The sequence below is a fragment of the Periophthalmus magnuspinnatus genome, chromosome 6, assembly GCF_009829125.3.
Source record: "Periophthalmus magnuspinnatus isolate fPerMag1 chromosome 6, fPerMag1.2.pri, whole genome shotgun sequence".
NCBI classification, from domain to species: Eukaryota; Metazoa; Chordata; class Actinopteri; order Gobiiformes; family Gobiidae; genus Periophthalmus; species Periophthalmus magnuspinnatus.
Window position 1 is genome coordinate 10,403,399 of NC_047131.1, and position 72,089 is coordinate 10,475,487.

Consider the following 72,089-nt stretch of genomic DNA (forward strand, 5'->3'; position numbering starts at 1 on the left):
TGATGATGAAAATATGTGTCCTTTATCAAAATATGTGTGAAATACATTTACTTTTTACTCTTAAAGTACAGTTTTAAATTGGGAAATTGGGTACTACATTTTTACTTAAGTACATTTTTTCATGTGATAATTTTACTTGAGTAATGTTTTACCTCTGTATTTGTACTTTTACTTAAGTAAATTGAGTACTTCATCCACCACTATTTGTCATTTTTATGTCGCATAAAAACAGATACAGTGCAACACTAGATAACACTAGATACAGCTAATATACAGTAATATAGAGTCCAGTTCTTCAAATTTATAGAAATAGCCTAAAAATACTCAGCTAGAAGATGACTCACAATAGAAACAATTTATTCAAAAGTGTAAAGGTCCTGTATTACACAAAATAGACTCTTATGAGCTTTAGCCAAGTTATAATGTTGTATGGAGTTCAGAAACACAATGGAGCACTTCCTGTATTACCATGTGACATCACAAGGTGGAACAGAGTGTTTTCAGTTTGGGAGAAGAAGTCAGCCTAAATATGCAGGGTCTGTGTGTTAAACATGTGTGAATGAAACAAAACACAACTCCAGATATGTTTGTGATGAGGAAACAACATTAGAACAGATCAGAAAATAGTGTAATATGATCCTTTAACCTCCAGCATGTTTTCTCAGGATGGGACAAGATCTCGCAAAACAAATTTGCTGCGAGACTGTGCACATATGAGTAAAATGATCATGTGTGTTTTTTCCCTTGTGTTTAAATTTAGATTTGGGGCAACATGTTCTGTGAGTTTTACTCTTATAGTTCCATACAGCAGTGCGACAACAAAAATATAACATCAAAATAAAAAATTATGAGGCCAACATTGGTAACAGAATCCGGCAATTTATGTATTAGAGACTATGTTAAAATTTCATCTCATTCTTTGTGGACCCAATCTTGTACCTCGTATTGTCTTTGGGAAAAGCGTCTGGTCCCAACCCTGGTATTTTTGGTTTGATACTGTTCCAACACACACAGACAGGGGTGGTGCCAAGAGGTGTGTGTGTGTGTGTGTGTGGGGGGGGGGTACAAAAAATGTTCAAATGGCAAAAAAAAGCTTATATAGCTTTTATAAATCACTACAGGGGCTAACTACATGTAAAACAGTGAAGCAAACATGCTGGGGGTGTGCTCCATTGTTAAAGGGCTCTATATTTACATGTGAAGTAAGGTTGTCTGTGTCTGTGTAATCCCTCAGTCGTCCAGGTCTGATCCATAGCAAAAGCCAAACATAAAATCTGTCAACTGGACAAAAAGTTTTAGAGTGAAAATGTTTCGTTGCTCATGAAGACCTTAGCCTTCCCCCTTGTTGTTGAAATTCTCAGGGTCATATCTTTGTGCGTCAGTACTGAGAAGTCCATGTCCGAGGTCTGGTGTTGTCCTCATCAAGAATCTGTTCCTGACTCTACTCTGGCTCTGCGTGTTCCCTTGTGTTTAAGCCAATGAAAATTCCACTTCAATTTCTGCCTTAAAAGGTCAGACCAAACAGAACTAAACCAGGTCTAGACCATGAGAAAAGCAAGGACTATAGAGCAGATCTAAGCCAGTATCAAACCTGGACTGAACTAGGACTGAACCAGGTCTGAACCAAGACTAAACAAAGGCCTAAACCAAACCAAGACTAAATTTAAAGGAAGACAAATACAAGTTAAAAGACTATAAACATGTGACTAAATTAAGAACAAAAACAGATCAAAACCAGGACTGAACCAGGACTACACCAGATCAAAACCAGGTCTAAATCAGGTCTAAACCAGGTCTAAACTAAGACTAAAATGGTAGTAAAGACTATATAGGCTTATGAGAAAATTAAGAGCTAAAGCAGATCTAAAACAGGACTAAACTAGGACTGAACCATGACCCTAATTTAAAGCTTACAGTTCCTGAACAGGACAAACCCAAACTATATGTGTAAAAGGGCTAAACTGGGGACTTAACTAAGGACTAAACTTGGACTAGGACCGATAAAAAAACAGGACTAAATCCAAACTAAATCCTACCCACATCGTTACCTTCCTCCCCAATCAAGCCATCTCCAGCTGACTGTGATATGTGGGATCCGAATCTTTTGGATCGGTTCGTTTTAAAGAGCCGTTTGAAATACTGGCTGTTTTTATATTTTTTCATATGACAGAAGCCAAAGTGAGAACTCATTTTATCTACAAACTAATCTCAGACACAAACGACCGAGGCTCAGATGTGTTTAAACTGGTTCAAACTGAGAGTGTGAGTGAGTTTTTGTGCATACATCTCTCACTCGTGTGGCCTATTCTGCTTCTGTCCTGATTCTTGTGCTAGGTCAGGGTTAATCAGTGTAAAACTGCATACAAATAGAAAGAAAAAGATTTGGTTCTTGTAAAAACTTAGATCCGGTTCACACCTTTCACGTTAAGGAACTGTTCAAAAGAGTCGGCGCATTCACAAACGTCACATCACTCACTGTCATAACTGAGGCTGATGTTTGGTTGATAGTTCAATTCCCCTGCTGTCTCGGAGCAAAGCAGCGTGGTGTTATGAGATGTTTGTTTAAGCTGGGCCCTGATGGAGTAACGACTCAGACTTGTGCCAACTCAAATTGAACAAGTCTAATCCAGAACATTCTTCGGGGGTTAAGGCTCTTATAAAGTCTTACCTTTGTACGAGGATTTGGCTCTGACGGCTCCAACAAGGCACAAATGTGGACAAATATAGTGTTATATAACTTTACTTCTATGGGCTATTAAAGAGGGGGTATTTTACTACGATGGGGTATTAAAGAGGAGGTATTTTACTTCTGTGGGGTATTAAAGAGGGAGTGTTTTACTTCTATGGGGTATAGACTGTAGCACATAACAGAGCAGATCGCCATGTTTCCTTTTATTGTTTTTAAAATGTTATATTTGGTTGAAAACAACGTATTAACATGTTGTAACATGTTATAAGTTTCACTTTTGTTTCTGACGCTCTGAGTCCCCTCTCCCTTTGCTCTCTGTGCTAATTCACTCCCCCTTCAGAGCGCTATCACAACACAATCAGTGTTCATCCCACTAATGAAACTACTGCACATCACATCAGATTTGTCAAGTTGTTGTGTGCAGTTTTGTGTCATGTTTTTGTATATTTATGGAGAATTGTCGTGTGGGAGCATAGTGAAGTAGGCTTGTGGGTGGAGCCTTGTACAGGCTCGTACTACTAACCGAAAGAAGGGTTCGAATAGGGCCCGGGAGAGGTCACTAGATTACTCAAACACACATGAATGACATCTAAAACCTCTTCATGTTTTTGATGAGGGAACAGCGTTAGAACATGGGAGAAAGATACAAAAATCGATTTTTCAGATTACTCCTCTTTAATTATAACTTAAAACTCTTACATCTAATCGGTTGAATCTGTATAAATTTGACCTTGAGATAGGAGGATAAAAAAAGAAATAAAATAAGACATAACTAACATCAAAGATACACCAAACAATTTGTGCCATCATTTCATAACTGTTACAGATTTGTTGCTGACTGAGGCATGTGTACCCAATTAAATTGAATTTTTTTTGTATTTGAGCTAAATGTGCCCTGCCCCAGTACAGACATATTATGTAAGCAGCTCTTGAGGGCAAAATAAGTCTGCTGTGTGCTGTCTGTCCAAGAATCAGGAAGTGAATTATTAGCATGCTCGTTGTTAGTGTTTTTACTGTTAAAGCAAAACTCTGGTCTCTGAGTTGTGAAAAGTGCTTATAAACTCATTGTGGTGAGTAATTACGATGTAATTAAATGAGAAATAACTTTGGACCACTGCAAATTGTTTCAAACAAACTAGTTCTGTTTTTCATGTTTTAGGAACAGAGACTTTAAAGAGATAAAACATAAAAACAATAGACTTAAATCAAATAATGAACTTAAATAAAGAGTCTGTTGAATAAAAGAAATATTTATTTAAAGCTCATAAGTGAATGTTAAAGTCCTCACAGTGTTAAATATAGAGAATAAATAAGTCTTTTTGTACAGGGTGTAACTGTCCAGCAGAGGCGCTGTTTTGTCTGAGACTAAAATCTAAAATCTCTAAAATTCAATGAAGCAGACTGTCCCCATGACATTCTTTTGAACATTTCATCCACTTATTTAAAACTCTGTAGATAAGAACTAGATCAATCTTTTGTAAATATTTGGTCTTAAAGGTGAGACACGTCGATTCAAACCTAAAGACTTTTAACACAGGGGTAAAGTCAGGTCCTCTGCATCTGCCCCATCCTCCAAAGGGCTAAACCAGACTGGCCTGTCAAAGCCTAATCTTGTCTGGTTTCTGAAGCGAAGTGGAGTGGGTCTGGTCAGGACTTGGATGGGAGACAGTTGTGAACATGTGGTGTGTGAGAGTGCTGATGGTGCAGACTGTCAGCCTCACTTCTGTCAGTCTGTCCCAGGGCAGCTGTGGCTACAACAGAGCTTACCACCTGGTCATGTAAATCAGAGCTTTACTTTCAATACAAAAATAATCATTAAAAATGCTCTATGGGTCAGAAGCAATGGACCAGATCTGAGCCTGGAGCCTGGTCAGAAGGATCTGGAGGCTGTTTTAGGTTTGCTGAGAGAAACCAGAGGACACAGACACAGAGAGAACATGCAAACTCCTAATAAAGCCCCACATGATCCGGGAATCAAACCCGAGACCTGTTTACAAATCCTTATTTACAAACGTTTCACAGAATGTCTTTGCATCACTCCTCACTTCTGCACAAAACCTGCAGCTTCAGTTCATGTGACTCTTGATCTTCTCGTCTTCACTGCGTCGAGTCGGAGTCGCTGGAGTCCATGGTGCAAGTCTGCGTCCCTCTGTGCTGGACGGAGCAGTGCACATGTCCAGGGGTGTGCACATGACCTGCGGGAGCTTGCACGTGTCCCCCAGGAGCGTGGCAGTAGTACAGGTTCTGTGTGCTCCTCCTCAGGTTCTCGAGGCTCTGAAGGAAGGATCGTTTGGCTCGTTCTTCGTCCATGGCGTTGGCTCCCTCCTCCTCAACTTCTGCAATCTCGGCGAATGTTACGGGTTGAGTTTTAAAACGTGCTTCTCGAGGACGCCGCGCCCTGCTCTTTCCTCTAGGGGGCGCTTTGGGCACTGGCAGCTGCTGGGGGAACTCCTCCAGCATCAGGTGGGCTCCAGCAGCGGCCATGTTGGACAGGTGCAGGAGACAAAGAGGGTCTGGAAGAGAGAGAATAGAGAAAGAGGGGGAGCGAGAGAAAGGAGAGGAGAGAGAGAGAGACAGGAGGAGAGGAAGAGAGAGGAGAGAGAAAGAGAGAGAGCAGGGAGAGAGCGAGGGAGAGAGAGACAGGAGCAAAGAGAAGAGAGAGGAGAGCGAAAGAGAGAGAGGAGAGAGGAGATGAGAGGAGAAAGAGGGAGAGAAGAGAGGGTTAGGACTATGCAGAGTAATACGAGACATTACAGTAATATGTATCTCAGAGCTTCTCAAACTGTGGCGCATGTGTGAAGGTTACACAAGCTCCTTCAGGTGGTCTACATTTGATGCCATTTTTGTCCTCCTTTGGATTAGCCCTTATATAGAACCAATTTAGCCCTTGTTTAGCCCTGGAGTAGTCCTGTTTTAGACCTTTTTAGATATGGTGGTACTGGTGGACAGCCAAATATATTCTTAGATAGTACTTGGTGTGAAATGTTTGTAGAGGCCAAGGAATCTAAACCGGCAACTTAAGTAGAACCAACTCAGAGGGATTGAGGCCAGACCAGTTTGACCTTATTAAGCGTACAAATACATACAAATATTGATGTCAGCTTTATGTACTCTATCTCCCTATAGTTTCCCTACCAACTAGCAGAGATACTGAAGGACACTCAAAGACACTGAAAGATGGGTCAAATACAGGTTTAACTCAGAGACACTGAAGGATGGGTCAAAGATCAATCTTCTGTAGGACCACCACATTGGACAGTATTATAACACACTGCTTATTTCCTCATCACATTATTCTATACCATTTTAAATACTTTTCTTTATTTATATATATATTTATATTATATTTCTCTATTCTATTTTCCTTGAGATATGCTCTAAACCTCTGGCTGTTTGTTCTAGACTTCTGTTCGGCCTCATATCATTTGATTATGCCGCTGCAAAGTGCACTTAGCAACGGTGTCAAACAAACCTGTTGCTAATGTTAGCAAAAGCGACTTTGAGGAAAGAAGCTTTCTGATTTGTCTGTTTTTAATGTTCATATCTTAATTTACAGCCAAAATAGCAACATGAAAATACCAGGATCATGTAGGTTATTTCGAACATTTTAAGACCAAAAGGACGAGCCTGATAGCAGCAGTTACAGAGAGAAGGGCCACAGTTTTGTCATTAGAGAGTGAATTGGAGCCAGAGTCGTTTGAGTCGGAAGTGGGCCCACGCTCATTTCCTGTTTGGAATGTGACAGCTAGCAGGTTAGCTAAGTGTATACAGTCTATAGTCCACAGACAGCCTCCTGAGGTCCACAGATGAACAGGAGAACATCTCAAAGTGTAAATGTGGAACAAATTGTGCAATATGGTGGGACATGATGGGATGAACAGGAGAAATTGAATCTCATAAAGACTTTGTCTTTCAGAGAAAGGAAATTTTAGCACTGTTGTCATAGAAATTAACAATTCAATATAAAACATTATATCTTTTCTATGATTGAAAGTTCTCAAAATGGCGGCATTAAACAGGAAGCAGAAACTGTACTGCAAAGTTATTCTCTATTTGCAACCATCACAACAAAGGCAACACACTGGAATTGATACTTTGCAGCTGATGTCGTCAACATTCTCTGGGGCTGTGGTGCTGATTAATCTAATTTTTGTTTTAACACAGTCTGACCATAATGAGCTGACTTATCAGAACTACAGCAGGTGAGCTGATTTGTCCTGGACTGGGGACAGTAGGGTATATTAGATTTGATTTATAGGGAAATGTGTCCTTTGCATTTGACCCATCTTTCAGTCTGGGTTAAGCCTGTCTGGAGCTGTGGGACCCATCTCCAGATCTTGGTCAAGTCTTGGTCTGGGCCGTCACTGGAGGAGTTGACCTGTTGTGCATGTTTTGGGCTGAGGGGGAAAACAGAACATGCAAATTTCACACAGAAAGGAACGTGCATGGATTCAGGTATGTCTTTGACGAGGAAACAACATTATAACAATGTAGAAATTTTCTTATCTTTGTTCTAATGTTGTTTCCTCATCACAAACAGAGTTCACACATGTTTAACACACAGACCCTGCATATTTTCGGAGTTCTTCTCTCAAACAGAAAAACACTCCACTTTGTGATGTCATGTGGTAATACAGGAAGTGCTCCACTCCAATCATTTGGATAATTTCAGCCCTGCAACTGCCCATCTCTATTGAACTAAAGGTAAAAGGTGTGAACTTGAAAACTACAACTTCGTGACATCACAAGGTGGAACAGAGCATTTTGAGCTTTGGACATGTAGACAGAGTAATAATAAAGGTTTACTCAACATTTGTGAATGAAACAAAACAACTCCAGGTCTGTTTTTGAGGAGAACAGCATTATAACATGGCTAAAAGTTCACAAGAGTCACTTTTGTGTCATATAGTAGCTTTAATTCCCTCTCTTTAAATGCCCTCTTTGAGAACTGAATGCCCCTGTGTCTCTATGGAGACACTGCTCAGAGACACACAGAAGCTAGTGTCCAGAGTCTCGTCCCTCCTCCCACCCCACTCCCTCCCCCTCTCTCTCTCTCTCTGTCTCGCTCTCTCTCTCTGCGTCTCTCTCTCTCTCTGTCTCTTGCTTTCACTCTCCCTCTCCAGATGACGTCAGGCTGGTGCAGATGTGTAAACAGCTGGATGGCTTTTCCAGTGTCTCTGTGTAAACAAATGCTCATATCTTCTGATAAATGTGATGTTGTGTCTTTGGGCAATGCACATCCCCCTTCTTCAGAGTCTTTAACTGGACACATGTGGTGGTAGAGTTAATTGTATTGTATTGTGAGCTTTAAACCATGTTATAATGTTGTTACCTCATCAAAAACATACCTGGACATTAGAGCATTAGAGCAGTTCAGAGAATAGAATCATATGGGCCCTTTAAGGATTCATTTTTCTAAATCGCACAACCCTATAGTTCTCTTCTTTTTACAGTTTTTTATAATTAATCAAATATACTATAATAATCATGTCATTCATACCATTCATCATTCATATTTTTTCATCACTTCAAATAAATCCTTTAAAACAGGCTCATATTTGACCAAACTAAACCATACTGAGCCATATTACATCTCACCTCTCGTGGCGTCTTATTTACAGCAAAGCCTTCAGTCAAAACTCTGGGAAAAGTTCAAAGTTTATCCCAAAACGTCAGAATCCTCAGGCAGGCCCCAGCCAACAACAAGACAAAGTTTTAGGAAAAATACTTTCAATTACACTTTCTTCAAATCCCAAAGCCCAGAGATTATAAAGTTTGTTGTCTAAAAAAAAAAAAAAAGTGATCCTTTAGTATTGCGTGATGCTTAAGATGTTTAAGTCTGCAACCAGCTTTTAAAAGTCTCTGAATGGTTTCGTGGAGCAGTCAGATCTAGTCTTGAGTATCTTACATTGACGTTCTGTTCTAAGCTCCAACTTTCTTCTCTCCTCTCTCTCTCTCTTCTGTCTGCTCTTTTTATACGAGCAACCCCTCTTATGCCCCGCCCACTCCATAGCTCTCGTCCAATCAGACGGTGTCTCTGAGCACACTGACTCCAGATCTGATTTTACTGGAGGTGACGTTCGCAGAGGGTTTTTCTCATCATTAAGTTTATTTATGAACTCAAGCGAAAAACATGTTTTTAAAGGCACTCTACCTGATTGTTACCATTTTAAAAACATAAAGAACAGAACTAGTTAATTTTAAACAATTTGCAATGGTCCAAAGTTATTCCTCACTTACCATATGTATTCTGAGCATTCTAATTATTCACCATGATGAGTTTATAAGCACTTTTCACAACTCTCACAGACCAGAGTGGAGTTTTGCTGTCATAGTATCGTGCACGTCCTGATTCTCTGACAGTAAAATTCTTTATAATTAGATGCAGACAGGACACAGTGGACTTATTTTGACCTCAAGACCTGCTTCTACACTATATCTGTACTGGGACAGGACACGTTTGGCTCAGATCCATTGAGTAAATCGGATGTAGAAACTTTAATGATGTCACATAAAACTTTATAAATCACTAAACGTTACATAATGCATTCAGTCCTCAATGGTAAACTTCTATTGTAGCCACAGTTGCCCTGGGACAGACTGACAGAAGTGAGGCTGCCAATCTGCACCCTTGGCCCCTCCCACCACCAACACTCATACACCACATTCATACAGGAAATGGCAAGTGTCTTGCCTAAGGACTAGGGTTAGGACTGAAAATAGCTGGGGCCCACTGGTCTACTATAGATACTTCTGTTTTCCCACTCTCTCCCTGTCCCTGAACACACCACACTGACATTATAAAACAGTATAGTCAGTACATGTGTATGTTTTGTGTATGTATCTGTGTTTTCCTCCTCTCTCCCTGTCCCTGAACACACCACACTGACATTAAAACAGTATAAACAGTGTAATCAGTATATGTGTTGTGTTGTAAGTCTGTGTAAATAAAGGAGCCAAGTTCATGAGGTGTTCACGCTCCATAGACCCCACACGCCACACACTCCACAAAACCCACAAACCCCACAGATACCACACACTCCACAGGTCCCAAACCCTTCACAGACCCCATAGAACCCACAGACCTCACACACCTCACAAGCCCTACACTCTCCACAGACCCACACAATCCACAGACCACACACTCCACAGACCACACACTCCACAGACCCCACATACTCCACAGACCCTACACCAGGGGTGTCCAAACTCCAAACTTTTCTCATTAAGGGCCACACATAAAAACACAGACAAAGCTGAGGGACGATTGAGGGCCATAGACTGGTCACCAGACCCTACACACTCCACATAATCCACAGACCCCACAGACTCGACACATGCCACAGACCCAACTGACTCCTCACTTCACAGACTGGTCACCAGTAAAGTGAATACTTCAAATCTGTGTTATTATTACAAATGAGGCTGAACCACAAGACTACCCCACAGTCACTACACAGACCACAGACTCCACAGACACTCCACAGACACTACACAGACACTACACAGACCACAGACCTCACAGATGGGATCAAAATGATAATAAGAATGTATCAAACTGCAAATGTATATACACGACCAGTCACAGGTTTAGACATCAGACATTATAGATTCTCACTGAAGCATCAAAACTATGAAAGACACAAGTGGATTGTAGTAAACAAAAATAGAGATTTAAATATATATATATATATATATATATATATATATCCTTTACTTTGACCCTGTTTTGGTCTTTTGTCATTTCTTAATCCTGAGACTCAACTGTGAAGTGTAAACCATTTCAGGGACTATCATGAAGCTCACTGAGAGAAGGACAAGGGTTTGAGCTCGACAAAGCAAAGGGAAGAGACTCTGAGGATCTGAATATAAAATATAAAACATATTTAGTTGTGTTATTTCACTTTTTTCTTCACTACATAATTCTACACTCACCTGAAGGATTATTATGAACACCATACTAATACGGTGTTTGACCCCCTTTCACCTTCAGAACTGCCTTAATTCTACGTGGCATTGATTCAACAAGGTGCTGATTCATTCTTTAGAAATGTTGGTCCATATTGATAGGAGCATCTCGCAGTTGATGGAGATTTGTGGGATGCACATCCAGGGCACGAAGCTCCCGTTCCACCACATCCCAAAGATGCTCTATCGGGTTGAGATCTGGTGACTGTGGGGGCCATTGTAGTACAGTGAACTCATTGTCATGTTCAAGAAACCAATTTGAAATGATTCGAGCTTTATGACAAGGTGTGAGACTCAAGACGTTTAACAATGTCTTTATTCACACAAGTGATCACAGAAGTAAGAGTTCATATATCTGAGTTCATAGTCCAATAAATCATAGATCATAGTCCATAGACGCCGGGGAGCGTAGGTGCAGGTCCGTGAACGTGGAGAAACATAGGTGCACGACGAGACAGGGAGAACACAAGACCATACCAGGACAGAGGTGCAGGGACAGGGGAGATCCGGAGCTGGTTCTCGGGCGGATTCCTGGAGCAGAGCAAAAAGGTTCCAATAAGACAAGGGAATACAAAAGATCAAAAAGTGTTAAGCCATGAGCATATTCACGTGGAGCACGCGGACGTTCCAGCACCGAGTGACTGGTCCTGACCCCTCTTATCCACGGCAGGTGGTGTTGATTGCGGTGATGGGAAGCAGGTGCGCGCGGGAGGAGTCAGGACTCCGCCCAGCTCCGGAGACAGGCAGGTGAGGGAGGGGGAGACGAGAATGCAGGGAGAGCAAAAACAGGGATCATGACATTCTCATTCTATTTACGCCAAATTCTGACTCTACCATTTGAATGTCTCAACAGAAATCGAGACTCATCAGACCAGGCAACATCTTTCCAGTCTTCAACTGTCCAATTTTGGTGAGCTCGTGCAAATTGTAGCCTCTTTTTCCTATTTGTAGTGGAGATGAGTGGTACCTGGTGGGGTCTTCTGCTGTTGTAGCCCATCTGCCTCAAGGTTGTGCGTGTTGTGGCTTCACAAATGCTTTGCTGCATTCCTCAGTTGTAATGGTTATTTCAGTCAACATTTCTCTTCTATCAGCTTGAATCACTCAGCCCATTCTCCTCTGACCTCTAGCATCAAAAAGGCATTTTCGCCCACAGGACTGCTGCATACTGGATGTTTTTCCCTTTTCACACCATTCTTTGTAAACCCTAGAAATGGTTGTGCGTGAAAATCCCAGTAACTGAGCAGATTGTGAAATACTCAGACCGACCCGTCTGGCACCAACAACCATGCCACGCTCAAAATTGCTTAAATCACCTTTCTTTCCCATTCTGACATTCAGTTTGGAGTTCAGGAGATTGTCTTGACCAGGACCACACCCCTAAATGCGTTGAAGCAACTGCCATCTGATTGGTTGATTAGATAATTGCATTAAGGAGAAATTGAACAGGTGTTCCTAATAATCCTTTAGGTGAGTGTATATATCTTACTTCATATATTTGAGATTTTCCATCTGTGTATAAAATGTCAGAAGTAGTAAAAATAAAGAAAGTATGTTTGTGTGTATATGTGCATATGTGTATGTTTCTGTATATATGTGTATGATTGTGTATATGTGTGTATATATGTCCATTTATGTATGTTTGTGTATATATGTCTATGTTTGTGTGTGATTGTGTATATGCTGTATTTGTATATTTGTGTATATTTGTGTATGTTTGTGTATATACATGTTTATTTGTAAAAGCCAAAAGCAAAATGTTGTAGACAAAATGTTGTAGGTGTGAAGCCGTTTTGTTGCTCTTTTGAGCCGCTTCAGTTCTGGTCAGACTACTGCCTTACATCTGTCTGAAGGGAGGAGCTAACTACACTGAAACCAGAAACAGCTATTCAGCTATAGCAGTTTCTGTATGTAGACTAGATCTATTGAGCTACACTAAGTGTGCACTGTGCTTGAGTCATGTGCCTGAGTGATTGTTTATACTGACACACACACACACACACACACACACACACAGTTTTTGTGAGTTTTATGAAGTATTTGAGATTCATCTGTTCCATTGATCTGTACTTTGACTCAAGGTTTAGTCGTCGTCTTTGTTTTTCTCTCGCTTCTTTCAGTCAAATATTGTTTTTATGTGAACTGACTAAAAGTCTTTATCAAATGTACCTCCAAGATGAGCTGATCTTAAGACATGAGCTCATCACTCTGTTTATATCTCCACTCTGATCTATGTGGCACAGATATACTATCAAGTATACTGCGGATGTCATCACACTGACCACCTCTCATTTCTCTCTTTTCCTCCATCTCTCTTCCCCTCTTCTCCCTCTCTCTCCCCCTTTTCTCCCACTATCTCCTCTCTCCGTCTCTTCCTCTCTCTCTCCCCCCTCTCCCCCCTTTCTCTCCCCTATACTCCTCTCTCTCTCCCTCACACTTTCTTTTCCCCTACTCTCTCTTTCTGTTCCCCTATCTTTAAGCCCCTTTCTTCTCCTCTCTCTCTCTGTATCCCTCTTTATTCGCCCCTTCCTCACTCTCTCCCATGCGCTCTAAACTGGAGTGTGGATGTGAAACTTGAGCTGATGTAGAATGAAGCAGGAATAACCGTGAGCTCAGAGTAAACAGCTCAAAATATCTACTCCACTCCACATGTCCCACACAGAGCTTGCTATCAGGCTGTTACGAAATACAGCCTCCTCCAGAGCCCCCTCCTCGAAACCCCCCCTCCCACCAGAGCCCCCTCCAGAGCCCTGAGCCAGATTACAACCAGATCTGGAGAAGGGTCCAGGATAAGTACTCTTGGTTAAGTTTGTTTTGAACATCAAAACAAGAGAAAAATAACTTGTCAAGATCCCAGTCTGCCCTGTGTTTTTGTCTTTCCCTCTCCCTTTTGTGTCTGTGCCTACAGCTGGGCGGAGATTCTGGTACCACCCACTGCACACCTGCAGCCCATGAACAATCAAGTCTGCACCTTGGGAGTACAAAGGGACCGAGGATTTGACACTCGTCGCCAGATCGTTCGTGTATCCCCTGCTCCTTGGAAGTACTCTGCACCTCCGCCTCCGTCCCAGCTCTCCACGACCAATACGAACACCTCAGCCTCTGACCTCGCAGCCTATGATCTGTTAGAAGACTTCAGCATACGACACCGCTCTCAACTATCTGCTCTGTCAACATACATTTACATTTACATGTTTGTAAATGATGTGCAAAATAACAGTATTGAGTATATGGTCTACTGATACTGTGCAGTGACATCATGCTGGCGGGGTTCTACACGTACGGTGGATTGTTCCGGAGTTACCATTGTGACACAATGCACATGTTAGCAAACACTGTCAAAAAAGGTTTAAGCCTGAAAACTCTTGAAAAAAAGTGATTTAAACAGCACAATTTCAGAAGCCTGTGATCAAGCTCAGCGTTCATGGTCCTGTTTAGGAGTTTGATTTTACACAAAAAGGTGACCAACTGAAAATATTTTTGGCTAATGCTAGCTGGCTTGTGACTGTAATGGTATTTGAGAGTACAGTATTTTTATATCTTAATTAATAATGGAACTCCCAGAGAGAAATGACCAAGGCTCAGATGTGTTAAACTGATTCAAATTGAGAGTGTGAGTGAGTTTACTGTTTAGAAGGAAGCAGAATCTAAATAAAACCTTAAACCATGATAATAAAAATAATAAAGTTAAAACTGAAACTAGCTCTGACTCGTGACATCTGCGTCTTAAATGTTCCATATGACCCTATTCTCTAATCTCTGTTTTAATCTAGTTTCCTCATCACATACATAACTAAGTTGTGTTTTGCTTCATTCACACATGTTTAGCACACAAACCCTGCAAATTTAGGCAGAGTTCTTCTCTCACACTGAAAACACTCTGTTCCACCTTGTGATGTCATGTGGTAATACAGGAAGTGCTCCACTGTGTTTTTAAGCTCCATAAAGCTTCATTAGAGTCATCTGGATGATTTCAGCCCTGAAGTTGCCAATCTGTGCTGAACTAAGGAGCTGTTAACTTGAAAACTACCACTTTGTGACCTCACAAGGTGGAACAGAGCATTTTGAGCTTTGGAGATGTGACAGAGTAATAATAAAGGGTTACTCAGACATGTGTGAATGAAACAAAACACAACTCGAGGTATGTTTTTGAAGAGGTAAAAGTATTGTAACATGACTTAAAGCTCACAAGAGTCCATTTTGCATAATATAGAACCTTTAAAAATAGAAAGAAAAATTTGATTCTTTGAAAAAATGAGATCTGGTTCCAAGATTCAATTCAAGATTCAAGATTTCTTTTATTTGTCTCCCAATTTTTTCTTAGACCAATGGGCTGCTCACACCACAGAAAACAAAACCATACCCAGGGTGCAATACATCTCTCTCAACACACCATCACTCATTTCAACATCATTTATCATTTAACAGTTTCACTGAAACAGGTACAAATGAATGTTTATATCTATTATATCTACACCGTGGTACCCTGTACCTCCTCCCTGAACTCAATAGTTCATATTCAGGGTACAACACATGTGTCGGGTCAGAGAGAATGCTCCTGGTCTGTCTCCTCATGGCCTGTTCATAAAGTTCTTGAGGGCTCAGAGGGACAGCACAGCCCATAATTTTCCCCGCTGTCCTCACCAGATTTAAAATTTGGGTTTTTGATTTGACCAGCAAGTTTCCAAACCAGCTGGTGATTCCATATCTTAGCACCGACTCAATGGTAGCTCTGTAGAAAATGAGCATAATATTACTACTGACACCAAATAATCTGAGCCTGCGCAGGAAATGGAGGTGCTGGTGTATTCTGCTGCAGACAGTGGTCACCTGTGTGTTCCAGCTCAGATCTCTGTCAATACGGACTCCCAGATACTTAAAGGAGCTCACCTGCTCTATGTTATGGCCATGAATGGTCACTGGGCCATGGTCACCAGCTGCTCTGGGGTCAATCACCATTTCTACTGTTTTATTTGTATTAATCTGCAGTTTGTGTGAGTCACACCAGGCCACAAGCTTCTCTACAGCAGCACCATGAAACTTTACATCAGATGTCTTTGTCAACAGGCTGAGTAGGACAGTATCATCAGAAAATTTCAAGATATACTGGCATGATTCAGAACTAACACAATCATTGGTACAGAATGTAAACAAAAATGGAGAACTGACTGTGCCCTGAGGTGCCCCAGTGCTGCACATGGTTGTGTTAGACAGAGCTGAGTTAAACTTAACCTGTTGTGGCCTATCTGATAGAAAGGAATAGTACCATCTTATTAGAAATGGGTTTACTTTTCCAAGCGTTGATGTTAAGTAGCCATTCAAAAGAGCTGGCTCCTCCAAACACCACATCACTACTTTTAAATTGGTGACCTGTGGGAAAACACCGTTGGACAGAATTCTCAAAAATATTTCAGTTTTGGTGACATCACTTCCTGATCCTCGCTACCTTCAGAGAGGACAAAGGTCATGGTAGGGTCAAGGGTCATGTTTCCTGCTACGATATTGGAGCAGTTTATGTTTACGTCTCCTGTCACTCCTATTAAAGAGGGGATATTTTACTTCTGTGGGGTATTGAAGTGGGAGTATTTTATTTCTATGGGGTATTAAAGAGGGGTTATTTTACCTCAATGGGGTATTAAAGAGAGGGTAGTTTACTTCTATGGGGTGTTAATTGTAACACATAACACCGTGTTCACCATGTTACCTTTTACTGTTCTGAAAATTAGAGAGATCACTAGATTACTCAAACATGCATGGCATCTTAAACCTCTTCATGTTTTTGATGAGGGAACAACGTTAGAACATGGGAGAAAGCTCCTTAAATCCTGTTTGTAGAAGACCTCCATTTGAGAGTGAAACTTGAGAGTGAAACTGTCAAACTGCAGAGACATTGTGGGAGGAGCCGAGTCTGAAACTTGTTTACACCAATAATTTAATAAGGCTCAAACGAACTGTAAACTTGGACCCGGGTGGAGGACACATACATACAGACACACACAGACACACACAAACACACACAGACACACACACGCAGTTATAATAACAGAGTGTGTTTACATGAGACATAAACAGGGCTGAGGGGAAGTGACTAAAGCGTCTGGATTATAAGAAACAAAGTCAAATAAGTCAGCTGCTGTTACTGTCACAGGGTTAAGCACTTGCCCACAAACCAGAGGGTAAACAGTTTAAACACCCAACTATTTTGTTCTCCGGTCCACACTCAAACCCCAACTTCAACCTATTCTTGGCCTCTTCTTTCTGTAATCCTGTTCTAATGTGATGAAATGTCCCGCTGTGGAGCTTTAACCCTGCTCTAATGCCTAAAAACAGGCTTTTTAAGAGGTTTTAAATGCCATCTATGCATGTTTGAGTAATCTAGTGATCTTTCCCGGGCCGTATTCAAACCCCTTATGGTTAGCAGTCAAAAATACATTATACTTAGTTACTTCCTTGGAGCTGAGAGCACGTGTCCAAAAACCGTTTCTGAGCTGAGGGTCAAAAGTCAGGAGTTTCTCACAAACTAAATACCAAACTTTATGTTTCAGGAAATGAAACCGACCACATCTGGACATCTGGACACTAGAGATCACTTCTAATACAATACAGTCCCAAGTGTGTTGCCCAACAGTAGCTTTGGTCTGAACCCTCGACCTTTGAGGTGGTGAGTTGGACACAGCGGCCATCTTGGATCTTTAAATGTGGACTTTGGTCAGATTTATGTTTGTGAGAAAAGGACACTTACACAACTCTCTCCTCCTCGCTCCCTTTTTTTTGTACCGTATATCCTCTCTCTCGTCTGTCTCTCTTTCCTCCTTTCTCCTTCTTTCTCTCCCCTCTCTCACCCCATCCCTTCCATCTCTTCCATCTCATCCTACCCCCTTCTCTCTCCTTCACTTTTCTATCACTCTCCACACTCCTCCCCTTCTCTCCATCATCCTTTCTTTCTTACCTCCCCTTTCTCATGCCTCTCACTCTCTCTCCTATACCCTCTCTCTATATCCATTCCTTCCCTCTCTATATCTCTCCATCTTTCCCTGTCAAAGGCCCCTTTCATGCTCTCTCCTCTCTTTGTCACCCCCGTCTTTTCATCTCTACCCCACCTCTCTCCTCTCTCTTTCTCCCTTCTCTCCTCCTCTTTTCTCTTTCATTTCTCCCTTTCTTTCTCTCCTCTCTCTCCTCCCCTCTTTCTCCCTCCCCTCTTCTGGCTCTTTCCCTCTCCTCCTCTTCTCTCTCTCCCCTTTCATTTGTTCCACCGCTTCTTTCTCTCACACTTTCATCCTTCTCTGCCCCTGTTTCGTTTCTCTGTCACCCCTCTCTCTCCCTCCCCTCTCTTCCTCTCTTCTCTCTGCCCCCTCTCTCATTTGTTCCTCCTCCTCTGTTTTCTCTCTTTCTCCTCCCTTTCCTCCTCCCTCTCTTTTAGTGCAGTCTGTAGAGTGTAAAGTTTGAGTCCTGCCGAGCGTGTGACCTTCAGCAGACCTGCAGGGGTCCGGATCAGGTCTGTGGAGACGTCGCTCTAAATCTCAAACTTATTAAACTGTAAAACCTTCTGAGAAATGCTCATGCTGCTGGCTGAGTGGTTAGCCCTGAGCCTCACTGCAGGACATCTAAACCAGGACTAAACCAGGTTTGAACCAGGACTAAACCAGGACTAAACCAGGACTAAAGCAGGACTAAAGCAGAGATAAACTAGGTCTAAACCAGGACTACACAAGGACTAAACCAGGTTTGCCAGAGAAGAACTGGACCAGATCTGAACCAGGATGCTGGTCAGGCATAATCAGTCAAATAAAAATGGTAGTTTGGATAGACACAAGTCCTTAAGACTGCTGCTTTTCCCATAATTCCTCCACAAACAATTAAATTCTTGTCAAAAACCAGGACACAGGAAGAAGCTCCAATCAAAGCCTGGGAACTGAACCCTAAACCCTCTTATAAATGAGGAGTGACGGACCCAAAATAAAGATTAAAGAGGAACATTTATTTAACACAAGCAAAATGAGACATACACCTATCCTCATACCCATAAAAGCATCACAACTTCCCCTGTTCAAATAATTCCTTTTATGGCAGTAATGCACAGCCTTTGATCACTGGGGGTTCAATTCTGACCTGCTGCACACTGTTGTTAAGTCCTTGAGCAAGACACTTCTCACCCCAGATTTTCAGGTCAAATGTGTTTTGACAGAATATTCTCTGATGACACATTGACTGGAGCGACTGTAGTGCCGTCTAATGGAGTTTGTGGGTTGGATTACCTTTCTGATCTGCTTCAGTCTGTTCTTAAGTCCTTGAGTAAGACACTTCACACAGTGTCAGGCCAAGTTTCTGGTGACAGGATATTCTCTGTTGGCTGTAGTGCTGTCTAATGCAGGTTGTGGGTTAGATTTCTGACTTTTCTCCAGGTGTGTGACTCTCTGGATGAAAGGGAGCTGTAGTGCTGTGTATAGTGGTGTCAAATTCAGGTTGTGGGTTAGATTCCTGGTTTTGTCCCCTGTCCTGAGGCCCTCTGGCTGTAGGGGAGCTGTACTGTTGTCAATACTGGTGTCTAGGATAGGTTGTGGGTTAGATTCCTGGTTTTGGCCGCTGCCCTGAGGCCCTCTGGCTCCTGGTGGATGGTTCTAAAGGTGAGGTTGATTCTGGGCCCTCGGTCGTGGTACTCTTTGGCCACCTGGTGCTGCACAAAACACAGCAAAAACAAAACAAAATAGTGAAATACTCCTTTAATAATAATAATAATTAAATATATGTTTGCTTTTTCAGCTGCAGCGCCTCGCTTTCAGTAATGGACTCTATGTGAAAATTAATCTTAATTAAGAGTCATAAAACAGCACTGAAGACAGGTGTAACATCCGGTTAGTCCTGTGCCTTCACTGCAGGAGGTCCAGGGTTCAAGTCCCAAAGAAGAGATGCATTTTCTGCACCATACTCTGATTTGGTCAGGTCTAAACCAAGACTAAACCAGGACTAAACCACAAACTTATCCAGGTCTAAACAAGGACTAAACGAGGACAAAACCAGGACTAAACAAAGACTAAAACAAAACTAAGCCAGGACTAAACCAGGACTACACCACAGTCTAAACCAGGACTACACCAGGTCTTCTAGCCCTGAAGATCATTGTCTCGCAGCTGTTCTTGGGTTCATTCATAAATCTTGAGTCTAAACTAAATAAAAAGTTTTTACAGATATAAACTGTATTATTACATAACATGTTCTGAGGAGGAAATATTTCTCCTGTAACTTCCAGGAACTTTGCCTTTGTCTCCAAGTCTCAGCCACAAATAGACAGACCAAAAAAGGCTGGTTCAAAGCTATCTGCCAGAACTAAACAAGGGACTAAACCAGGACTGAACCAGGAACAACAGCACAACTGACCCAGAACTGAACCAGGGCTACACCAGGGCTGAATCAGGACTAAACAAGGTCTAAATCAGTACTAATTAAACCAGGTCTATACATGGACTGAATCAGGTCTAAACCAGGTCTAAACTAAGCCTAAACCAGGTCTAAACTCGGTCTAAACCAGGCCTAAACCTGGTCTAAGCCAGGTCTCAAGCAGGTCCCAACCAGGACTAAACCAGGCCTAAACCAGGTCTTACATACAGTGCCCCCTCTCTCTCATGGGGCTGTTTAAACATTTGTCTTGTAGAGTGTTTTAGGAGGGGCAGAGTCACATTTACAGCAGATTTAAGGCTTCATTAGTTTGACACAGAGGCTCAGTCGTTACTGTGCTTCAGCCTCGGCTCTGCTCCTGGAACAACATTATTCTGACTGTAAACCAGGGCATCAGGAGGTTTTTGAAAAAGACATTTATGTCTTATATCTTATGTCTTTGAGTTCAGTAATGGCCCCACCTTCTGATGCTATAGTGAAAAATGTATTCTTAAACCCGCCATAACGTGGCCCACACCTGCCTCTCTGAGGTCCTCCAACACACACACACACACACACTGTATAAAAACGTGGGCTGAGGGAGTGTGCTGTCACTCATAGGGATGGGACAATATACAATAATATCGTTAATCGCAATAAAAAAGGTCCGCAATTAATCGTGGCATTTTTTTAATAATCGTGATCATCGCGCATGATTATAATCGCCTTTACAGCACCACACTGCCTCATGTTTCCAGTTCCAATACAACGTTTAGATGTTAGTTCTGGTGTTTGCCCTCTCTGTCATAGCAAAGACACTTGTAGCTTCTGTGCTTATCTCTGTCTGAACTATATTCTGCCAGATATCAACAATAACAAAGTCTGATCCGTAACGCTCTACAGGAACGTGCCAGTGCGCGCCTCACCCGTGCGCACAGATGAGACGCTAATGTGTGCACATCTTATATTTTTACCTACAATAATGCAAACTACAGAATAAAACAACACCTTTTAAACAATAGACAAATTAAGTCTAATTCATACAGCTGAACACAAATGTGCCAGAGCGCATGGTCCGAATGTGCACTATGTGCACAGAAGCAATGCTAACGATTATACACGGTATATTTTACCTACAATTAAGTCAATAGCAGAATAAACCTCGCTTACCGATCGAGAACAGCATCCAATCCATCAAAAAATAAGGTCCTTTACTCCTGAGTCCACTGTGGGATCTTTACTCTTTGCGATGAACCGCTCGGGGTCAGAGATGCCTCTAGTTTAACTTGTACAAACATCCACAGTGTCCTCGATCACATACTCCCTTTGTTTTGTCCATTTCGTCATGTTTAAAACGCAAAACGTGCATAAAATGCGCCATTATGCACAGATTTCTGCATCCACTCAGCTTCGGCCATTTCCCAATTCGCCAAAGTGCCTTAAATGCATCATTCTAAGTGTTCGTCGACAGGCACTTGCGTCACTTCCGGCACGACAAGGACTGGTCCATTTTGACAGCATGGCAGTGAGGAGTACACATTTTCTTCCGGGTATGTCTGTTTACGGAAAACCATGGCCTGTCATACATCGTGTTCCACTGCTCATTGGCTGTAAGGGGAAAACGTCACTAAACGTGTGTGATGTAATTGGTTGATTCTACAAGGGGGAGAGTGGGGCGTAAACTTTCAGTCATCTGTAGCACTGATGTCTGCGGCCTCAGTAACCCACAGCCCCCACATTATTGTCCAACACTAGTGTCAATCAGAAGTTAACATGTGTGTTTAGCACTGAACAAAGTTGGCGCTGTCAGACGTTTAGTATGCCTGAAATCGACAAAAGAAATGTAAAGAAGTGACGGAGCAGATTGGACATGGAGGATCTTATTTTGTGGACATAATTTCTTGACTGGATTATATTCTCTGGACCTTTACGGAACAAATGAGACCAACTTTGTGTGAATATGTTGATGTTTGACAGAACCAGAGCGCTCAATGGTAAGTGAAGTCCAGATTCACACTTTGTGACTTTTCTGTAAAAACATCTTTCCTGTCAGCGCTTTGGTGATTAGAGGTGAAAATGGTTTGCATATCCAGAAAGATGAGCGCCGCAGCTTTCCTTTGATGTGTAGATTGTTTGTGTGGGTGACGCAGGAGTGTATGTACATTGCTGTAAAGTTGTAAAGTAGGCCCGGGCCGTCGGAACGTTAACAGGTTAATAATTATTGTGATAATATCGTTAATCACGATTATTTTGGCCACGATAATCGTGAGTCTAAAATTTAATATCATCCCATCCCTAGTCACCCATAGCGTTCGGTTCTAGTCAAACGAAGCTCATCAAGTAGAAGTTATAGGGGCCAATTTGAAGCCAAGTTTGAAGGTAACACCCTTCTCGCTTGCACAGCTGGTTTAGCAGGGAGTGGGCACATAGCAACACTGTCAATCACAGCTGTTGCTAACGCTAGCAGGAGCAAGGGGATGATTTGTTTGTTATTAATGTTCATATCCTGATTTACAGACAAAATAGTGAAATAAAAACCCCAGGATCATGTAGAGTGGGTTAATACTAATAATACAATTTTAAGAGCAAAATGATTAGTCTGACAGCAGCAGGTACAGAGAGAGGGGCAACGTTTTCTTAATTGAAAGTGAATCAGAGCTGATGGAGCTGGAAGCGCGCCCATGCTCACTTCCTGTTTGGAATGCTGTTTTTATATATACAGTCTATGGTTGCTACCTGTCAGTAGTCCTGCGTTCCTTCGCCTGATTGGTCATTTTAAATAGAGGTGTGTTCTGATATGTTGTTTTAAATGAGCCTGCTCTGTGATTGGCTGTTACCTGCCAGTCGTCCTGCGTGGCTCCCTCCATGATGAGCAGAGTGCCATGGCTCAGAGGAACTTTAATATGTGGACAATATGTGAAGTCTCCATGTTCCTCCTGTAACACAGATGCTCAGTTTAGTCCTGCTTTAGTCCTGCTTTAGTCCTGCTTTAGTCCTGCTTTAGTCCTGCTTTAGTCCTGCTTTAGTCCTGCTTTAGTCCTGCTTTAGTCCTGCTTTAGACCAGGTTTAGACCAGGTTTAGACCAGGTTTAGACCAGGTTTAGACCAGGTTTAGACCAGGTTTAGACCAGGTTTAGACCAGGTTTAGACCAGGTTTAGACCAGGTTTAGAGCAGATTTGGAGTAGTTTTAGTCTTGGTTCACTCTTGGTTTAGTCCTGGTTCTTACTGGAGCTGGTTTCTTTCTCAGACTAAAGACACGTGTGTCTCCCAGACTGATGGAAGCGATAGTGGGATGCTCTCCTAACGACGCCTCATCGTCGCTATGCCAACCGATACTGTCATGGCCGCTGCGGTACAGGTTACACAGAACGGAGTTCAGATCGAGACTGAAACGCTGGTGGAGGAGAGAGCGGAGCGAGAGCAGCTCTGAGGGCCACTGAAGAGAAGAGGAGGTATTAAAGTGGAACTAAACAAACATTTTTTTACTACAAAACTCTGTTTGTGCTTTTAATAACAGCCTAGTCATTTTAATAGTTTCCTAGTCAAAAACAGTGTGTGCTGCTCCCAGTGGCTGCTGCCATTTCAAGTAGTATGTCACATCACACATGACTGCCCCAATTACAGCGAGGTGTTTGTGATCAACACACCTCAAACACCTTAAAACACAAGATTCTGTGAAATGTTGACCTAATAATTTCACTAAAACACAGTTAAATTCATTATATTTAAGACTTTACAAAAAAATGCAAAAATCGCCCAGTTTGGCCCAGTTTAGGTCCCATTTTAAAGAGGACATTGTAGTATTATGGGATGTCTGTACCTGTGTGTTGGCGTTCATGGTGGAGTGGGAGTATGTGTACGGCAAGTCTCCAAACCAGCAGGTCAGACGAGGCTCCTCATACGCCTCTCCTGGAACAGAAAGAACATGTTTGAGTAATCTAGAGATCTCTCCAGGGCCCTATTCAAACCCTCCTTACGGTTAGCAGTATGTACGTGTGCACGGCTCCACCCACAAGCCTACGTCACTATGCTCCCACATGACAGTTCTCCATAAATATACAAAAACATGATACAAAACTGCACACAGCTACTTGACAAACCTGATGTGATGTGCAGTAGTTTCATTAGTGGGATGCAGTTGATTGTGTTGCAATAACGCTCTAAATGGGGAGAGACTTAGCACAGAGAGCAAAGGGAGGAGGGACTCAGAGCATCAAAAATGAAAGTGAAGCTTATAAAACATGTTGATATATTGTTTTGGGCGAATATAGCATTTACAAAACAATAAAAGGAAACATGATGATCTATATATGTTGTGTTAGCACTGAACGTATGGCCACACTATGAAGATAAGCAACAGGCCAAGGTCAGCTCTGTGGAGAGGCGAGTCTGTAGTAGTTGGCAGAGTGGTAAGCATTAGAGAAATAGTAAATAAAATGAAAAAGTGCCTAAAGTGGCCCCTCTGGGTTCAGTCTCAGAGATGGTGGAAAATCTGACTCACTAAACTATACACAAACACTTTATACTGAGAACCAGGGAGGGGGAAAGGGAGAGAGTGAGGGGAGTGAGGGAGGGATGGATGAAGAGGGGAGAGAGAGGGATGATAGAGAAGAGGGAGAGGTGGAGAAGGGGTAAGAGAGAGAGAGGAAGAGGGGAGGGGGGTTAGAGAGGGAGGAGAGGGGGAGAAGGTAAGAGAGAAAGGGTGGAAGAGGGGAGGGGTAGGAGAGAGGGAAAGGAGGGAGGAGGATAAAAGAGGCAGGAGGAGAGCGGGAGAGGAGGGGAGGGAGAGAAAGAGGGAGAGGGAACAAGAGGGAGAGATTTGGTAAGAGAAAGAGAGAGGTGGGGAAGAAGGAGGAAGAGGAGGACAGAGAAGGGATAATGAGGGAGGCAACTGAGGACAAGGGAGAGAAGAGGGTGAGAAAGATGAGAGGGAATGAGAGTAAGAGAGGGGGAAAGAGAGAGGGAGGGAGAGGGGGAATGTGTGAGAGAAAAAGAGATAGGGAGAGTGATAAAAGAGGGTGGAAAAAATGAGAGGGGGAATAGAGGAAAAGAGGGAGAGACGGGGAAAAGAAGGGAGAGAGAAAGAAAAGGAACGTGTAGAGATAGGACAGAGAGAGAGATGGGGTGATGGAAATGGAGAGAGAAGAGAGAGCACATTTAAAAGAAAAACTGCTGGAGTGAACGAAAAGCTTTAAACAAACTGAATAAACAAAGTGTTTTAAACAAAGCAGAGACTAAAGCAGGACTGAAGGTCTAACCCAGTCTGTAGTTGGTCTTCTGGCTCCAGGGCAGTTCATGGAGCAGTTTGGAGAACATCCAATCAGCTTCTTCTGTGGACAGGAAGTTATGGATCAGACAAAGCCTGAAAACAAACAAAACAAAACTTTATTTAAAGGGGGAGCATTTTACTCCTATGGGGTATTAAAGGCGGGGTATTTTACTTCTATATATATTATGTGTTAACAGTTTATACCCCATAAATCACCATGTTGCCTTTTATTGTTTTGAACATGATATAGAGATTACTGAAACATGCATGGATGACATCTAAAACCTCTTCTGGCATGTTTTTGATGAGGGAACAGCATTAGAACAAGGGAACAAAAAGTACATTTAATATAATACCCCCTCTTTAAAAACTGGAAGAATTTCAGATAAATTATGAAACAAAAAATAAAGTATGTACTGCCCTCTGGTGGATTCAGCAGAGAGTCACAGAGTCTCTGATTTACACAAGGTAGAATCCTGGATGATGATTTATTTTAGCCATTTTAAATCTTTTTATTGCCTGCACATTTTTGCCATTTACCACCTGCACTTTAATCTGTGTGACGACAAAGCTGTTTTAAATCAGATCTGTTCTTTAAACTGTTCTTCAGATCTTTTAACCATGTTCTAGTTGTTTCTTCTCATTGAGCCTCTGAAGTTGTATTTGGAGTGATTCATGTTTGAGTAATTTTTAATCTCTTCTTTTCAAGACGCCATTTTGGCACTCTACCCCCATTTTCAGCTCCACCAGTACACCCCCACTGTGACATACACACTTCCTTCTCCAGTTATATTTTCTTAATCAGTGATACTCATAGGATTTGGTAGTGTTGTGTAGTCATTTTCGTACAAATAAAAAAATGGGCTGTTCGCTAGTGTGATATGCAGCTATTCATAGGGAGCGCCAACAACATGCAGCGCTTTGTTGTGATGAACAAGGTCAGCTCCCATTGGGCATCAGTGGACGTGTTTCTTTTGATAAGTCACTTTAGATGAATATTGTGATTTCAAATGTGCAAATTATAACATAATGATCCACAAGTGTCAGAGATTAGAACTATAGAGTATCTTTGTATGTTTTTGTTTATTTATTTTTGTAACTCTTTAAAAATCGAACTATGTAAAAGTTTAATGTTGATTTACAGCTAAGTTTTTGATGTTTTGTTTAGTTTAATTTGTGCAATATAAAAATGCAGTAAAGGTTTTAATTATACTGTAGTTTAGTTATATTTTGGTTATATTTTGGTTATGGTTACATTCAGACCTGGAGACTCCTGAGGGTTCAGAGCTGATCTCATAATCCCCGGAAGAACTGAGAGAAAGGAAAAACAAAATCATAACCTTCACACAAACATATTAAATTATAAAAATGCGTGAATTCTGATGAGTTTAGTAGAGGACGACGTTCTTACTCTATGAGTCTCTCTGGAGGGATTTCTCTGAGTAGCTGAAAACAAACACAACATGATACAACTGCACATTAGCAGATGTTAAAGTTTGATATATTGCTCAAGAAAATGCAGGTGATAAACAATAATACTGAAACTAATTTATGCCACTGACACAAAACCCTGAAGTATAATTATCCCCAAAAACTATTCTAAATATGTTTTAAACCATATTATACAAACTGTAATAAATAAACAGCAGAATGAAACACTTATGTAGTTAGTGTATGTCTATAAAAAGTCATACAAGTAATTTATTCTACAGCTCAAATCTTATAGCAGAGCAGAAAAATAACAAAAATATTCCCCACTAGTGCAAAGAAAAAGTTCCCACGATGAAATACTGACCCCCATAAGTCATCGTTCCATCTGTCGTGTGAACCACAACTCGATACAGTGATGTTCATGACGGGCCTAACTGCACACTTTTTATTTATTCAACAAAAACATTAAAATGGAATTTAATGAGATTGTAATCTTGTTATAGCAGCGTTCCCTCGACAGATTCAACAGATTCATTCATGTTTGTGTAATCATGTAGTATCCAGTCTTTAACTTGTTTTGTTGTTTTTTTTTACCCCATCTCCACCCCCTGCCCTGTACTTACTGAGAACACTGTGATTATTCAAAAGACTCAGACTCCAATATAAATGTCACAAAGCCACTTTTAAACCATGAAAATAGAATCTGTTCCTTTGTTGTTAAATTGTTTTAGATTCAATTTGCAGTTTACGCGGAACAAAATGTGAAATCATGATTTACAGATGTTATAGTTCGATCCTAATTACATGAAAAAGCATCATGTTTTCTTTAACTCTGCACTAAATCACTGTTATGGTGAAGGGAATGCACTCGCTTGTTGTCATGGGGTTGTCGTCATGTTTAATGCCATACTTGTTCCATAGTAACTTATCTAACACACAAGCCGGTAAGATCTGCGGAGAGGTGACCCCACTCTTGCAATGTATACTTGTACTCCATTGTTTCTCAAACTGTGGTACATGTCCCTCTGGTGGGACATGGCCTCTGCAGTTTGAATTTTTGTTTTATTTAGACACAACTGTGTTCATGTTTTCGTCCTTTGGGTTAATCATCCTTTATTCTTTCTTTAGTCTAATTTTTGACCAAGTTTAACCATAACTTAGGCCTGACAAACTCCAGGGTTAGATCTGGTGGTACTTGGTGCTAAAAGTTTGAGTTCTAGGTTGTTTTTAAGCAATAAATAAGTAAATGAATAAGTAGTGATAAATAATAGTGATAATAATGAATAAATAGTAGAGCTAGATCATGCCATACTGTGGAACATTCTAGGAGATTCTATCTCCATGGCAGAAAACTGGCATAATGCAGCTTTAGCTTTATATTTTCTGTTTTATTCAAACCTGTGCCGGGCGCTGGAACTCAAACCCTTTCTCTTCAGGTGATTTCCTCTGGAGTCCTCCGGCCCACAGCGCCCTCTGCTCACTCTGCGCCGGAACTGCATATTTACAAAAACATTTAAATGCACATGACTTGGCTTGTTGGATAGAACCAGTGCTAAATATGTATCATAGCTTTACATCAGTTAAATAACAGTTTGTGAAGAAAAGTTGAGAAGAAAAGTCCAAATATACAGAAACAGGCGCTGAGTTGTAAATCAGAATCCCTCTGCCTCTGACATTAACATTGAAATCTCCATCCAAAATAGAGACATTTCAGTGTTTTAGTGAATGAGAGCTCCAGTAAATCAAAGAGTCTAATCTTGCTTTGGCTCAGACTTGTATTTAACAGTTTTTCTTTACCTGCAGTTTGAGGTTTGGCTCTTGGCTTCTGTTGTGCCCATGAGCCTTGCACTCTGGCTCTCTGGCGTTTGTCACTCATCTTTAAAAACTGTGCAAAGGATCCTGCAAGAAACAAAACAACATTTACCCTCTCCTCTGCATCCTCTGACCCTTTCCTCTGTCCCTCTGATAGGTTATCACCATAAATGTAGTTTGGTTTAGCAGTTAGTTATAATTTTCTCATCCAGTAAAATTATAAACTGCGTGGTTGCGTTTGGGTGAAAGCTCGTCAAATGCGGCACTGACAGAGGAGACCTGAAGTAAAAACATATTTATTTAGTTTGCGTGTATTTTAAACACCTTTAACGCTAAAATTTAAACTTACATGAAACACGAGAATCAGAGTGAGCAGCTCGACGCCATTTTGGAGCCGCACCAAAATAAACCCGACCGGAAGTGTAACAAACAAGTGACGACAAAGTTCCGATGAATTCATTCGTAATTATTAGGCATTTTAAAATCAAAATGTTTAAATAAGACTTACACTTTAGAGATCTAGAGTTTAATTATTCGTCTGTTCTCATACTTCAAAATAATCAGTTTTATTTATTTCTAAAGGGAAATGATTTTGGACAAACAGACAAATCAATGTAAACTACATTTACCAGCATCAGTGTTAAAAATACAATAACTGTGAGAACGTACCCCCAGTGAAAACAACACAATATTAATACTTTGCAACTGATGTCATCAACATTCTCTGGGGGTGTGAAGCTAACTAGAGGCACTGCTCTGTCTGAAGCTCTGTAACTTAAGTTAGGTTAATCTGTGTTTTGTTTTAACATAAACTGACCATAAAGAGCAGACTTAGTTTATAAATAACATTACAGTCACAAGCTAGCTAGCATTAGCCATCAGTTTTTCAGTCACTCAAGGTGTAAGCTGTGCAAAGAGGCCCCTGAGACAATCCAGCACATAACTGCAGGGTGTAAGATGTTGCAGGGAAAGCAAACATAGAGCGGCATAACCAAGTGGAGCCATAGTGTACAGAAACATCTGTGCACAGTACAGACTGGAAACCCCGAGGTCAAGGTGAGAAACAACTCCAAAGGTAGTGGAGAATGATCAAGCCAAGATCCTGTGGGACTTCCAGGTTGGAAAAAGGATAAGACTACCTGCAGAGGATGAGATCTTTTTTGTCTCCCTCTCTCTCTCTTTCTCTCTCTCTTTCTCTCTCAGAGACCATCATGAAGCTCACTGAGAGAAGAACAAGGGTTTGAGGTCCACAGCGCAAAGGGAGGAGACTCTGAGAATTTGAATATGAGATATAAAAAACATATTTAGTTATTTCGCTTTCTTTTCTTCACTACATAATTCCACATATCTTTCTTCATATATTTGACATCTTCTGTGTGTATAAAATATAGGAAGTAGTCAACATAAAAAGAAAAACACAATGCTGGAGAGAACGTGTCCAGATGTCTGACTGGTGTTCATAGAGCCATGATTTATGGTGAAGTGAGTGAAGGGACTTACACAATATGAACAGTTTTATTTTAACTGTCATTCTGTTCATACTCTGTCTGTGTATGTTTGAGCGGAAAAGAATGAAAAAACAAGACTGTCAAGTTGAAGTTTAATGCCATAATGTGTTGCCTGGGATTCACAGTACACACGTCAATACTTGTGTATACCTGTGATTGACAGGTGGATTAGCCAATCAGGGACATGCATGGTCCATCCATATCAGATAAAAAATATCACAGGCTGAGAAACATGGATTTATGCAGAATCACTGAAAGAAGAACTAAACTGTTCATCGGAGGTGAGAGAAATGTGATTTTATTTGTAAATATTTGGTGATCAATGAGATCACTGAAATAAAGATTCCATTGGATGATCACATTTGACCAGGCTTGCTATTAACCTGTATAAAACAGATATGAGTCTGGACTTGCCAGGTGGATTGTGGGACATTCCAGGTAAAGCCTCTGCTGACCCTCTCATGGATTTGACTTAAGCTTTTATCTCTCAACCCTCAGGCTTCTTTTTAAAACGATCATGACTATAAAAAAAAAATAAAAAAAATTGGAGCAGTTTTTTCCCAATTTTATTTTTTTATTTACAAACATAGAAAATACAGACTGCATTTGAACATTTCAGAAAAGCACCTTTAAAAACACTTGGCTTCACTTTTGTCTGACACGATTCATTAGGCTCATCAGCTCCACAGTTCCACTCATCGCTTTGACCAGGTTTAAGTTTAAAGCAGTTTTTGTGACTTTGGTTCAGATTAAAATAAAAAAGGCACATTTGGTGAAAAAAAATAAAATACAAAATTAATACAGTGAATCTGACAAACATTCGTCTTTTCACCGTTTCAACTCTGGAGATTACAGTATTTCATATATTTAATACAAGACAATAAGACACATCCCGAAATACATTACATGTTTATTTTTACTTGTCCAATTTTTAAAAGAAAATTTCAAATAAATAAAAAAAAAAAAAAAAAAAAGTCTTTCTGAATCCCTCCACCGCAACATTCCGAGCAGCTCCACACGAGACCCATTTAAAGAAGTCCTAGGTGGAAATAATGCTTTTCTCAAATCCAAAACATTTGTTTGAACAGAATCAAAGCTTCATTTTGAGATTAACATTTTTAAACCATATTTGAGCTCAGGAGTGAAAAAGAACAAGCGTGACGTCACAAACACAAGACCAGAACATATCAAATTTAAGCTCCAAAATATCAACACAATATAAAGGAACATTTTGTGTAAGACCACCTCATGTCTGTATTTGAGTCCAAGAAGTTTCAGTCTCTGAGGCACAGACGGGTGCACACAGACAGATAAAATGGAGCTCAGGCTTTAAAATGTAGTTTTAAGTCACTTTAAGGACAGATTTATAAAAGTAGTTTGACTTTACAAACATCTTATGACAGAAAAGGTGCAGTTCCTTTTAGATCTTAGACGGGTGCACGCGGACTTTTTAAACCGATTTCTATGGAATCATTTCATTTGCTTGGTCCAGTATCATTTGCACCTGTCTGTTAACCTGTTTAACACATGACAGACAGGATAATTGGTTGTGGGTTTGAGTCCTAGGCTGACTCCGCTCATTCATCCCTCACAGATGTTGGACAGGTGCAGACAGGTAGAGATGTGTGGGGTTCCATTCTAGTCGGCCTTGAGGCTGGCCCCTGTTCTTTCATTCCTCAGCTTGGACAGGTACAGATGGGTGCAGACGGGTGAGTTGGTTGTAGGTTAGATTCTAGTTCCTCTTGATGCTGGCTTCATTCTTTCATTACTCAGGTTGGACAGGGATGTGTGCGGGATGTGTATATGCAGTACCAAGTAGAAGTAATAGAAGGCAATGGTGGAGGGAGGGGTAACTGGTTTTCTAGTAGTAAAACTAGCTGTTGTACAGGCTTTGCAGTATGTGTGTGTGTACTGTAGTAGTATTGTTTCCATGACAGCGTGGGGGAAGTAGCCGTTGGTTTGGCTCTGCAGTCCCACTGTAGTGACCTCTGCCTGGACGTAGCGGTCAGGAGTGGGTTTGTCCAGTGTGGGCTTCCTGATGCGCGTCATTTTAGTTGCCACAAAGTCGGCCTTGAGGCTGGCCCCTGTTCTTTCATTCCTCAGCTTGGACAGGTAGAGACAGGTACAGATGGGTGCAGACGGGTGAGTTGGTTGTAGGTTAGATTCTAGTTCTTCTTGATGCTGGCTTCATTCTTTCATTACTCAGGTTGGACAGGTGGAGACAGGTTCAGACAGGTGAGTTGGTTGCGGGTTCGATTCTAGTCGGTCTTGAAGCTGGCTCCGTTCTGTTTCTGCTCTCTCTGCTTCCGTCTCTGGAGGTACCCAGTCCTCTGCAGGCGGTTCATCCTTGCGCCCAGAAAAATCACAATGGAGGTGGGCACAAGTTTAGTGGTCACCCAGCCCTGGAACAAACAAAAACAAACAAATAAACACACACACCACAACAAGAGGGGGAGGAGCACCTCTGGCTGGGAAGTGAAACTGTTATAGCAGCAACATGCATTTGATTTGCACTAGTACTATTATATGTAGAAGTAGTAGTAGCAGTATGTGTGCGGGATGTGTATATGCAGTACCAAGTAGAAGTAATAGAAGGCAATGGTGGAGGGAGGGGTAACTGGTTTTCTAGTAGTAAAACTAGCTGTTGTACAGGCTTTGCAGTATGTGTGTGTGTACTGTAGTAGTATTGTTACCATGACTGCGTGGGGGAAGTAGCCGTTGGTTTGGCTCTGCAGTCCCACTGTAGTGACCTCTGCCTGGACGTAGCGGTCAGGAGTGGGTTTGTCCAGTGTGGGCTTCCTGATGCGCGTCATTTTAGTCGCCACAAAGAACGGGAGCACACTCTACAAACAGACACATTTAAACACAAAGAGAGAAAGTTCAAAAGGGAACAGGCTCTACCATAGAAAGAGAAAGAGTCCAAAAGGGAGCACTCCCCTACAGAGAGCCCAAAACGCTTGATACGTTTTGTCGTGTGAAGGCGCCCATTTTTGTGCAACATTTGACTGAAAGTTTCTTGCCAAAGGACACAGTATCCAAGACCTTTCAATAAATATTATGATTCATAATAATAATTACAATAATAATGTATAACTCCATGTTATAATTATAATCATTATCATCATTATTATTATTATTATTAAACGTTAAGCGCTTTGAGCCTTGAAGGTGGAAAAGCGCCTTACATCAGGGAACCACTCACTTATTCACACATCAGTGTACACAGACACTGGGGTCTGGGAGAGGGGTTAAGCGTCTTGCCCAAGGACACAAAGGCCACATTCATCTATGGGAGCTGGACCCGCAGGTTGGTCAGTGGATCTCTACCAAGGTTTATGTCAAGAGTGGGATTTGAAGCACCAGTTCACAAAGTGGACAAACACTACCAACTGAGCCAAATCTGCCCTTGGTTGGACTGATAGAAGTAAGACATTCACACTAAGCAATGTGAGCGAAGTCTTTTACCCAAGGACACAACAGGTTTTGCCACTGACGCCCCCCTGTGGTCCCAATCAGAGTATTGAGACAAGGTTTGGCCGAGTTCAAAACTAGATTTAAAGTCTTCAATTTGTTAATGGGTAAAATACTAAATACATTTTGAAGACTGGAAAAAGACCAACCAAAATGGACAAATAAAAAAACAAAAAACGGAGCCTTATAGTTAACATTTATGTGGGTTTTATTCACTCAAACTGTAAAACTTGCGTTCTGAACAAAAACACTGTTCTAAAAATAACCTCTTTGTTCTAACTTTAACCTGTCCTTCTGCTTTGGGGCACACGAGGGCGCCACAGACCACCACATTACACTACTGCAGCTAAAACAAGTGCAGACTACTTAATGTGTCCATAAGCAAGACACTTCATATATGAACGTGTGAGTGGTGGTTTTATTCTGGATCATGTTCCATTAGAAGAAATATGAAAACAATTATACTTTTTTTTCCCCTTCTTTGACAATGCTGAATCCAATTTATCCATTTACACCAGCATCACAAATTCAATTTCAATTCTAAGGAATAAACTCTGTTCTGTTACTAACTGATACCAAAACTAGTACTGAAACTAGATCCTCATTTTTGGCAGGTATCGATACTATAAAAGTCACATTGTCAGAAATGACCCTTTCCTGAATATCTAGTTTGAGCTAGTATAAAGACCAGAGGTTCCATAGTGGTCCATGGGCGTATACTATACAGGTATAAAAGACAATAGAATGATTTTTCACATGAAATGGTAGTAAAGAAAGAGAAAGACCTGCTCGTCTCCACAGAGATGTTACCGCTTTGTCTCAATTTTAATAAAGTTTATTTCCATACTGTGAAATTATCAAGGCAAGTGATATGGAGAGATGAGCCTACACATGGTAAGAAGTCAGGCGTTGAAACCCCTCTATGAGCTATAAAACACCTGAACTGAAATGATGCAAAGCAGATGCGTTTAATGCCCTACTGTGGAACATTCCAAAGAAATAAGTTCTTCATGGAGAGAAGCAGCAGACCATCCACCACAGTTCCATAGTGGACCTTTAAATAACAAGTAACAAACCTGTACGATGATGCCCTGGCGTCTGTACTCCTCCTGCAGTCCACGAGAGAAGAAGTCCACAAACGCCTGAGACAAAAACAAGCAGAATAGAGACAGTTTTAAAACACAAAAGGCTTTCAACGGGGAGGAGGGCCTTAGCTCTGAGCTTATGTGGGTTTGGACAACAATTCTGAGCTCATACGGGTTTGGGCCTCATCTGGAGTGGCGTTCGTACCTTTGTGGCGGAGTAAACTGTGAGCAAGGGCACAGGGTACATCCCGCTGGCTGAGGAGATGTTCAGAATGACGCCTTTGGACCTAAACACAAAAGAAATTAGTTTAAATGATGTAAAAACAAAACACAGAGTTAGAAACACACTCAAACGTCCCTTGACGGGTCAGAGCGGGCTTGTCCCCTCTCAGATCTATGCTTTATTGCACAAAAAACATGCATATTTACAATTTATGTTTTGGGCTGTACTGTTCCGCATTTTTTTTTAAATGTTTACAAGCACAAAGTAGCATAAGCTGCAGCTCAAGGACACGTTGAGAACAGGTTTTACACTAGAAACAATAAAACATTAACGCTTTAGTCGAGTTTATTTTGTGGCTGTAATGTTTCACAGTGGGGCTTAAAACTGTCAATAACAAAGCCATAAATTGTAGGTTTGATTTCCAGTCTAAGAGGGGCTTTTGTGAGTGGAGTTTGCATTGGTGGGTTTCAGATCGTTTTCCATCTAAAACTATGACATCATCTACAGAGTTTATCCTCGCAGATGATGTCATCAACATTCTCTGTGGGTGTGATGCCAACTGTAGGCACTGCTCTGTCTGAAGCTCTGTTAAGACTTTAGGGTCAGGTTTTGTTCAAATAAAGCTCAGATTAAAGACCTGACAACTCCAACAGGTGAGCCAATTTGTGCTGTTAAACAAGTCCCTCTCATAACATTACAGTCTCAAGCTAGCATTAGCAAACAGTTTTTCAGTTAGTCCCTCTCACCTTTTTGTCAAACTCATAAACAGGACCATGAAAACTCAGATTGATCACAGGCTCCTGAAAATGTGCTCTTTAAATCACTAAGTTTTTTCCCCTTTAGTTTTCAGACTCCTAAATCCTATTAGCCTGTGTTCTCTGTGTGCAATGTGTCTCCATGGCAACTGCTGAACATTCCACCATAGAGACCCATGTAGAACCTCTCCAGCGTGATGTCACTGCAGAGTATCAATAGAAGGGTTGAGACTGCAGCGTTTCAGATGACACAGGGTCATAAAATACCGGTCGTCTGTTTAACATTTTCCCCAAAATTGGCTCAAATTTGGCTCAAACTCTTTTCTGCTGGCTCTTGGGTTTGTGTCTCTGGTCTCGCACAGAGCTGGATCGTGATGGTCTAAAAATAGATTTCATTTAAAAAAAAATTTCCGGGAGATTCCTCGGTGCTGAGGCCGAGGCTGGTCTCCATGGAAACGTCTGCATCACACGGCCCACCATGTGCAGCGCTCCCATTGGTCTGTACTGTGATGGAGGGGGAGGGACCACCACAGGAAGGAGCCAATCAGACGAGAACGCACAGCAGCAGTTTGAGATAGACGTTGACAGGCACAAAAGAGCCAGACTAGGACTAAACCAGGACTATCAGTAATTTTTTGTACATTTTGAAAATCTATAATTTGACCCAAAATGACTTTCAGATAATAAATATTACACAGACTGACCAGATTCAAACCCTCAACCTTCCAGTTCCTTTAGAGTCAGGATCACCTCCCTCCATTCACAACTGTACCTGCAGAAACACCCCCCCCCCCCATTTACAAGCACCACTGAGCATACAGGAGAAGGGAGAGAGAAGTGTCTTGCTCAGGGACACAAGGTAAGGTAAGATAAGGTAAACTTGTCCCTGTAGGAAAATGCGTCCTCTGCATTTGACCCATCCTTCAGTGTCTCTCGGTTACACCTGTTAAGAGCAGTGGGACTCAGACAGGGAGAACATGCAATCTCCACCCAGAAAGGCCCAGGAGTCAAACCAGGGACCTTTTGGCTGTGAGGTCAGTGTGATATGCAGCCACTATGCTGATAAAATGAGGGTTGCTGGTTCAATTTCTGCTCCCTCCATTTCACAGAGTCATAAAATCCTTCATAGGCACTTTAAATGCTCCCTCAGGTTTAAGCAACTCATTTTACTAAAATAAATTTTACTCAAAAAAGATTTTTGGTTTCAAATTTCACTCTTGTTGGAATTCATCGCACTTGGGAATTCCACTGTTACCTAGCAACTATGTAGTACCCTGGTACTGCATAGTTGTAGTACTTTCTAATGTCAGAGATTATGATCTGATGAATAAAAATATAAGAACACCTTTAATTTCTCTATTCAAAGAATTTAAATTACAGACCTGTTGACCATCCGAGGCAGGACGAGACGTGTCATCTGAAAAACACACAACCAATTTCACATGTTTGTTTAAAATCAGAACAGACGCTTTGGTTGATCCCTGTACTCTGCTGGCAGCAATAACAAAATATACTAAACACACAGATGTGTGGAGGTTGATGGTTCAATGCCTGATCATTGGCCTTACGCCCTCTAAGGGAGGTGCTGTATGAGGTGTCTAGTGTAAAAAGCCTCACCTGACAGACAGAGGTCATGTTCACGTTGATCATGTTTGTGATGAACTGGAAAAAAAAAAAGAAAACTAATCATTTCAGTTTTAAAATATCAAAACAGATTAAGAACATTCCCTTTGATCCTGTAGCACGAGTTGCCAAGTATTTTTGTCAGTCACTCGCACAGACAGTGTGAGTGACAATGACAACACTCAGGGGTCAGAGCTGGAGTCAAACCAGCGGCCTCCTGGTCTGTGGGCAGACACTTTACAAATAAAATAAGCAACATTTTTTGAAGCACTCACATTGTCGAGGTTGGGGATGTGCAGGTAGTACTCAGGATACGGGTACGACACGCCAACATTATTCACTGAACAAAGACAAAAACTTTAGTCAAAAATTGAATAGACAAATGTCATGTGTACTGTCCAAACATCAAAGTCTGGCTTCAGTTACACTCACTGCAGACACTCATCCCTACATTTAAAGCTTCACTATGTCACTTTCCTGGTTGGAGGAGAGCCATCTTCTTGCCTTTATGCAGATCTACTGCCTACTTGCCTGAAATGTTTCACAGTATTGCATTAATAGTACCCATCTTGCATTAATCCAATCATCTATGGTGTAATGAAAAACACACTGCCTCTCCACAGATCTGACCTGTAACTCTGCTTGGGAACGTCCTTTAAGTGTCTCTCCTTTAAGATAGATTACTTTAATGCCATACTGTGGAATATCCCATGTAAAACAATAACATCTCCTTGGATACAAGCAGGTGGCAGGCCCTGTCATTTGTGGTGAGAGATAAAAGACAGTGGTCCTCCGCCGTGTTTATGTGAGCTGCTTTTGAATTAAACCGTGCTCGCTACAAAATATTTATGTCGATAAAATGAACTTATTTGATATCTGAAGGAGCGCTGCGAGAAACACACACATTCATTTTGTTTGGCCCAGTTTTGTCTTTCCAGTGCAGTGCCATGGCCAAGGAGGGGGCAGCAGAGCCGTGTGGCCAGGAGGTGGCAGCAGAGACACAGAACTCCACTTGTTATTGTCTCTAAACTTTTAAACTGATCAGAACATTTTGTACTTTTCACTTTGGTCCCAGTGACGAGGGTTTGAGCTCCTCTGGATCATACAAACACACACACAAACACAGAGCCACACTCTGAGCTGAAATGTGTTTAAGACACATCAGCAGTGACATCAAAACGACACACACCAACTGCATAGTTTAAAAAGGTGCACTTCACAGGTTTTGTGTCCATGGTTACAAAATTTGTTTCGCAAAGAATGTTCCACAGTGCGTCATTAAATCCATCTAGGCATTTTAACTGCTCAAAAATATCTGGAAAAACAAGTCAACAGTGTCACTTCTCCACAGATCTGAACTATAAGTTGGTCTAGAGTGTCATCGTGGAGATAAAGATGATATCTCAGACCCCAGATGTTTGTCCCGGCGTATTCTTTATGGTTCATGTGAATCTGCTATCGAGTTATATAGGCCCAGCCCTCCATCTGCAATTATGACATCATTGTGACATCGTCCTTAACTCACCCAGGACTCCGATCTCCAGCCCCGAAAGTCCCTCCTCGATTGTGCCATAAATGTCTGCTTTTCCAAAGTCCACAGCGATGGTCTTTGTCTCCACTTTGTACTGCTCCTCTGAAAAACAACACACCGTCAGAATATTGCAAACTAAATACTACGTGCACGTACTGCTCCTCTGGGAACAGCATACTGTCAGAATACTGTATACCAAGTCCTACATACTAAAGACTGCACAGTAATACATATACTGCTCCTCTGGAAACAAAAGCCATTATGTCAAAATAATACAATAAAATGGAGTAATACTGCATTCTAAATACTGGGATATTTTGTATTTATTTAACTGTTTTCTTACCGAGTAACTTGGCGACGTCGTCCAGTTTGTCCTGAGAGCGGCTGATCAGCATCAGAGCAAAACCTCGACGAGCCAACTGAAAAAAAAAGACGACACTCTTCAGGTCACTGACGGAACCAAAAACAACTCATGAAACTAAACTCCTCAGATGGTTTCAGATGAACACAGGCTTTAATGTAATGCTTTAAGCTGTAAGAGGGCTCCTCACCTCTTCAGCGTAGGACTTCCCGATTCCATCTGTCGCACCAGTAACAACTGAAACACAAGAAGCCACAAATCAGAAATTAGTCAGATTGTTGCATTTAAACTGTCCAAATGTTTTTTTCTGAATGACTGAGCTGAGGAGGAGCAGGGACTCGAACATGGAGACTTCTTTAAACTGTACTTTTCAGAACTGAACTCAAAATAATGTGAGGAAAATGAGACTGGGGGTTTGAGTCTTTGGGGGAGATGTGTTGAGCTTCAAAAGACTCAAACCCCCCAACCCTGAGCGAGTCTACAGCCAAAACATCTCAGAACATCTGGTGTAAAGACTGGATGTGTTTTTTTTCATGGCCGATGCAGTGCTTATATTTTAAAAGGTGATAAGGACGGAAGATCTGGATTGTTTTCCTCAAATGATGCAATTTAAATTCATTACAAACTCACACAAAGCTCTTTAACCACACACCTTTAATAGCTGGAGTCACCTTCTCACCAAAATGTTCAAATGAAGCTTGTGGATGAATGTAAACTGTAAACCTTCAGGCCAGAGGACAAACACTCAACCCAGAGACCTAGAGCTGGACCCACAGTGGCTCAGTGGTAAAGCATTCATCCATAAACCCAAAGGTCAGTGTCAGTATGTTCTGGTTGAAGCTGGAATTGAACCTCTGTTATTGGACCATCACATTCATAAATGGGCAAAAGTATGGAGGGGTCAACATGAAAAAACCATCACCAGCTAAAATCTATGGTCCATCTTTATCTTCAGTCCCATGTTTTAAAAAGAAGAAGGATTTAAACCAGAGCATTCTGCACCAAACCACGAACGGGTTTAAACTCCAGCATCTGTACAGATATATATATATTTTTTAAATTAAGTAGACAGAGAGGAGGAGGAGGAGCAGTATGATGAAGAGCGATGACGTGTTTGAGGGAAACTGGGGCCGAGTTAAAAATAGCTCTGACCAAAAACTGCAGCAGCAACGGACACAGACAGAAACTGAATGTGTGATCCACAGTCTCCATGGCGACGACTCTACAGACACGACGACGACACAGACACGACGACAACAACACAATTCCACAGACGAGAACTCAAAATCAAATGCGACACAAACAACCAACACGGTTAGCAGCTTTTATGTAGAATAAGAGCCCATGGAGAGACGGGGAGGGCATCCGACACACAGGGACATTTCAGAACATGTTCTGTGTAAAACCCTGTAGTTTAGATCTGTACAAATAAGACCCCATGGAAACACAGGGAGGGCATCTGACACACACACACACGGAAGGCAGCCGACTCATTCCGATTTCATTCACACATGTTTAACACAGTTCTCTCAGACTGAAAACACTTTCCACCTTGTGATGCCACATGGTAAAACAGAAAGTGCTCCACTTTGTTTTTAAACTCCACACACCCTCACTTGAATCATTTGGATAATTTCAGCTCTGGAATTGCCAATCTTCACTGAACTAAAAGGTAAAAAAGTGGCTGGAAACTGCCGCTTCATGACATCAAAAAGGTACAATAGAGCATTTTGAACTTTGGAGATGTAGACAGACTAATAACTTTAATTGCTTTATTAAAGTAATACTAATAATTATGCAAACATGTCTAAATGAAAAAAACAACTCCAGGTATGTTTTGGAGGATTTAATAGCATTACAACATGGTGTAAAGCTCACAAGAGTCAGAGAAAAGTTGGTGCAAGTTCCTAATACTACACAAAACTGTCACAGAACACTCAGACTTTCAGAGTGACTCCTTCGAGGAAGAACTGACCTGCCTGGACCACATTCCAGAGGAGCGTTAAGCCAACAGAATATGCTACACAACACGGCAACATAACAGGGACAAAGCATTCCTCCAGCGTCACACAGAGATGTTCATGTGTTCTGGCATGTTTTGCGTCACATACAGGTTACTCAAACTCTAGAACTCTATAACTATTTTGAACTCAGGTAAACAGGGCACTCGTCTGTGTGGAGTTTGCACGTTCTCCTTGTTTCTGGTTAAGTACCCTCTGGGTGCTGTCACAATACTAAAATTTCAAACTTGTATCAAAAATCAGATACTAAAACTAGTACAGAAACTAGATACTCATTTTTGGCAGGTATCGATACTGAAAAAGTCCCATTGACAGAAATGAACCTTTCCTGAACATCTTTAGAATGATTTTGAGCTGTATCAGAACTAGTATAAGACACAGACTAGTATACGCCCATGGACCACTCTGGAACCTACTGGACACTGAGGGACACAGTTACACAGATATAAGGCCACATGGGAATAGAAAAGAAAGTAAACCATTTAATGTTGAAAAAAAAAAAAAAAAAAAAATCACTGTATATCATCAAACTAAAGTGTTCAGCTTTCTATTCCTTAGGGTCTCCTGCTGTTTCTGTCATGATATAATTTTTCAAACTTCATTTCAATACTGAGACGTGAGAATCTGCACTTGACATGTTTCTATGGAATAGTTCATGTCACATTCTCGTTTGTGTTATGTTAATATGTACATTGTATCTCCATGGTAACTGGAATATTCTGCCATAGACATCTATGTAGAACACCCCCCACTGTGGGCAGACTTGAATTTGTTGTTGTCGACTCCGTTTCCTGACACTCATTTCTATCGTGGGGGATTATTTCATATCAATATCTGCAAAAACTGAGAACCTCTTACTCATTTTTGTTCGATATTTGACGTCCCTGGATCAGTCTGGTATTCAGCGGTACGTGACGAGACGCTCAAAAATCTGATTTTATCAAAGGTGTCCTGAGAGGTTCAGGTGCAGCTCTGGAATGTGGAGAATGCACTCGGTACAGTCACAGAGTACAGTGACCTTTGACCTAAAGGAGCAAATGCACAGCAGTTTGATCCATGTCAGGACAGGTCTGAGCTCTAGGGGATCTGAACTCAATGTCTCGTTGAAGTATTAAGACAAAAAAAAAATCCCTGGACCCAAAGTTTGACCTCCGTTTTAAAAAGACGTTGAGCTACATCAGACACAGAACAAAACTGACAAGACCACAAGGTCTTGTTTTCTGTTGAAAATTTGTGTATGTTTAAAAAAAAAAAAAAAAAAAGGCAAGAGACCGATTCTAGTACCACAATGATGCTAAAACTGCTTGAGGTTTTTATTTTTTATGAATAAAAAACGTGATTCCTCCGTTTCCATTTTTCATAAACCTTCAGTTTTGTCCAATCACATGGCAGGATTATTCAAACGCCACGCTCTGGTCCAATCGGAGCGCAGCATTCTGGGGTGCTGGTTATGTAACAAACGTGCCCCTCTGTGTTTAGGTCCAGGTTAAAAATAGAATAGCTCCACTGAGCGTGCTCACAACCACACGTTAAGATACATTTATTTATAGAGCCAATGAGAAGACGACAGCAGCTGCTTCTGAATCAGACCAGAATAAACTAGAGTAAGGCAGAAGAAATAGGGACCAACAACACAACAACACTGGTTAAAGAGTTTAAATCTGCCCTATAGTTATAATGATCCATGTGTGTTGTAGATTATAATTTATACATTTTAAATCATTAATAAAAGAAACGGCTCCGCTGACTTCTGCGTTAGCTCCCGCTGGGCACTGCAGTTTTTGGACGTCACTGTCACGGACAAATCACCGCATGCTGTCGGTGGCCCCTGTGGGACATTACACTAGCGAGACACCCATTTCCCCCCCCATTTGTAGCAAAATTGTTGCATGATGATGCTGAATCCTACCTGTATCACCAATTAAGAAAATAAAACTGGAGAAGGAGGTGTGTACGCCACAATGGGCATGTCCCGGTGGAGGTGAAAACGGGGGTAGATCGGTAAAAATTGAGTTTTGAAAAATAACAGATTAAAAGATTACTCAGACAAATCACTCTAAATACAACTTCAGAGGCTCAATGAGAAGAAACGACTAGAAGATGATTATAAGATCTGAAGAACAGTTTAAAGAACAGATCTGAATTAAAAGACCTATAATGAAACTGGTTTCTGCAGCTTTTGAGCTTCATGTTTTTGTGTCTATTTTACAAAGAGACTTTAGAAATACTGCCGGATTGGGGCTGTCAAAACATGGAAAATCGGACGCTAATTTGAGACTAAAACTGGTATAGAAACTAGATACTCATTTGCGTAGGTATCAATGCTAAAAATACTACTAAAATGAAAATAAAAGTCACATTGACAGGACAAACTGGATCTTTCCTGAACAATTTTAGAATTATCTTGAGCTGTAGCAGTTTAACAAACAAAAAACAGCTCTGACCGTAATGTAAAGTTTGAGGAGCTCTCCATGGTCCTGAAATGCTCACATTTTGAAACTCATTCTGCAAATTATTCCCATTCAGAACCCAAGGAACTCGCCACTTCTTACTGACTGATGTTATATTGAGAAATATCCTAAAGAAAAAAAAAAAAAAAAACCCCAAATGTTTTAATTTTGCAACTGAATATTACATCACAACAAGAGTGAGTATATAAAAAGTCTATTTACCTGTCCCTCATCTGCGTTAGTGGTTTCACATCACAACATTTGGGCCAATAATCTCTGACCACACATCCCCCTTTCATTTTCTATGGGACACTCAAACTCTCGTACCAGATGTAGTGAAGTTTACAAAGGCACAAGAGTCACCAGGTTCAACATTTGAGCTAAAAATACTTTGGGTATTTGTGGATTTTGTTTAAATCTCCAGCATTCCCTTGCTCTCCTCCTCCTCATTCTATAAAAAGCGCTGGATTTCTGAACAGAGATATGAATTATGAACGTTTGTGTAAAAATAGTGTCACGTGAGCAGAGAACGTGTCGGAGCCAAACTAAAAACAGAATAGGGATATTTTTAGACCTGCACTAGGAATAGAACCCTCAACCTCACGTGGCTCAGAGAATGAGGTACAGAACGAGGTGGAGGAAGAGGAAGAGATGATGAATGAACAAGAACAAGGAAAAAAGTGAAAATTCAGTCAGATTTGAAGGTGAATGGATTTTAAAAAACAGGAGCATTTCTGGATTACCACTTTATGATGTCATAAGGTGGAATTGCACAATTATTGAAACATTTGTGAATGAAACAAAACAATCCCAGGAGGATGGGAGGGCATCTGACACACACGGATACAGGAGGATGGGAGGGCATCTGGCTGTTGTTAATAACTTTCGGGGGATTCCTTTCAACAAAGATTATCTCGTCTCTGTCCTCCTCCTCCCCTCTCCCCCTCTACTGACGCACGGAGTGCTGTGATTGGCTCGTGCGTGCTGCTCGGAGCTCTGATTGGTCGCTGGCCTTGGTGCAGATGTGCCATGTGTATGAGGATTACCCAGAACCCCCTGTGCTGCAGCGGCGACACGTGTGAGAGCGCGTGCACGCCCCCGCGCTCAGCACAGGGGGGGGGGGGGGCGAGCAGGAGGGGGAGGGGGCAGGAGAGAGGGGGGCAGACAGCAGGGGGCGCTCTGGGGCCAGGCTCATTCACAAACTCGCTTCTTCTCTCAATGACAAACTGGTTTGGTGTTTTTGTGAATCGCTGCTGCAGACTGATTCAAACGAGATTTCACAGATGAGCCGTGAGATGACCCTCAGGAGCAGAGGACACTTTTTTAAAAGGGTAAAAACTGGAGCCTTGAATGTAATGTGCATCAGACTAAAATGACACTTAATATCAGAGACCAGGTTTTCAGTTCCAATAGCAATACCGATACTAGCCATATACCAGATATTCATGGCGTAGGAATGGAGAATGACCTTTTCCTTCAAAAAACGCAGTACACTTAGTTACAGAACACTACTGGGTCAGTTTTGTTTATCTCCAGTAATGACAGAACAGCTTCATCTAAAAAATAAAAATCAAAAACAACAACAAACACATTGAGACTGCCTGTGAATCGTCTCATTACATCAAACTAAAGGCCTCACCGGGATATCAGCTCAACAGATCTCAGGAAATATGATATTCGATAGCATCAGTGCATCCTGAATTCTGGTAACATCAATACCAGACGAAACTTTTATTCACACGAGGATCTCGTTTCAGCTGGTATTACTTTTTAATGATCAGAGGCGCCATGTTTTTGTTGAAATCTGCCCCGAGGCTTTGATATGAGACAGACTGAAATCTGAACTTTAAACTAATCCAAGACTCCTCCCCCTTTCTGTCGCTCACTGTGCAGAGTCTCTCCATCTATCCATCCCTCTATCCATCTCTTGACTTTGTTACTGAATAAACTTCACAACACAAACAAATGTTGAAAGTGAAATGTGCAAAACTCTAAGACGTCAGTTCATGAAGCGGCTCCTAAAAATAAGACTAAACATAACCAACTCCTCCTCCTGCTGCTGCTCTTCATCTTCTTTCTCTGACCCTCCTCCCTCTCACATCCTCTCCTCTTATACAACAGTGTTTTCTGAATTAAACCATCAGAGCTTCATTCACTGAACATTATACAACAGCGTGCAGCGAGAGAAAGGGGAGGGGCCAGAGGGGGAGGAGCCTGATACGTCATTGGCTGCTCACACAGTCAGGTTCAACATTAGAAACTAAAGGGAGCCTTAAGACCTCAATAAATCCACCATCTCCTGTCACATTTGCCTTGGATCTTTCTGGTTTGTTCAGAGAGGACACGCAAACTTCACCCAGACACGGGGAGAACATGCAACATCCATACAGACATGGGGAGAACATGCAAACACTAGTCCCATTAGACATTTTGCACGAGGATTACAAATACAAATATACAGGGTCAAAGTTCAAGGTGTGTCTCAGTGTGATAAACAAATGTGGACTTTTCTGACAACAGGAGGAAGATGAGGAGGAAAAGGAAGAAAAGAAACAGAAGCCATGGGGGGTGCTCTCGCTGAGCCCAGGACACTGCAGAGACTTTAGAGAAAAACAGGATCTGCTCAGGAATACACAAAGACGCCAATACAGTACAACACTACAGCTGACTACTGCAGACAACCACAGTACAACTACAACACTACTGCAGACAACCACAGTACAGCAGACTACTACAACAGCACAACTACTTCAGTACATGCAGCTTCATAAGCAGATTTGTTCACAGATCTATACTGCCACAGCCAAGGTCAATATAAAAAATTATGTCATAAACAACAGATGAGGCAAAGAACCAGATTGGCCAGTTCTTTACAGAAGCTGAAATCAGGTTAAAGGTCACAGATGAATCCAGAAAAAGGTCACTGGTATCACAGGAGTCACTGGGGTCGCAAGGACTATAGAGAAGCACTCATTTTCTTTAATCTGCTAATCCATAATGGGGACAGATATTTCAGTTTAAATTTACAGCGGCACACTACAGCATATGCTTTTCTACTTTGTCAAAAATGTTCCACAAAATGGCATTTAACATCTCCATGGAGACAAGCAGGGAAAGCCCCCAGTAGACGCGTCTTCACACTTTTTGAAGAACATCATATCGCTACAGAGAAATACTGCGATAAACGATAATACTGAAACTATTTCATGCCTCTGACAAGAACACAAGACAATCCCAGTGAAACATTTTAAACAGTCGGCTCATTTAACAGATAACAGAATGACAAAGTAATCAGTCACAGAAGTGACTCATCCCCCCACAGATCTCTCTCCCCCCTTCCCTCTCCACGTTTAATGAAGAGATTATGGCTTTAAAGGGAGTTTCGTCTCTTTCTGCCTCATAAAAGACAGGATTCTGGAGGAGCAGGTTGTTCTAGAGCTTGAGGAGCGCCGCAGCTGTGGAGAGGCGAGGCACAAGTGGCACCATCCCACGTGGAACCAAAACTGGAAAAACCTGAAAGTCTGGGGCCAGTTTACAAGGATCTGCTGTGAAGAATGAAGGGAACACTCGGCTTTTGTGGAGGAGGAGCCGGTGTTCCTCTACTGGATTTAACTCAAGGGGAGGGCATCTAACACACCACAACATCTGCAGATTAACTAGGTGCATTTGGCCTGTCCCCATCTTAGTCCAACACTACAGGGATACAGGAGGATGGGATGGCATCTGACACACAGGGATATACAATAGGAGGGCATCTGACACAAATTTTGGGGAAACTTGGGATTAGTCAGAAAGTAGAATGTAGAAGAGGATTATGTGAACAATGGAATGGAATGGAACACAAGCAGAGACAGTAGAGGAAGGAGAGGGGGGGGGAGAAAGAAAGAGAGGGAGGTGAACAGGAGAGTTCTGGGAGTTTTGGGGAGTGGCAAAACTCTGGATTAAGAATGATTCAACCAGAGAAATGGAAAATCTGACTCTAGAAACTCATCCAGGTCCTCCTCCCCCTGTATACCTGTGTGTTATGGGCTCGACACACGGGGAGCGACGTCGCTCGCTCTCCATTTATTTCCAATGGTCCCTGTGCGGCACTGCGAAAATCGCTCGTCCCTCACCTCCGCTACAAGCGAAAGTCGTGCACGTGAAAAACTAATGAAAGTTGAAAAATGTTCTACTTTTATCGCTGTCGCCTGCACAACAGCCAATCAGCGAGAGCTTGATTGAGGAGCCAATGCACTGTCCACTTCAGAAACATCATGGAGGAGAAAATTAGACTCACGGTGTCGGATTTCCCAATTCTTTTTGACATATCTCAAAGAGACTACCGAGATATATCAAAAAAAACAGCTGCCTGTGAACTCGTTGGTGCCAGGGTGAATATGAGTGGTAAGTTAACATGCGCAAATTTGTTAATTCAGATAAATTTATGGAGGCTAATAACCAAATGTATTAAAGACTGATTCAACATTTAACAGAATTAGGAATAGGGTGGACCCAGGATCGCTTTTTTTTTAAAGTTTTGTAGAGTGCAACCAATTGTAATATTTTAGTCAAATGAAGCAAAACTTTACGAGATTTCATTTTAGCGTCTTTTTCCCCCCCCCATCTACCGCTATTAACCTCAAAATTCCCTCCAAATAAACAGCCAATCAGACGTGTAGGAGGCTCGCGATCTGCTCTGGAACAGAGCGCGACGTGACAAGCTGCCGCTAGTTGCTGCAGTTTGTCGCTGCCCGTGTGTTCGATTTTCAAGCCCATGCGATGAGTGTCGCTGCACACTGTCGTTAGTCGCTCCCCGTGTGTGAGCCCATCAGCTGCCCTCCCGTCCTCTATCCCTGTAGTGTTAGACTGAGATGGTGGCAAATATCTCTAGTTAAACTGCAGATGTTGTGGTGTGTCAGATGCCCTCTCAGAAGTTGTGGTGTGGTTGGAGAATGCAGCCTGTCACTGATAGAAAATCTCAGGAAAAAATTGGATTGGTGGATTTGAATTATTTGACACCAGAGAATGACACAAAATGCCGACTCTGCTCCGTTTGGGGAGGGGCAAACCAGATTGAGACGCAGCGGTGGCAGTGCGTAATACGCGCGTGCACTCCGGATTTGGGTCAAGTTTTGGGAGCCTCCACGTGGAAGGACAGCAGCCGGTCAGGAGCAGGTCTCTAAACGCACGCGTAACGGAAGCGACAGGCGCGCGCACATAAGACCACTGTGCCAAACGTGAGTCACGCCTCGTCCAAAGGCGCACCATTCGGAACCAAGAGATCCAAAACATGACTGCGCATGCTCATAAAACTAGAGCATCACCTCGTTTTCAGTTTCATTCATAAATCCTGCTCTGAATGAACGAGGACGCACATCTGATGCAAAAGTGAATCATTTCGACAAACTCGCTGGCTTTGTTTACATGCACAGAAAAATCTGATTATAATCAGATTTCTAGTCCATTAAGATTTAAATGGCATAAACTCCAAAATCTAATGCAACTATGAAAAGCAAAGGGACCCCATTCAGAGAAGAACACATGCAATTTCAATAATTACAACTCCAGAAGTCTGTTCATAGTCAGGTTTTGAGCGCGCCCATGTAACCAGCCTGTGTTTGCAGATTCACATTATCAAATCAACTCTGAATATTGTGATGGAACAAAATATTAACGCGTATTCAGCAAAAATGATCTCGATTTTGCCGATGTAAACCCCCCCCCCCCCAAAAAAAAAAAAACAACAATTTCAAAACGTGAATTATATGATATATATATGAATATGATATAGATTTCTGTGTCCCCATCACTTTAGTTTAAACTGTGTGCGTCAAATAAAACAGTGACGTTAATAAGCTTTCATCGCTCGGAGTTAGTCAGATTGTTGGTAAAAGTGACTTGAACAAACTGGACTGCTGTGCGTCTGAAAAGTGCGTCATGACCATACGTTTGGCGCAGAAGTGAGTCATGGCACAAGCGCAGAAGACACGCACTGGAAGAAAAGTCTAACCCCAGAAACGAGAAAGTGAATTCAATGTAAAGCAGCGACAGTGGGTCCTGTCACTGCGTGACACTCGCGTAACACGTACAGCAAATATGTGACAACATAAGTACCTGCATTCTTTACTTCAGTCTCATGTCCTCGCCTCTAACACATGACACAGTGCGTTACCTTCAAATCTACCCACGGTACCCACGGGGGGAGGACACAGGAGAGGACAAAAGGGGGAGACACAGGAGGGAAAGATGCTCAGACGTGCGCACTCAACCCAAAGAGTGGTGAGTCACTATTCCGACGCAGGGCCGAATCTGGGTCTGAGCTTTAGACCACTGCGTTTTGACGGTTAGGAAATGCACCAAAGACGCACTAAAGACGCAGTCATCAGGGCAATGCACACAAAGCGGCAAAGTGGCGCATTTGGGAAGAAATTTGGTTTAATTAAACAATCTCGCCATTTGTGCGCAGTGGGGGGCATTTAGAGAAACTCATCACAAGTAAAATCTTTAATCTGCGCCATTTCTAGGATTAGTTACAGTCAAATGTGAGAATTCAAAGTCATAACACGCAAGTCTCCATCCCCCCCACAGTGATTACAAAACACCAGCCAAACGCACTTCTATCTGCACGTCTGTGGAAAAACGGACTATCCAAATATGGGACATATTGGGGATAAAACTCCATTTTCTTGTAGAATTCAAACATTAGACCGGCGGAACGCGGGATCCGTCTTTATGTCCAGCCCAGCGCCTGTTCTGGAGGAAAGGAGCGTCTCAATGAGAGTTACGCAACACTGACCCACTCCCCGCAGCTCCACATCCGCGTGTGGAGCCTCGAAACCTGATAACAGTCTGCGACAGCCCGGCCTCTCTCCGGGCCAGGCTAACCCGCTGATCCTAGACAAACCAACTCGGGACAGAAGCCTTGAACAGGGTCAGACACAGCCACACACCCGGGCAATGTGACCCACCAACACCTGCCTCCAGACCGAGTTTGGAGGCACTAAAGCCGGGTAAAAACTCGGTCACCCACGCTGCATTCGCCCTCCCGGAGCTCACCCGTCTGTCTACAGAGTGTCACCTAACCATGAGCACAAAAACTGGAAAAAAAAAGTAGTCCAAAACCTAGTCTAACTCTGGTCCTACCCTGACACACTCACAAGAGACTAGTGCCCATGCAAACACGACCCAGAACTCGGTCCAAACCAGATCCAAAGCCTCAATTCGGACCCCCACACATGCCCCCTGTCACCCCGGGTCCCGTGCCCTGTCCCCGGGCGTAAGCAGCTCAAACCCCGCTGTGTGTTGGAGGTCCACTCACCGGCCCATTTCCCGAGGCGCGGAGTCAGCAGGCTCCCGTTGCCCAAGACCCAGATGCGGAACCCGGACAGGAGTCTGTACAGCAGCCACAGCAGAACGCACGCCACGGTGCACGCGCCCACCCAGAACAGGGGTTCGTGCGCTTCTTGCATAGCGTCCCGGAAAGCGTGCGTCCAACTCATGTCTACGGAGAGCGCGTGCGAGGAGAGCGACAGTAGGCGCGGGAGCACACGGGTTTGGGTCTGGTTCCGCCGCGCTCCGCTTTATAAAGACCAGCCTGGCTCTCTGCTCTGATTAGCAGCCGCTAACGTCACTCATGGGCTGCCGGTGGAAAAGGATGGGACTTAAAGGAAAAGCGAAGTGCTGATTGGCTGGGAGCAGAACAGGTTTTGTGGGTTTCGCTGCGGTTACGAAACTCCAGACAAACCGCCCGCTCCACTTTATGAATGAAACCGTGCGCTCATTGGCCAGGAATGTGCGCCCGCCCCCTGCTCCCTACTGATTGGCCGATTGAGCTATCATTCACGGCCTGATGAGTCACTCTGTGCCGTCACCAGAGACATCACTGCACTGCCCACATCAGAACTAAACCAGGACTAAACCAAGGCTAAACCAGGTCTAAACCAAGACTAAACCAAGTCTAAACCAGATCTAAACCAACTCTCTAAACCGGGACTAAGCCAGGACTAAACCAAGTCTAAACCAGGTCTAAATCAGGTCTAAACCAGGTCTAAACAGGACTAAACCAGGACTAAACCAGGTCTAAACCAGGACTAAACCAGGTATAAACCGGGACTAAATCAGGTATAAACCAGGACTAAACCAGGTTTAAACCAGGTGTAAACCACAATTAATCCTGGACTAAACAGGTCTAAACTAGGACAAAAAAACAGTACTAAACCAAGGCTTAAATCAGGACCAAACCAGGACCATCCTTCCGTATCTATGGGTTAAACCTGCATTTGACCCATCCTTCAGTCTCTTTGGGTTAAACCTGTCTGGGGCAGTGTGACCCATCTCCAGACCTTGGTCTAGTTTTCGTCAGGACCTAAGCAGGATGATTTGACCTGCTATGCATTTTGATGAGTGCAGTATATATATAACCACAATTCCAATGAAGTTGGGGTGCTGTGTAAAACCTACAAAAAAATACAGAATACAATGCAAATCCTGTTCTACCTATATTAAACTGAAAAAAACTACAAAGACATGATATTTAATGTTCAAACTGATAAACTTTATTATTTTTATGCAAATATTCATTCATTTTCAATTTGATGTCTGCAACATGTTCCAATAAAGCTGGGACAGGGGAAACAAAAGAATGGGAAAGTTGAGGAGTGTTTAAAATACATCTGTTTGGAATATTCCACAGGTGAACAGGTTAATTGGAAACAGGTGAGTGTCATGATTGGGTATTAAAGGAGCATCCCCGAAGGGCTCAGTCATTCACAAGCAAGGATAGGGCGAAGTTCATCACTTTGTGAACAATGGTGTGAGCAAATAGTCCAGCAGTCTAAGGACAATGCTTCTCAACATACAATTGTAAATATTTTAGGGATTTCAGCATCTACGGTCCATAATATCAAAAGTTTCAGAGAATCTGGAGAAATCTCTGCACGTAAGCCGCAAGGCCAAAAATCAACATTGAATGCGGGTGACCTTCGACCCTCATGCGGTACTGTATTAAAAACAGACATGAATGTGTAAAGGATATTACCATGGGCTCAGGAACACTTCAGGAAACCATTGTCAGTTAACACAGTTTGTCGCTACATCTCAAAGTGCAAGTTAAAACTGTACCATGCAAAGCCAAAGCCATATACAGTATCAATAACACCCAGAAACGCCGCAGACTTTTCTGGGCCCAAGCTCACCTGAGATGGACTGACACAAAGTGGAAAAGTGTGCTGTGGTCTGACGAGTCCACATTTCAGATTGTTTTTGGAAATCATGGACGTCGTGTCCTGCGGGCCAAAGAGGAATAGGACCATCTGGATTGTTACCAGCGCAAAGTTCAAAAGCCTCTGTGATGGTCTGGGGGTGTGTTAGTGCTCATGGCATGTGTAACTTGCACATCTGTGAAGGCACCATTAATGCTCAAAGGTACATTTGGAGGTTTTGGAGCAACATATGCTGCCATCCAAGCAACGTCTTTTTCAGGGACGTCCCTGCTTATTTCAGCAAGACAATGCCAAGCCACTTTCTGCACGTGTTACAACAGCGTGGCTTTGTAGTCAGTTCCTAAACGCTAATTGATTGTTGTCAAAAGGAAAGGTGTAACACAGTGGTAAACATGCCCCTGTCCCAGCTTTATTGGAACGTGTTGCAGATATCAAATTGAAAATGAGTGAATATTTACATAAAAACAATAAAGTTTATCAGTTTGAACATTAAATATCATGTCTTTGTAGTTTATTGAGTTCAATATAGGTTGAAAAGGATTTGCATTTTTTTTTTTTAAGTTTTACACAGCATCCCAACTTCATTGGAATTGGAATATATATACAGTGAGGCAAATAAGCATTTGAACACCCTGTGATTTTGCAAGTTCTCCCACTTGGGGGTCCACTGTGAGAGACATAATCTAAAAAAAAATCTAGAAATCACATTGTATGATTTTTAAAATAATTGATTTGTATGTTACTGCTGCAAAGTATTTGAACACCTGTCTATCAGCTAGAATTCTGACCCTCAAAGACCTGTTAGTCCACCTTTAAAAAGTCTCCACTCCACTTATTATTCGAAATTAGAAGCACCTGTTTGAGGTCATTAGCTGCATAAAGACACCTGTCCACCCCATACAATCAGTAAGAGTCCAACAACTAACATGGCCAAGACCAAAGAACTGTCAAAATGCACAAGAGACAAAATTGTAGCCTCCACAAGGCTGGAAAAGTCTACGGGGCAATTGCCAAGCAGCTTGGTGAAAAAAGATCCACTGTTGGAGCAATTATTAGAAAATGGAAGAAGCTAAACATGACTGTCAATCTCTCTCGGACTGGGGCTCCATGCAAGATCTCACCTCGTGGGGTCTCAGTGATCCTAAAAAAGGTGAGAAATCAACCCAGAACTACACGGGAGGAGCTGGTCAATGACCTGAAAAGAGCTGGGACCACTGTTTCCAAGGTTACTGTTAGTAATACACTAAGACTTCATGGTTTAAAATCATACAATGGCACAGAAGGTTCCCCTGCTTAAACCAGCACATGTCCAGGCCTGTCTTAAGTTTGCCAATGACCATTTGGATGATCCAGAGGAGTCATGGGAGAAAGTCATGTGGTCAGATGAGACCAAAATATAACTTTTTGGTCTTAATTCCACTCGCCGTGTTTGGAGGAAGAAGAATAAGTACCATCCAAAGAACACCATCCCTACTGTGAAGCATGGGGGTGGAAACATCATGCTTTGGGGGTATTTTTCTGCACATGGGACAGGACGACTGCACTGTATTGAGGAGAGGATGACCGTATTGCGAGATTTTGGGGAACAACCTCCTTCCCTCAGTTAGAGCATCGAAGATGGGTCGTGGCTGGGTGTTCCAACATGACAATGACCCAAAGCACACAGCCCGGATAACCAAAGAGTGGCTCCACCTAGCCAGTCTCGAGGCCTAAACCCAATAGAAAATCTTTGGACAGAGCTCAGACAGCTCAGAAACCTGACTGATCTAGAGAAGATCTGTGTGGAGGAGTGGGCCAAAATCCCTCCTGCAGTGTGTGCAAACCTGGTGAAAAACTACAGGAAATGTTTGACCTCTGTAATTGCAAACAAAGGCTACTGTACCAAATATTAACATTGATTTTCTCAGATGTTCAAATGTGTATTTGCAGCAATAACATATAAATAAATTATTTAAAAAATCATACAATGTGATTTCCAGATTTTTTTTAGATTATGTCTCTCACAGTGGACATGCACCTAAGGTGAAAATTTCAGACTCCTCCATGATTTCTAAGTGGGAGAACTTGCAAAATCACAGGGTGTTCAAATACTTATTTGCCTCACTGTATATGCACATAGCAGTAGTAGTAGAAGTACTCTTAGTTATAGTAGATACTGTAATAGTAATAGTAGTAGTAGTTGTTGTTGTTGTTGTTGTTGTTGTAATAGTCCAGTATTAGTAGTGGTAGTAGCAGTAGTAGTAGGAGCAATAGTAGTAGTAGTAATGGTAGCAGTAGCAGTAGAAGTAGCAGTAGTAATAATAGCAATAGTAGTAGTATTAGTAATAGAAGCAGCAGCAGCAGTAGTAGTAGTAGAAGTAGTACAAGGTTTACTACTACTAAACTGGGACTAAACCTGGCCAAAACCAAGAATAAAATATAGGACTAAAGAAGCACTAAATCAGGACTAAACCATGAAGAAACAAGGACTAAACATGGACTAAACCAGGACTAAAGCAGAACTAAACCTGGACTGAACCAGGAATGAATCAGGAATAAAATAGGACTAAACAAGAACTAAACCAGGACTAAACCTGGACTAAACCAGGACTAAACTATGACTAAAACAGGAATGAACCAGGACTAAACCAGGAGTTGACCAGGTCTAAACCAAGACTGAACCAGGATTAAACATGGACTAAAAAGGATTGAACCAAGAACAAACCAGGACTGAACCAAGTGTAAACCAGGTCTGAACCAGGACTGAACCAGGACTAAACCTGGGCTAATTTGGGACTAAACCAGGAGTGAACTGAAACTAAGAGAGGACTGAACCACGACAAAACCAGGAATAAACTGTAGGACTAACCCTAGACTAAACCAGAGCTGAACTGAGACTAAAAAAGGACAAAACAAGAAATAAACTATAGGACTAAACAAGGACTAAATCAGGACTAAACCAGGACTAAAGCATAACTAAACCAGGACTATACCTGGACTGAATCTGGTTTATTCGTGGTTTAGTCCTGATTCAGTCCAGGACTATACCTGGACTGAATCAGGACTAAACCACGAATAAACCAGAACTGAACCAGGACTAAACCAGGACTAAACCAAGACTAAACCAGGGCTAGACCAGAACTGAACCAGGACTAAACCAGGACTAAACCAAGACTAAACCAGGGCTAGACCAGGACTGAACCAGGACTAAACCAGGACAAAACCTGGACTAATCCAGGAATAAACTATAAAACTAAATCAGGACTAAACCAGAACTGAACAAGAACTAACCCAGGACTAAACATGGAGTAAACCAGGACTAAACCTGGACTAAACCTGGACTAAACCTGGATTAAAATAGGACTAAACCTGGACAAAACAAGGAATAAACTAGGATTAAGACAGGATTAAGATGGACTAAACTAGGACTAAAGCAGGACTAAACCAGAACTATGCCTGGACTAAGCCTGGACTATACCAGGACTAAACCAAAACTGAACCAGGAACAAACCAGGACTAAACTATAGGACTCAACCATGACTAAACCAGGACTGAGTCAAGACTTATTCAGGACTAAATTTGGACTAATCCAGGTCTAAACTAGAACTAAACCAGAACTAATCCAGGACTAAACCAGGACTAAAACAGGACTAAACCAAGACCAGAACAGGACTAAACCAGGAATAAACTATAGAACTAAACTAGAACTAATCCAGGACTAAACCAGGACTAAAACAGGACTAAACCAAGACCAGAACAGGACTAAACCAGGAATAAACTATAGAACTAAACTAGAACTAAACCAGGACTAAACTAGGACTAAACCAGAGCTAAGACAGCGATAAACCTGGACTAAGCAAGGACTAAACCAATGATTAGACCTGTACTAAGACAGGACTTAACCAGGACTAAACCAGGACTCAACCAGGACTAAACCAGGACTAAACCAGGACTAAACCAAGACTGAACCAGGACTAAACCAGGACTAAACCAGGACTAAACCAGGACTAAACCAGGACTAAACCAGGACAAAACCTGGACTAATCCAGGAATAAACTATAAAACTAAATCAGGACTAAACCAGAACTGAACAAGAACTAACCCAGGACTAAACATGGAGTAAACCAGGACTAAACCAGGACTAAACCTGGACTAAACCTGGACTAAACCTGGATTAAAATAGGACTAAACCTGGACTAAACCTGGACAAAACAAGGAATAAACTAGGATTAAGACAGGATTAAGATGGACTAAACTAGGACTAAGGCAGGACTAAACCAGAACTATGCCTGGACTAAGCCTGGACTATACCAGGACTAAACCAAAACTGAACCAGGAACAAACCAGGACTAAACTATAGGACTCAACCATGACTAAACCAGGACTGAGTCAAGACTTATTCAGGACTAAACTAGAACTAAACCAGGACTAATCCAGGACTAAACCAGGACTAAAACAGGACTAAACCAAGACCAGAACAGGACTAAACCAGGAATAAACTATAAAACTAAACTAGAACTAAACCAGGACTAAACTAGGACTAAACCAGAGCTAAGACAGCGATAAACCTGGACTAAGCAAGGACTAAACCAATGATTAGACCTGTACTAAGACAGGACTTAACCAGGACTAAACCAGGACTCAACCAGGACTAAACCAGGACTAAACCAGGACTAAACCAAGACTGAACCAGGACTAAACCAGGACTAAACCCAGACTGAACCAGGGCTGAACCAGAACTAAATCAGCACTAAACCTGGACTGAACCTGGACTAAACCAGGACTGAACCAGGACTAAACCAGGACTAAACTATAGAACTAAATCAGGACCAAACCAACACTCAGCAAGGACTAAACTAGGACTCAACCTGGATTAAACAAGGAATAAAATATAGGTCTAAACCAAGACTAAACCAGGACTAAGCCAGAGCAAAACTAGGACTAAACCAGGACTAAGACAGCACTAAGCAACGACTAATACATGATTAAACTAGAACTAAACCAGGACTAAACTTGGACTTTAGCAGATCTAAACCAGGATTGACCGGTGACTAAACCAAGACCAAATCAGGAGTAAACCTGGACTAAACCTGGACATAACCTGAAATAAATTATATGACTAAACCAGGGCTCAAACAGAAATAAACTATAGTACTAAACCAGGACTAAACCAGGACTAAACCAGGACTAAACCAGGACTAAACCAGGACTAAACCAGGACTAAACCAGAACTAAACCAGAACTAAATCAGGACTATGCCACGACTAAACCAGGAGTAAACCAAGACTAAACAAGGACTAAACCAGGACTAAAGCAGAACTGAACCAGGACTAAAGAAGGAATATTACTTTGACTAAATAAAGTAAAAAATTGAATAAATAAACATAAATAAATAAACATCTTTAACTTTTATTAAATAGTTTATTTCACAAAACAAAACTTAGTTTCTGAATATTTATGGTTCACATCAAAAATATCAGTTCCATTTAAATTTAAATGTGAAAGTATTAAGTCCCTTTTAAGTCCTTCAGCCTCTCAAAATGAGAACACCACAGAATCCACTGAGTAAACATCTCCCCTTAAAAAACATACAAATATATTCACAGTTATTACAAAAATATGTTTTTTTAAGCATTTTACATCTTAAACTAACGCACAGTCCTTCAAACAGCCCCAAGGTAAAAGTACACAGCTCTGTGAATGATGCAAGAATAAAATAAGCTTTTACAGAGTGGCTAGAACAACAGTGTGGCATCACAGCATTCAACTCCAACTGAAGCTTATCAAGGCCAGCAGTGACAGCAGGTAAAAACCCCAGGATCATGTAGAGCGAGTTAATACAAACATTTTAAGGTCAAAATGAACAGTCTCACAGCAGCAGTTACAGAGGGAGGGGCCACAGTTTTTACATAGAAAGTCGATGGAGCAGAATTGTGCCTATGCTCACTTCCTGTTTGGAGCGCAGTAGCTAGTGTGTTAGATATGTCCATTTACAGTTGAAACCAGAAGTTTACATACACTATATAAAACAACACAAACACTTTTTTCCTCACTCTCTGAAATGAAATCAGATGAAGTTTTTCCTGTTTTAGGTCAAATAGGATGATTAAAAATTATTATTAAAATAATTTCTATTTGCTAAATGAAGAGAGAAGGATTTTTTGGACAATTTTTCAGTACTTTCTTCAAAATCAGAAGTTTACATACAGTAAGATTACTATGCGTTTAAACAATTTGGGAAAACCCATGATGATGGTGTCATATATAGGTTTATTGACAACATTTGAGTTAATTAGAGACACACCTGTGGATGTATTTGAAGTCACACCGGAAACACACTATGTCTTTGTGTAACATCATGGGAAAGACAAAAGAAATCAGCCAAGATATCAAGAAGAGGATTGTGGACTTGTACAAGTCTGTTTCACCCTTGGGTGCAATTTCCAGATGCTTAAAGTTGCCATGTTCATCTGTTCAGACAATTATACACAAGTATAAACACCATGAGAATGTCCAGTCATCACACCGCTCAGGAAGGAGCCGGGTTCTGTGTCCCAGAGATGAATGTGCTTTGGTCCGAAATGTGCATATCAACTAAAGAACAAAAGTAAAAGACCTTTTGAAGATGCTGCTGAAGCTGTAAGAGTGTGTCATTATCCACAGTGAAACGAGTACTGTACCAACATGGACTGAAAGACCACTCTGCCAAGAAGAAGCCATTACTACAAAAGAGACATATAAAAGCCAAATTACAGTTTGCAAATGTACACAGGGACAAAGACCTTAATTTTTGGAGACATGTCCTGTGGTCTGACAAATTAAAATTGAATTGTTTGGCCGTAATGAGAATCATTATGTTTGGAGGAAAAATGGGGAAACTTGCAAGCCTGAGAATACCATCCCAAGTGTGAAATATGGGGGTGGCAACATCATGTTGTGGGTGTGTTTTGCTGCAGGAGAGACTGGTGCACTTCACAAAATAGATCACATCATGTGGAAAGCTATAGTTGAAGCTTGGGTGCAAACGGGTCTTTCAAAAGACAAGGACCCGAAGCATACTGCCAAACTGGTTACAAAGTGGCTTAAGAATAACAAAGTCAATGTTTTGGAGTGGCCATCACAAAGCCCTGATGTCAGTCCTTTCATTTATGGGCTGAGCTGTAAAGTCATGTGCGAGCAAGGCAGCCTGCAAACTTGGCTCAGTTACACCAGTTCTGTCAGGAGACTATTGTGAGAAACTTGTAGAAGGATATCCAAAATGTTTGACCCAAGTAATACAGTTTAAAGGCAATGGTACCAAATACTAATGAAATGTATGTAAACATCTGACTTTGAATAAAGTAATGAAAATTTGTCTTAAAAATTCAATCTCATTATTCTGGCATTTAGAATATCGTCATAATTTTGGTAATAACTGACCTAAAAAGAAAAGTTTAGTCTGACTTCATGTCAGACAGTAAGAAAAAAAAAGAGCATGTGTCTTTTTCTATAGTGTTTGTAAATTTCTGGTTTCAACTGTATATATACAATCTATGGGATGGACTCAGTGAGGAGAGGGGTGTCGTCTTGATCAGCTTTACAGAGTGGTGGCTGGAGATGCAGCAGTGTGTGTACACAGAGACGAGCAGGGGGGACCGTACACAGCCCTGTGGAGCCTGTGTAATAGTCCCAGTGTCCAAGACAGTCTTCCCCAGCCTCACCCGCTCACTCAGGAAGTCCATGCGCCCCCTGCAGATGGAGCTAGGCAAGTGGAGTCTTAGTCCCCTACAGGGGTCATACCTTCCAAACCTGAAATCACAAGAGCAACATCATTTATGGACAAAATATGAGTTTAGACTTTTTTTTTTTACAAGAAACTGAGACAGTTTGACAAAGTGGAAGAGTTTGAAAAATTATTACTTTTGTGTGTGTTTGTGTGTGCGTGTGTTAGTGTTGGTGTGTGTGTGTGTGTGTGTGTGTGTGTGTGTGTGTGTGTGTTTGTGCATGCAGGCAGGCATCTGTCACACTGTGGAGACTATACACACTCACATCATGGGGACCTGCCTCTTATGGGACAAACAGACTGAAGTGGACTCATTGAGTGTGACGTCATCCATAGCGTTTGGCTCCAGTTAAATGAAGCTCATCGAGACTAGCAGTTATAGGGGCAAATTTGGAGCAAAGTTTAATATTTACATTTAGAACATGAGTATCATAGCAACCAAAGAGCCAGTCTGGACCGAGGCTGTTGAAAGTAACATCCCTTCTGACTCGCACCACTGAGCAGGGAGTGAGCACTTAGCAATGCTGTCAATTAAACCTGCTGCCAACGCTATTATTAACGCTGTTATTAGTGTTCACATCCTCATTTATGGACAAAATTGCAAAATAAAAACCCCAGGGCCATGTACAGCGGGTTAATATGAACATTTTTACACCAAAATGTCGAGCCTGACAGCAGCAGTTACAGAGAGACGGGCCACAGTATTTCAAAGTAAAGTGAATTGGAGCCGGAAGTGTGCCCATACTCACTTCCTGTTTGTAATGCGGCAGATAGCAGATTAGCTATGTACATTTATATAAATAGTCTATGAACAAACATCAGGTCTGTAATGTAAATCTTTGGTTTATTCAGATCTCGGTTCAAATGGCCCACCATTGTTGTATTCTCACATAACACCACTAGATGCTATCTATGTTACTGCAGAGCAGAGGTGAGAGGGAGAGGCCAGGTGAGGGGGAGAGGGGAACAGGTTTCACATCTGCCACCTACTGGTTAGGAAAAAATCTAATAAACTTACAAATGGTAGCTTTAAGGTGAGGGTTTGGGTTTGGATCGTTCTCCAGGAAATTAATGAAAGTCAATGTCCCCAACAAGCATGGAACCCCAGTGTGTGTGTGTGTGTGTGTGGGTGGGTGTGTGCGCGCGCGTGAATGTGTGTGTGGGTAAATATTTAAAATGTTACTCAAAACCAAAGCTAGATCACGGCTTCCTGTGGATGAGACCTGGACCGGTTTAACTGGACTGATCCTGGTAAACAAAGTCCTCTTTCAGCTCTGTTTCAGTCCTGGTTCAGTTCTGGGACAGTCCTGGCTTAGTGCTTATATAGTCCTGATTCTGGTTTGGTTTTGGTTCTGTCCTATTTTAGTTTGTGTGAGTGTTGGTGGGAGGAGCCTGACTTACATCAGTCTGTCCCAGGGCAGCTGTGGCTACAATAGTAACTTCCCAAGCACACAAGCAAGATTAAAGCAGGACTAAACCAGAATGAAACCAGGACTAAACCAGAACCAAACCAAGACTAAACAACGACTGAATCCAGGACTTAACCAGGCCTAAACCATGACTGAACGCCGTCTAAACCATTGAGTGTAGAGAGTAAATAATATAATGTAAAGCACCATATATATCTAATGCAATATGATAATTAGTCTTGGTTCAGTCCTGGTTCAGTCCTGCTTTAGTCCTGGTTCAGTCCTGGTTTAGTCCTGGTTTAGCCCTGCTTCAGTCCTGATTTAGTCCTGGTTTCGTCCTGGTTTAGTCCTGCTCCTGTCCTGCTCCAGTCCAGGTTTAGCCTGGTCTAGTCCTGCTTTAGTACTGGTTTCGTCCTGGTTTAGTCCTGCTCCAGTCCAGGTTTAGCGTCCAGTCCTGGTTTAGTCCTGGTTTAGGCCTGCTCCAGTCCTGGTTTAGTCCTTGTCTAGCCCTGGTTTAATCCTGGTCCAGTCCTGGTTTAGTCCTGGTCCAGTCCTGGTTTAGTCCTTCATGTTATTTGTTTACTGAGCTTTTCATTAAGCAGAAACCCAAGCTACAGCAGAGTCCTGGTCTGAGACTGGTCCCCCCCCTCTGTAAACATGGACCAGTCCGTGTGGTCTCTCTCAGATGTGAATGCTAGTGCACTCGCAAGACTACACCTGCAGGGGGAGCTCATGCAAAAACTATATATGAAAAAAAACAAACAAACAAACTAGGAAACAAAATATTTATATAAAGACAGATTAAACTTGTGAATTGTGAGTTTAATCTGACTTCTTACAGAGAAATACCAGATCTTAAGGCTCTCACTCACCTCAGTCACTCTGCTGCTGTTTCCAATTGAATTAACATCATTAATCGACTAAGACTCCATTGATCGATTCATCAACTAAACCGGGTAAAGCGTCTTGCCCAAGGACACAACAAAAGTATCTCTGCTCAAAGCCACGATCACACTGCACTGCCGCAAAATTCCAAACCTTAATCCACAACAGGATCCAAAAGCCGACCTCCCTTCAGACCAAACTGAACTGTTCTTCTTGCTTACGACATGACAGCTACAGGCAGCCATTTTGTTTCCCTCCTGTGTGTGTGGTTTGAAGTGGGCTAATCAGTTTTGTTACTTGAACTGCATACAACAGGTTTGTCTAATTCTGACTTGGTTTGGTGGATAGTCCCTGTGCTAAATAGACCTCTCTATGTCACATCTGCTCTGTCAAACCAGGAAGTAAACATTTGAATAAATATTGAAGTGTCCATGCAAAGATGTACTTTCATAGTAAAATTGTAAAATACTTCACACAGATAAATGCAGTGACAGATTTCTGATGAAAAGAAGTGACTGAATCCATTTTCTAGTCCATCTTTTGTACACTGAAACATGTATGTCTATGGTGGAATTTTTAGCAGTTACCATGGAGACACAATGCAAATATTAGCAAACTCTGTCTGATTTTTAGATCAAAAGTGATTTAGAAAGCATATTTCCAGGAACCTCTGATCAATGTGAGCGTTCATGGTCCTGTTTAGAAGTCTGATTTACAACAAAAAGGTGAGAGTGACTAACTGAAAACTGTTGGCTAATGCTAGCTAGCTTGTGACTCTAATGTTATTTGAGAGGGACTTGTTTAACAGCACAAATCAGCGTAGTAATCAGCTTCAGACAGAGCAGTGCCTCAAGATAGCATCACACCAGCAGGGAATGTTGATGAGTATTGAGCTCGGGATTGAACATCCAAAAGTAACGTTACTGGATAAAAGTATATTTTTCTGGCTGCATGTTTCTAGGGTCACTTCTACAATTTGATGGTTCAGTCACAGTTATAGCAAGAGTCACATTACACCCCCAACATTCAAAGAGCCTATGTCAGGTTATACTCTTTTCACTAAAACACACCTTTATACAGCCTTTGCAACATCTTTATATTTAAAAACATTAATCAAGTTTTGTTTATTTTTAAAATTCTGGTAAAGTTTATAAGTTTACTTCCTGGTTGAACATGGCAGATGTGACATACATAGACCATAGCCAGTATAAAGAAGTGGACTGGGTGAGTGTGACGTCACCCACAGCGTTCAGCTCCAAATGATGCTCATCGAGGCTAGCAGTTATCGGGACCAATTTGGAGCCCAACTGTGAGTATCATAGCAACCAAAGAGCCAATGAGGAGCAAGGCTGTTGGAGGTAACGCTCCTTAGGCAAGTTTATTTGTACAGCACAATTCATACTTTGTGTACCAGCAGTGTGCGCCCGCACTGCTGGTTTAGCAGGGAGTGGGCGCTTAGCAACGCTGTCAATCGAACCTGTTGCTAACACTAGTGGGAATGAAGGCACCTGATTTGTCTGTTATAAAGGTTAATATCTTCAGGACAAAATGGCGAAATACAAGCCCCAGGATCATGTAGAGCGTGTCAATGCAAGCATTTTAAGACATGACGAGTCTGACAGCAGCAGTTACTGAAAGGGGGTTTTTTCAATGTAAAGTGAATTGGAGTCAGAGTTAAAGAAGCGTGTCCATACTCACTTCCTATTTGGAATGTGGCGGTTAGCGGGTTAGCTATGTCCATTTATATACAGTCTATGACAAAGAGGTAATTCCATAACTATTACCTAGCAACCATAATGTAAACATGAGACAAAATGTGTATGACAATAATTCTGATTAGACTCATACAAATAAAAGACAACAGGTTTATTCAGTAAAATGCAGGTTTAAACTGTCAGTGTCTTGTGTCTGTTCTGGAGTTTTTTGTGTTGATGACAGAGGCAGACGGGTTCTGTTTTACAACTCACAAATACTTCAGTATTTTTTACTTTTATTCTCAACGTTTCTTCAAAAACTGCCACTGAACTGATGTAAAACTGTGATAAACATTTAGCACAGGTTCTATCCACCAAACAGAACTAAGCCAGGACTAAAGCAGAACCAAACCAAGACTAAACCAGGACTAAACCAAGACTAAATCAAGACTAAACCAGGACTAAACCAGAACAAAACCAGGACTAAACCGGGACTAAACCAAGACTAAATCAAGACTAAACCAGGACTAAACCAGGACTAAACCAGAACAAAACCAGGACTAAACCGGGACTAAACCAAGACTAAATCAAGACTAAACCAGGACTAAACCAGAACTAAACCAGGACTAAACCAGGACTAAACCAGGACTAAATCAAGACTAAACCAGGACTAAACCAGAACTAAACCTGGACTAAACCAGGACTAAATCAAGACTAAACCAGGACTAAACCAGAACTAAACCAGGACTAAATCAAGACTAAACCAGGACTAAACCAGAACTAAACCAGGTCTCAACCAATACTAAAAAAGGACTAAACCAGGACCAAACCACGACCAAACTAGGACTAGACCAGGCATATACCAGCAGTAAACCAGGACTGAGCCAGAACCAAATCAGGACTAAACCAGGGCTAACCCAGAACTAAACCAGGGCTAAATTGACTATTATCTGCAGTCATAATGTCAGTCTATATAGTTTTGTTTATATTTTTGCCTCATGACACACACCATCGTCATCGTCACTTTAGCCCCAACACACTTCATGTTCGTCACAAAACATTTATTTTCAGCTCAAACCAACCAACAGGCCTGAACTGGATCTGAACTAGTTCTCAACCAGGATTTAATCAGGACATAACCTGAACTAATGCAGAATCGCACTCAGAGCTGCAGAAATGGGCATTTTTAAGACCAGGACTAAACCAGGACTTTAACCAAACCAATCCGAGATTAATTTGAGGAATTAATCACAATTTCTCAAGAGATTATTCTTGTTGTTGTTTTCAAATATTTTGACTTCACTTTTCCTGTGTTACACTCACACACCCACACACACACGACCAAACCAGGACTAAACCAGGTCTGAACCAGGTCTGAACCAGGACTGAACCTAAACTAAACCAGGACTAAACCAGAACTGAACCTGGACTAAACCAGGACTGAATGAGAACTGAAACAGGACTAAACCAGGACTACACCACACTACTAAACATGGTTCAAACCAGGACGAAAATTTTAACATTTACAACGACAAATCCAAGCACAAACTCACGTCTGTAAAAAAAATAAATCAGGACGAAACCAGAACTAAACTAGGACTAGACCAGGACTAAACCAGGACTAAACAAGGACTACACCAGAACTAAACCAGGAACAAACCAGGACTAAACCAGGACTAAACCAGAACCAAACCAGAACTAAACCAGGACTAAACCTGGACTAACCCAAAACTAAACCAGGACTAAATGGACTATTATCTGAAGTCATAATGTCAGTCTATATATTTGTTTATATTTTTGCCTCTTCATGACACACACCTTCCTCACACCATCGTCATCATCACTTTGGCCCCAACACACTTCATGTTCGTCACAAAACTTTTGTTTTCAGCTCAAAACTACAACTTTCGTCGGTCTACAAACCAGGTCTAAACTGGGTTTTAACCGGGTCTGAACCGAGTCTGAACCAGGACATAACCTGGACTAATGCAGAATCACACTCAGAGCTGCCGAAATGGGCATTTTTAAGACCAGGACTAAACCAGGACTTTAACCAAACCAGTCCCAGATTAATTTGAGGAATTAATCACAATTTCACATTATTATTCTTAGTGTTTTCAAACATTTTGACTTTACTTTTCCTGTGTTACACTCACCCCCCCCCCCCCCCCCCCCCCCCCCCCCCCACACACACACACACACACGACCAAACCAGGACTAAACCAGGTCTGAACCAGGACTGAACTTAAATTAAACCAGCACTAAACCAGGACTAAACCAGGACTAAAACAGAACTAAAGCAGAACTAATGGAAAATTCCAACAGAACCAAACCGGGACTAAACAAGACCCAAATGAGGACAGTTTAAACTTACTTTTTCTTCAGTGTACATATGTTTGTTATATGTGTGTTACATGTGTTATATTAAAAAACTACTACATACGGTCTGAACCAGGACTAAGCCAGGACTAAATCAAGTCTTACACAGCAGCAGGTTCTCATGAGGACAAACCTGAGCTACACATATTTCAAAGAGAAACGAAGACGCAATCCGAATTAAAACGTGCCAAAACATACCAAACCAACCCATGACAAATAAGTACAATTACGCACAATTCACTACGCCTGAAGGGCACGTTTTTGGACCATGTGAAATAAACAAAACATTTGAACATCCCTCCTCTATCTCTCTCTCACACACACTTTGGTCTCAGATTATAGTTTGCTTTTTAGTCCATAAATTACCATATTAAACCAGGACTTTAACCAAACCAGTCCCACATTAATTTGAGGCATTAATCACAATTTCACATAGATTATTCTTCCTGTTTTCAAACATTTTGACTTTACTTTTCTTGTGTTACACTCACACACTCTCTCTCTTTCTCTCTCTCTCTCTCTCACACACACACAACCAAACCAGGACTGAACCAGGACTAACCCAGAACCAAACCAGGACTAAACCACACAGCTAAACATGGTTTAATTCAGAACAAAAATTTTAACATTTACACAGACAAATCCAACCACAAAGTCACATCTGTACAAAAACTAAACCAGAACTAAACCAGGACTAAACCAGGTCTAACCCAGAACTAAACCAGGACTAAATGGACTATTATCTGCAGTCATAATGTCAGTCTATATAGTTTTGTTTATATTTTTGCCTCATGACACACACCATCGTCATCGTCACTTTAGTCCCAACACACTTCATGTTCGTCACAAAACTTTTATTTTCAGCTCAAACCAACTTTGCTCGGTCTACAAACCAGGTCTAAACCCGGTCTGAACCAGGTCTAAACCAGGACATAACCTGGACTAATGCAGAATCACACTCAGAGCTGTAGAAATGGGCATTTTTAAGACCAGGACTAAACCAGGACTAAACCAAAACTTTAACCAAACCAGTCCCAGATTAATTTGAGGAATTAATCACAATTTCTCAATAGATTATTCTTGTTGTTGTTTTCAAACATTTTGACATTACTTTTCCTGTGTTACACTCACACACACACACACACCCCCACACACACACACACACACACACACACACGCGCACACACACGACCAAACCAGGACTAAACCAGGTCTGAACCAGGACTGAACCTAAATTAAACCAGGACTAAACCAGGACTAAACCAGGTCTGAACCAGGACTGAACCTAAATTAAACCAGCACTAAAGCACCAGGACTAAAACAGGACTAAAGCAGAACTAATGGAAAATTTCAGCAGGACCAAACCAGAACTAAACAAGACCCAAATGAGGACAGTTTAAACTTACTTTTTCTTCAGTGTACATATGTTTGTGTTATATTAAAAAACTACTACATACGGTCTGATCCAGGACTAAATCAAGTCTTACACAGCAGCAGGTTCTCATGAGGACTAACCTGAGCAACACATATTTCAAAGAGAAACGAAAACGCAATCCGAATTAAATTGTGCCAAAACATACCAAACCAACCCATGACAAATAAGTACAATTACGCACAATTCACTACGCCTGAAGGGCACGTTTTTGGACCACGTGAAATAAACAAAACATTTGAACATCCCTCCTCTCTCTCTCTCTCACACACACACACACACACACACACTTTACTCTCTCAGATTATAGTTCGCTTTTTAGTCCATAAATTACCGTTTTTTCTGGACGTAATGCCGTATCCACCGTCAGGCCACCGGTCCGACCTGCCCCCGGATCTCCTCTCCCCGGTGTCTCTCCTCTCCTTCGTCCGTCTCTTACGCGCGGTTTTCTGGGTCATTTTGTCATCTAAAAACACACAAAAGAACATTTATGCCTCTAATTAAAATATGTACTTTTATACGCATGTATAAAAGTAGCGCTCATTTAACAGAGTTTTGGCGCATTTCGCAACAAACAAACTTCAAAATATCCATCTCGTCTCTCACTCCACACACACTTTACCGTCTCTGCACTATGAGCCAGAATGACAAGAACAATATAGAAATTACAACAATAATTTTGATATAATTTTGTTTTTGACCAGAAATTGCTCTAAATGAATCGTTTGAATGGCGTAATTTATTTTGGGGATTTGCGCAAACTCCACACACTCCACGCGCCTCTCCTCAGTGATGTTTAGGTGGAGGTCACGTTTGGCAAATGTCATGAATTAGATAAAGGATCGCGAGATTCTAAATTCCATGAGACGTAATAAGAAAAGACGTCGTCGCGCAACCAATTAACATGTTTCAGACTAAACAAGAACCAAGCCAAGACTAAACCAGGAATAAACCTGGGACTAAACACTGCGCCAGAACTGCGCCACACAGGTGGTTCAAATTAGGATAAAAATTGTGACATTCACACAGACAAATCCAAGAACGAAGCAGGACTAAACCAGAACTAAACCACGACTAAGACCCAAAACCAGGTCAGACTTACGTTTTCTTTATCACTCTATATTTGTGTTATAAATTAGTACATAATGTCTGAATCAGAGCCAAACCAGAATTTAGCCAGGACTAAATTAAAACTAAACCAGGACTAAACAAGACCCAAACTAGGGCAGTTTAAACACACGTGTCCTTTATATTTGTCTTGTATCAAATAATCTTAAACTAAACAAAACGCACGTGTTTCAGAACGTGCTTCTCTGGTTTTACGTCACGCATCTCTCAAACGTATTTTATAAACTACCACCGTCAAATACGGACGTGAAAGAGTACACGGTTGAGCTGCATCATGCGTTCATGTTCTAAAATTTGGGCTCTATATTCCTCTATATATCTCTATATACCTCTATACAACTCTATATAACTCTATATACCTCCATATAACTCTATATACCTCTGTATAACTCTATATACCTCTATATAACTCTATATACCTCTGTATAACTCTATATACCTCTATATACCTCTGTATAACTCTATATATCTCTATATACCTCTGTATAACTCTATATACCTCTGTATAACTCTACATACCTCCATATAACTCTATATACCTCTGTATAACTCTATATACCTCTATATACCTCTGTATAACTCTATATACCTCTATATAACTCTATATACCTCTGTATAACTCTATATACCTCTATATACCTCTGTATAACTCTATATAACTCTATATACCTCTGTATAACTATATAACTCTGTATACCTCTGTATAACTCTATATAACTCTATATACCTCTGTATAACTCTATATAACTCTGTATACCTCTGTATAACTCTATATAACTCTGTATACCTCTGTATAACTCTATATAACTCTATATACCTCTGTATAACTCTACATACCTCCATATAACTCTATATACCTCTGTATAACTCTATATACCTCTATATACCTCTGTATAACTCTATATACCTCTATATACCTCTGTATAACTCTATATACCTCTATATACCTCTGTATAACTCTATATAACTCTATATACCTCTGTATAACTATATAACTCTGTATACCTCTGTATAACTCTATATAACTCTATATACCTCTGTATAACTCTATATAACTCTGTATACCTCTGTATAACTCTATATAACTCTATATACCTCTGTATAACTCTATATAACTCTGTATACCTCTGTATAACTCTATATAACTCTATATACCTCTGTATAACTCTATATAACTCTATGGGAGAGTGACTGTTTTAAATAAATCTCCAAACTTCTGCTCAACAAATCTTTAACCTTCTCATTATTAGTTTGGGATTTGCTCCACAAACTCGTCATATTAATCTTATGTCTTAAAGTCCTTTGACGACACTCACGTCTTTGGGGTTGAATAATGGCTCCACTTTATGAAGATATTGTCAAAAAGGCATGCGACTTTTGTAACAGACACTGAACTTTGTGCCAGTTTTTGTTTCATGAGGATAGACCCAGCAATTACACAGACATTACTCATAAAGCAGGTCCACACATCTGCAGTCTGTTACACAGAGATCTCCACCTGAGGATCTGACCTCTGACCTCCAGCTCAGGTTAAACCACAGGGAATTTGTGGTGATGTCACGTGACCGCGATCGGATCCTGTGACCGAACACCGCACAGAGCCAAACGGGCCCGCGACACAAGTTTGGAAACACGTTTGTTTTCTTTAAAGAATATATGACTTTAACCTGAGTCATTTTGCCTCAGATTTGACACGTCGTTCCTGTCTCGTGTCTAAACAGACGCACGTGTGACGCTCTTGGATTTTTCCGCACCAGTTTGAGGTTTAAAGAAATCCTGTTCCAAATATTACTCATTTTGCGTTTTTTTTTAGAAAGTTTAGAAGTAACTGAACACATGTACGAAGAATACTTATTCTGAATACTCATGTTGAGTACCTGTGTTCTCGTACAGTTACAGTTCTGGTATTCACAACACAGTTACTTTTATCAAATTTAACGAATATATTGCGGTTCTTGATCACACAATTTACACTTCAAAATGCTCAGAATTTGTGAGAAAAATATAAAACTCAGCTCTTGTTGTGAGGCAGGTGAGATCTGAACTTCTCTGATCAGTGATGGAAACAGTGAAACAGACATGAAGCTGTTTTTAAGCCCATGCCAGGTTTATACTCTATAATTTCAATGTGTAAAAGTACTCTAACTATTCAGAATGCAGTACGTGCAGTGTAGTTAATTTACAGAACTAAATATATTTTCAAAGTTTTCTCTACATCTTTTTTTGCCTGATTTGACACGTGTTTCTGTCTCTGTGTCTAAACAAACGCACGTGTGACGATTTTGCACAAAGTTATATTCCCGCACGTTAAACCCGAGTCCCGCCCGCAGATTGTCCCGGTGACGGTGTGAGGTGTAAAGACTGAAGTCCTGATCCACATGTTGCTCATTTTGTCATGTTGTGTTCAGTGTTCTCGGCCTGTATGAGTCGTGGTGCGCTTTAGGTCAAAACGAGTCCACGTCACACCGCCCACAAATATATCATAAGTTTAACAGTTTAGAAAAGAAAATGTCGCAGATGTTGTCCCTATCTTGGCGCTTGGTTGCGTCTGTTTGTCAGTGCTGGTGGCTTTGCTTTTTAAACTGGATCAGTAGATTCCCGGGACACTCAAAATGGTGGATTTTGACGCAAGAGTGTTTTCACACTGGCTGA

At 41.5% G+C, this 72,089-nt stretch overlaps 3 protein-coding genes across 4 annotated transcripts; all 3 read right to left on the minus strand.

The window, feature by feature from the left end:
- Positions 1–3,342: 3,342 nt before the first annotated feature.
- On the minus strand, positions 3,343–8,637 carry c6h11orf96 (chromosome 6 C11orf96 homolog). Its single transcript, XM_033968740.2, has 2 exons — positions 8,288–8,637; positions 3,343–5,202 (listed from the first exon to the last, which is right to left on the minus strand). Exon 2 carries the CDS (start codon positions 5,171–5,173, stop codon positions 4,787–4,789), a length of 387 nt encoding a protein of 128 aa, XP_033824631.1. The 5' UTR covers positions 5,174–5,202; positions 8,288–8,637; the 3' UTR covers positions 3,343–4,786.
- A 10,030-nt stretch (positions 8,638–18,667) lies between these two features.
- Positions 18,668–28,937, minus strand: alkbh3 (alkB homolog 3, alpha-ketoglutarate dependent dioxygenase). 2 transcript variants are annotated; one of them, XM_055222556.1, is made up of 11 exons: positions 28,888–28,937; positions 28,704–28,817; positions 28,524–28,625; positions 28,125–28,219; positions 26,707–26,741; positions 26,559–26,606; positions 25,285–25,388; positions 23,847–23,935; positions 23,253–23,462; positions 22,864–22,962; positions 18,668–19,328 (listed from the first exon to the last, which is right to left on the minus strand). In XM_055222556.1, exons 3-11 carry the CDS (start codon positions 28,600–28,602, stop codon positions 19,200–19,202), a joined length of 888 nt encoding a protein of 295 aa, XP_055078531.1. In that variant the 5' UTR covers positions 28,603–28,625; positions 28,704–28,817; positions 28,888–28,937; the 3' UTR covers positions 18,668–19,199. The 2 variants fall into 2 exon arrangements, with proteins under 2 accessions (XP_055078531.1, XP_033823984.1); XM_033968093.2 differs by lacking the exon at positions 28,704–28,817 and having other exon boundaries at positions 18,674–19,328.
- Positions 28,938–30,595: 1,658 nt separating this feature from the next.
- On the minus strand, positions 30,596–51,183 carry hsd17b12a (hydroxysteroid (17-beta) dehydrogenase 12a). The gene is made up of 11 exons (XM_033968078.2): positions 50,867–51,183; positions 39,286–39,332; positions 39,078–39,153; positions 38,729–38,836; positions 37,479–37,543; positions 37,198–37,242; positions 36,963–36,997; positions 34,808–34,889; positions 34,594–34,659; positions 32,740–32,889; positions 30,596–32,448 (listed from the first exon to the last, which is right to left on the minus strand). Exons 1-11 carry the CDS (start codon positions 51,045–51,047, stop codon positions 32,305–32,307), a joined length of 999 nt encoding a protein of 332 aa, XP_033823969.1. The 5' UTR covers positions 51,048–51,183; the 3' UTR covers positions 30,596–32,304.
- Positions 51,184–72,089: the final 20,906 nt, after the last annotated feature.

Bases quoted from the DNA above. Each gene is read 5' to 3' on its own strand.
- hsd17b12a (XM_033968078.2), bottom strand. From the start codon at position 51,047: ATGAGTTGGACGCACGCTTTCCGGGACGCTATGCAAGAAGCGCACGAA. The intron at 38,837-39,077 runs GTAAGAAAACAG...GTTGTTTTTCAG, and splicing joins CGACGTCGCCAAGTTACTCG to AGGAGCAGTACAAAGTGGAG. The intron at 37,544-38,728 runs GTGAGTTAAGGA...GTCTTTGTTCAG, and splicing joins GCTGGAGATCGGAGTCCTGG to TGAATAATGTTGGCGTGTCG.
- alkbh3 (XM_055222556.1), bottom strand. From the start codon at position 28,602: ATGAGTGACAAACGCCAGAGAGCCAGAGTGCAAGGCTCATGGGCACAA. The intron at 26,742-28,124 runs GTTTGAATAAAA...GTTTGTTTTCAG, and splicing joins AGTTCCAGCGCCCGGCACAG to CTACTCAGAGAAATCCCTCC. The intron at 23,936-25,284 runs GTTAGACCTTCA...TTTCTGTTCCAG, and splicing joins GAAGACCAACTACAGACTGG to GAGAGGCGTATGAGGAGCCT.
- c6h11orf96 (XM_033968740.2), bottom strand. From the start codon at position 5,173: ATGGCCGCTGCTGGAGCCCACCTGATGCTGGAGGAGTTCCCCCAGCAG.